At 38.6% G+C, this 51415-nt stretch overlaps 1 protein-coding gene across 1 annotated transcript; it reads right to left on the bottom strand.

The window, feature by feature from the left end:
* Positions 1 to 1206: 1206 nt before the first annotated feature.
* Positions 1207 to 38720, bottom strand: DHX36 (DEAH-box helicase 36). Its single transcript, XM_081953983.1, has 25 exons — positions 38388 to 38720; positions 36576 to 36694; positions 35098 to 35314; positions 33543 to 33581; positions 32150 to 32320; positions 31977 to 32056; positions 30069 to 30143; positions 29745 to 29911; positions 28685 to 28766; positions 27671 to 27811; positions 27117 to 27219; positions 24335 to 24422; positions 22515 to 22570; positions 21127 to 21191; positions 19773 to 19916; positions 18035 to 18152; positions 15317 to 15415; positions 13964 to 14137; positions 13656 to 13742; positions 12759 to 12842; positions 12534 to 12633; positions 12357 to 12447; positions 10253 to 10373; positions 9293 to 9445; positions 1207 to 1673 (listed from the first exon to the last, which is right to left on the bottom strand). The coding sequence occupies exons 1-25, from the start codon at positions 38586 to 38588 to the stop codon at positions 1488 to 1490; spliced, it is 2961 nt and encodes a 986-aa protein (XP_081810109.1). The 5' UTR covers positions 38589 to 38720; the 3' UTR covers positions 1207 to 1487.
* Positions 38721 to 51415: the final 12695 nt, after the last annotated feature.

Below are 51415 nucleotides of genomic sequence, written 5' to 3'. Positions count from 1 at the left end.
AAGATCAATTCTTCACCTATAGTGAATGGCTTTTTAGCCTTAGCAATACGTTAGCCACCAAATATGATGCTCTCAGTGCATTCTCCTTTATTGATGGGGTGGCCCTCATAAATTTCTTCTGTCCTTCATGTTCCCGTTTTTTTCTTTCAAAATACTCCAGGGGCTTGTCTTTTAATCCAGGGTGCTTCGCGTTCAAGTGGCGAAGCAGTTTTGAAGGTTTCATTGCCTCATTAGAGAGCTGGTAGCCGCAAACTATGCAGAGCAGGGTTGGTGTGTGGGAATCACCTGTCCTGATAAATCCATATTTCAAGTAGAACTAATGGTATTGTCTGTTAAAAGTTTTATGTTTCTTCGATATTGAAGACTCTTCTGTCTCTTCACTGGGCCTTTTCTTTTTCCCAAGGAAACTTTCTAACGTCTGTTTCGTACTCATTTTTACTAATTTGTGGGTTAAATTAGAGCAAACACAATATACACATACACCAAGCACTGTTAAACATGAGAAAGTACCGGTGAACAGAGAGAAAAGCGCCCAGATATCACGATATTTTGCGCATGCGCGGTATTGGTGCGGCTTTAGGTGACGTCTCTCAGCTCCCGGTTAACCTCTCGTCCATGGAAAGTCGAACAAACCCGAGAGAAATACACCACAGTAAATAAAATGGAAATAATTTAATGTTCCTTGGGCGGCCGGGTACCATTTGATCCACGGACCAGTATCGGTCCGTGGCCCGGAGGTTGGGGACCACTGCTTTAGTGTACAGTTAAGGCATATTTGATTCCATTAGAATTTGAAGGACCTTATTTCTGTTCCACAGCTCCATATTCAAATTCCCTTTGCAAAGAGAAAACATGAAACCCTGTTCTTATCCAAACAGCTGGCAGTTTTTTGCAAGCTATCAGACAAAGCTTGGTTGCTGAAAGTCAACATATTATTTCTTACATTGTATGCAAAACAGCTGGAATGAAGCTCACATTTATTCCTAAAATGATTCCATTTCATGAATGCCTTTCCCATCATACTCTTTATCTAGTAACTTCATTCAACTCTACAGCTTCCAGTGGGATATATACAGTATTGGTTCTAACTGAATTCCTTCCTAAACAAACAATAAATATAAGACTAATATTCAAAAAGTGAAATTTTAGTTAATCGGATCACTTTTCAAACCAACAATTTCACAGAATTGTGTAAGCCAAAAAATGTAAAAATCAGTTCATTCTTTTATTTTATCCAACTTTTTCCAGAGGGAAATCAAAGTTATACAAGAAGCAGCAAATAATTTGACGCACATATACAATATTACAGATGATAATGCACTTAGAGCTATGTAAACAGGTACTTTATACACGGCATGCAATTTACACAAAGCCTTATGAAATACTAACGCTAAAGATGAAATATCAAGATGCCCAGATATAAAAAAATTAAAAGGGATGGGAAAAACAATTGGTAGCATTACCATGTTTTCAACAAGGGAACACTATTAATTGTATTGTTCATTTTGAAAATGAGGAGCAAAGTTTCTGGCAGTTTCATTCTCTTGTGTAGTGATTAAATCTATAATAGCTGTCAACACTGCAGTGTCCCTTGATTTAGTATTGTTCCAGTCCACAGGTTGCGGATTTTCTATTTTCTCTTGCAGAAGGTCATCCAATTCTTCTTTCAAATCCTAGGGACAAAAAAGAATTGTTGGTGAAAGTTTATAGGTCATTATAGGTCATTCTCAGCTTATAACCACAATAAGGACAGGAATTTCAGTCACTAAGTGATATGGTCATTAAGTGAGTCCTCACTGGACCTGATTTAAAGACCATTTTTATTATGGTGGTTAAGCAAATCATGGAGTCATTTAGCAAATTACACTATCATTAAAGTAATTCCCCAATTGACTTTGCTTGTCAGAAGCTGATATATTTTGCGTTGTACACAGGGAAAAATAACAGCATTCTTTCAATCTTCAGGCATAGAAGCAACCTTCAAAGATGTATTAAACAAGTTGCACAGCCAACAAGCCATACTCATGTTTTTCCAGTTGTACTGTGCATACCTGCATATTTAAGATTTTCACAGAATTTATGACCTTTTAAATTTATTTTTCTCTTGACAGTAATGTTTAAAGTATTTGCTTCAATTTCTCTTTTTGATATATCACTATCATTTCCCTACATATCTCTAAAAAATTCTTTCCAGAATTCCCTTATTTCAGTTACTCTGCATTTGCTTTGCCCTTTTAAGTCTTATTTGTTGTTTTATTTGACTACATTTTCTGCAACTATTATTTTTTTCTAGGTAACACCAGGCACAATATTGTACTGTTAGCTATACAGAGTTCATAGGTCAGCATATATTCTCCCCTTACTAGAGAGATTGTCAGGGAGAACAGACAATTTTTATGTATGCTTTCTCCTCCAGGTCTCAAACCCATCTACCACACATGCAGTGGCAACATTCTGTGTTTCTGCAATGTCCATAAGAAAAAAAATTGGTTACAGAATTGTTGTGGCCCAGCCGGTGCCGCTGTCACCAGACTCCGAGAGTGATACTCCATACGAGTCAGCTCCAGAGGAGATGGGCGATCCTGGACAGGATTTGGAGGCTGAGCAGGAATCCGAGAGTCTGCTCGGCCACCAGGTGGCGCCAGAGGCATGGAGCAGCGGTGAGAGCCCGAGGAGGAGGGCTCCCAATGCCCTGCCTTGGAGCAGCGGAGAGGACAGTGACTCAGGACTTAGCAGGGCGTTTCTAGATGCCCGTTTCCGGCGCGCCCACAGACCCAAGGAGCGTGGGCGTAATTATAGGCAGTAAAGAGCTCTCAGGTGCTGTTTGGGAGATGCCCTTTTTAGGTTATAAAAGGGTTGACTCTGGAGAGGCTCTGCGTAGCAATCAACAAAGGACTTAAGCCAGCAACTCTAGTCTGGGATCCTGGCCAGCTGGATAGCGGCTTTTGTGTGCTCTATCTCTGTGAGTTCTGTCTTGGTGGCTTGCTGCCACAAAACCTCTTGTCTGTTGGTGTAATAAACCTTGTTCCCTTGTACTGTTCCGGAGTGTGTGTGCTGTGTGGGCAACGGAGGAAGGGGGGTCAGAACAGATTGATTGCTACCCCAAACGTATCTCCATTCAGCTATGATGGAGCAACTTCAGGCGGAGAATGCTCTCTTCGCACAGCAACTTGCCTTGCTAACAGCGCAAGTTGCACAGCTGTCTGCTCCTGCCAACCCCCCACCCCCCCAGCAGCAACGAAGGAAATGCCCAGTGGCCATGCCGGATAAGTTTGATGGCAGTCCGAAACTTTTCTCGGCGTTCCTGGGCCAATGCCGGTTGTTCATTGCCTTGAGAGCGGAGGACTTTCCCACCGACCAGACGAAGGTGGGCTTTGTGATAAGCTTGCTCTCAGGCACAGCAGCACGGTGGGCTACGCCTTTGCTGTCTCAGCCGAGCCCCCTGCTGGATGACTTCCAGGGTTTTTGCACTCATCTTCGGCTGACGTTCGAGGACCCCATCAAAGGAGAAACAGCCACCAGACTCCTGAAAGAGTTGCACCAAGGGCGTGGTTCTTTACTGGACTACGTTACCGAGTTCCGGCTGCTCAGTCAGGACTCTGAGTGGAATGAGCCAGCCCTTATGGATGCTTTTCAGGATGGCCTGTCAGAGGACCTGCAGGATGAGCTGGTGAGAGTGGACAGGCCTCCAACGTTTGACGCGTTGGTTCATCTATGCCTCCGGATTGACGGCCGGCTGCAGAGGCGGAGGCCTCGCCGAGCGTCCCGGGAGGTTCTGAGAGTGCCAGTTCCACGAGAGACTCCTGTCCCACGGGAGGAGCCCATGGAGTTGGGTGCAGCCAGACCCCGCTTGTCACGCATGGAGATGGAGAGACGGCATGCAGGGGGGTTGTGTTTTTACTGTGGGGATCCGGGACATCTGGCTACGGATTGCCCCAAGAAGGGAGGTAGAGGGGCTGCACGGTCTACGGCCTCCCCTCAACGACGGACCTCCGTCTCGGGAAACGGGGAAAGCCCGATCTGAGGGAGACTTCGGGTCGGGCACAGGCCGGAACAGAGGCGGAGGGGCCTCCACGACATCTGATTCTTGCAGCGCACATTCTCGTCGGGTAGTCCGCAGGGAATTCCAGCCCATGCCTTGGTCGATTCCGGGGCTACCACGAATTTTATGGATGCAGCGTTTGTCACGAAATATCACGTCCCTCTGTGCCCGGTAGACCCTCCGATGCGAGTGGAGACCATTGACGTCCGGGTGCTTCTGTCTGGGCCCATCAAGAACGCCACGCAGCCTTTGTGCCTGATCCTTGGGGAGCATGAGGAGGCCATTCAATTTTACGTGGCTTCGGGTCTGCATTTCCCCGTGGTGTTGGGCTTGGCTTGGCTGCGGGTGCACGATCCCCAGATCCACTGGTCGCAGAACCGCATCTCGTTCCCGTCCTTGCAATGCGTGGACCATACCCGTCATGTTTGCGCGGCTCAGGTGCCCAGTTCGGCCGAGGTGACAGTGCCGCCGGATTTAGCGGAGTTCGCGGATGTGTTTAGCGAGCAGGAGGCGGATCAACTGCCACCGCACCGGCCTTACGACTGTCCCATTGACCTGGTACCTGATGCGAAACTCCCGACGGGCCGCCTATACTCCATGTCTGAACCGGAGTTGGCCGCATTGCGGGACTTCCTTGACAAGAACCTGGCCCGGGGTTTTATCCGGCCTTCGTCTTCGCCCTTGTCTGCCCCGGTTTTGTTCGTCAAAAAGAAGACCGGGGATCTAAGACTTTGTTGCGATTACCGGCGCTTTAACGCCATCACGATCCGTAATCGCTACCCGTTGCCTCTGATTCCCGAGTTGTTGGAGCGGCTCCGGGAGGCCATGGTGTTTACAAAACTGGACTTACGTGGAGCTTACAATCTGGTTCGAGTCAGGGTGGGGGACGAATGGAAGACAGCCTTTGGCACCCGATACGGACATTTGGAGTATACGGTCATGCCGTTCGGGTTGACCAATGCCCCAGCTGTCTTCCAACATTTTATGAACGATATCTTTCGGGACCTTTTGGATCAGTTTGTCGTCATCTACCTGGACGACATCTTGATCTACTCTACGTCTTGGAAGGATCATCAACAGCACTTGCGTCAGGTCTTGCAGCGCCTTAGAAAGCATCGCTTGTTTGCCAAGCTGGAGAAGTGTCAGTTCTGGCAGACCACCATCGAGTTCCTGGGGCACTGTATATCCCCTGAAGGAATTGCGATGGAGCCAGGCAAGGTGGAGGCATTACGAAGTTGGCAATCTCCTCGACGGATGAAAGACGTTCAGAGACTCCTCGGGTTTGCCAACTACTACCGGTCCTTCATCCCCGGCTTTGCTTTCTTGACCGCGCCCCTCACTCGGCTCCTGCAAAAGAAAGTGCCGTTTCACTGGGGGTCCACGGAACAACAAACGTTCGTGGCCTTGAAGCGCGCTTTTACAAAGGAGCCGATCTTGAAACACCCTGATCCCCATCGCCCCTTTGTAGTCGAGGCGGATGCGTCCGACATCGCGGTGGGGGCGGTGTTATTGCAGGCTCACGCCCCTGATGGCACCCTTTTCCCTTGCGCCTATTACTCTCGGAAACTCAATCCTTCCGAGCGCAATTATACCATCTGGGAGAAGGAGTTGCTGGCTATCAAGGCGGCGTTCGAAGCCTGGCGACATCACCTGGAGGGGGCCAGGCATCAGGTCGAAGTCCGGACAGACCATCAGAATCTGGAGTTTTTGACAACAGCGCGGAAGCTCAATCAGTGCCAGATCCGGTGGTCTCTGTTTTTTGCCCGGTTCCACTTCAAGGTCACGTATATCCCCAGTGCCTTGAACCAGAGGGCAGATGCCCTATCTAGAAAGCCGGAGTACTCAGACCCTGCTGACTCACTGCCCCCCCGGACGGTCCTACCCGTCGAGTCCTTCGCTGCAATCCAGGAACCCGTGGATTTACGGTCGTTGATATGGAATGCGCAGCGAAACGACGAGTGGGTGGAACAACGGCGGGCAGAGGTAGGGCCGACATCCCTGTGGACCTTTGACAAGGACCTTTTGAGGTATCGGGATCGGCTCTACGTGCCTGCAGGACCGCTCCGTGGATTGGTTCTCTCCCAATGTCATGACACTCTGGCAGCGGGACACTTTGGCCTGTTCAAAACTTTGCACCTGGTTTCCCGTACATTTTGGTGGCCTCGCCTGCGACACGACGTGCAGACGTACATCACGTCATGTGTGCAGTGTCGACAGGCCAAATCAGCAACGGGAGCTCCTCCAGGCTTGCTACAGCCATTGCCGACCCCGGACAGACCCTGGGGAGCCGTGTCCATGGACTTCTTGACGGAACTGCCTCCGTCATCCGGTTTCACTACGGTCCTAGTGGTGGTGGACATGCTCACCAAGATGGCGCATTTCATCTCCTGCCGGAGATTACCGACAGCCCGCGCCATCCAGCACGTGTTCCGGCTGCACGGCCTACCTGACCGGGTCGTCTCCGATCGTGGTACACAATTCACAGCCCAGTTCTGGAAAGGGCTGATGGCCGCTCTTGATGTTCAAGTTTGTCTGTCCTCGGCGCACCATCCCGAAACCGATGGAGGGACGGAGAAGGTGATTGGGATTCTGGAACAATATCTGCGCTGCTTCGTGAACCAGCAGCAGAACAATTGGGCGGAGTACCTCGCCGTGGCGGAGTTTGCGTTCAACAACTCGCAGCACTCCTCCACACGGACGACACCTTTCATGGCGAACGTCGGGTACCACCCTCGTTTTTTCCCTCTCACCCCCCTGGACTCTCCGGTCCCCGCAGCGCAGGATTTCCTCTCTGAGCTTCAGGCGGTTTACCAGATGGTGCGCCGCTACTTGAATCAGGCGAAGGAGGATTACAAGCGGATGGCGGACAGGTCTCGCCGTGCGGTGCCGGAATTGGCCGTGGGTGATCGCGTGTGGTTGTCCACGCGGCATCTTCCGTCCCACCGGCCTACGAGGAAGTTGGACCACCGGTATCTGGGGCCGTTCCCTGTGGAGGCCGTTATCAATCCGGTGGCCTATCGCCTGACCCTCCCACGCTCGATGCGAGTACACCCGGTGTTCCATCGCTCGCTCCTGATCCCTGAGCAGTCGGATTGTCCTCTCCGACGTCCCTCTTCGCCCCTGCCGTCGTCGCCTGAGGTGCACGCACGGCCATCGCACAGAGTGACCCGGATCCGTGACTCAAGATGGCTCAAGGGTCGGTTCCAGTATTTGGTCGACTGGGCGGACGAGGACTCGGACGGGGGGACCTGGACCGATGCGACGGCTGTGCATGCTCCAGCTTTGGTGCGGGCCTATCATGGACGATTTCCCTCCCGACCGCATACCGAGCGTCAGGCCCGGGGGAAGGACCCTGCGGTGAGGGATAGTGTTGTGGCCCAGCCGGTGCCGCTGTCACCAGACTCCGAGAGTGATACTCCATACGTGTCAGCTCCAGAGGAGATGGGCGATCCTGGACAGGATTTGGAGGCTGAGCAGGAATCCGAGAGTCTGGTCGGCCACCAGGTGGCGCCAGAGGCATGGAGCAGCGGTGAGAGCCCGAGGAGGAGGGCTCCCGATGCCCTGCCTTGGAGCAGCAGAGAGGACAGTGACTCAGGACTTAGCAGGGCGTTTCTAGATGCCCGTTTCCGGCGCGCCCACAGACGCAAGGAGCGTGGGCGTAATTATAGGCAGTAAAGAGCTCTCAGGTGCTGTTTGGGAGACGCCCTTTTTAGGTTATAAAAGGGTTGACTCTGGAGAGGCTCTGCGTAGCAATCAACAAAGGACTTAAGCCAGCAACTCTAGTCTGGGATCCTGGCCAGCTGGATAGCGGCTTTTGTGTGTTCTATCTCTGTGAGTTCTGTCTTGGTGGCTTGCTGCCACAAAACCTCTTGTCTGTTGGTGTAATAAACCTTGCTCCCTTGTACTGTTCCGGAGTGTGTGTGCTGTGTGGGCAACGGAGGAAGGGGGGTCAGAACACAGAATTATAGCTGTCATCTTTTGACAATTATTTGGAGATATCTCTAACAATTTTTGGAACAGTATATTTACTCACATACCTATCGGCTTTTCACCCACGTAAATTAGGGAGTGACCCAAACAGTTTGAGAACATGTATTTTCTTAACAGGGATGTTATTATCCACTTTTAATGTATAAAAAATATATTGTAAAAAGTAATGTCTATTGCTGGTCTTTGACTGTAATAGATATATTCTTCTAATCTATTCCAGGCACAATATTTTTATTATTTTTTCATCATTTCTTAGAAGCATTTTCTCATTCTCGGTCTCTTTAACTTCATCATTTTACCAAGCATACTTTCCTATTCTTCTCGTTACTATACAAATACTTATGCAGCACTCTATAACATCATTATTTTCATTCTATACCAAGCAACTTCCACATCTTCTTTTCGCTTATTATTTTGGGAATACTTTTTTTTTCATCCAGGGCTTAATACTTTCTTTTCATGCAGTCATTTTTTTTTAATTTACCCCCACCTTTTTCCCTCAATTTTTATCAAATGCAATTAAATTTATCACTGTTAAATTTCTATCCAATATGCCTGATAAAATTAAAAAGTTGATATATGTTAAATTTAAAATTTACGTTTAACTTAAATTTGCATCTTCAGATTTTCTGCAGCTGGAAAAGGAAGTCAACTTTTTGTTTTGAGAACAAGTTTATCTGTTCAAGCTATATAAAGATGTATGTATAATGCAGTTTTGGACTCTGATTTTTAATTGCAAGTATAAAAAGGAAATGGTATTCAAGGGTTCAATACAGTCAAGATTCAGTCAAGATATTTCTAATTGCTAATCCATGTGGAACATAATACATGAAGGTCAGACTAAATGAGTGATTTAGCTGAATAGTAAATACAGAAGTTTAGTATAAATATTATTTTATAATTAATGTTATCATTCCAAATAGAAATATTTGCAAGTTTTTAAACAATTTTCAATCTTAGGCTGTGTGCGCTTTGAAAATCATTTGGAAGAAGCATTTTGGATTCTGAGTAGGTCATCACTCTATTAATTAAAACCACCTATATTTTTCACAGGCTGTGAGAAAAAATGATGCAGCTTTTTTAAGCATCAGCATTTAATGAAACACTTGAATAGAATTATGCTTAATATTTTTAATATTTACTACATTTTAAAGAAATAATCTATATGACACATTTTTAAAAGTCTTTATAATATAATTATTAAATTGTGTAAACTATTTTAAGTGGCAAATTCCAAGAGGGTAGCGGAAACTCACTCACCTTTACTAGCTGTGCTATTCTTGCTGGAGACTGAAAAACAATCCATTCATCTACAGCTATTGTATCCTGATCTTTGTCCTTTTGAATTGAAATATCTCCTCCAAAAAACAAAAGACAATACGGCGAAACTTCCGTACAATCATACAGGTATATCTACAGTAACGAAAACATTTAGCACACAATAAATATAGCAATGTAATCAACATTGGGCCTTGGAACATTATATGATGTTAAATGCCATTACGATGTCGAAATAGCACAGTAAATCATGATTTACAATGAAAGAAATAAATCCTATTCCTGCAGCTTTGCAAGTTACATTTGTTTTCTACTGTAACCACAAAGAAAAAATGAGCAGTTTTTGTTTTTATTTCAAACCCATCAGGCATTTCATATTATCTAATTCACTAAGTTTAATTAAATTAATTAATTAATTTAAAGGCTTGTTTTATTATTCAGACTAAAAGCAGCTCTTAATGGCACTTGACTGAATGCAAATCAATTTTTGTAATACTTACATAAAAGTTTTCTCTTTTGTACTGATAGTATTGCATAGGGCCAAATGCTAAGCAAAGGCGATGATACCTTTCTACCTTTTTGCTTTATATTAAGCAAAAGCATGATTCAAAAGTGAATATACAATAAGATTTATTCATACAGATTTATTCATACTGGCTACATCTTCTTAATACTTAAGTATTAAGTACTTAATACTACGTAATACTTAATACTAAGTATTTAATACTTAATGTTCATGTTAATACTGATATCTTCCAGACTCGGATTATCTACCTATTGCTATTACTTTCTTCAGGAAAGCTTAATTATGTCTACTTGATATCTGTAGCTAATAAGGGTTATTTGGGATGAAACAAGCATAGAAAGATCACAATTGTTTCAGCCAACATCCATCTATATACACACTTATATTTAAAATTAGTAAAAAAATGTTCAACTTACGCTACTTGTCCTCATTTTCAAGTGATAAACTAGCCAGTTGTAATGGAATTCTGTTTCTTCAACATTCACAGATTTGGGATGAATATTCACTGTTCCATCTGTTTTGGTGGAAACTTTAACCCTGAAAGACACAAAGCAGTTACAACTTACATGACAGAGACGTACAGGAATTAAAAAATTATTTTTTTTAAAGGCCTGAAATAACCATTTGCTGATTTACTCTCCATTCTACAGTGAGACACTGACTTCTGACTGGTCCTAAGAGTTGAGGGAGCCTCTGAAAAAAGTAGCATGGAGGGAGGTGACTAGGAATGGGGAAAATTGAAGAAAACCTGGAATGCAGTTCCCTCGATGAAATAAAACAATTGTTCTGTGTAAGGATCAGAAAGTGTAGATGGGGAACAGTATATATGTCTTATCTCAAAAAATACATTAGAAAGTAGCTTATACACTGAACCAATGTTTCTCAACCTTAGCAATTTTAAGATGTATGGACTACAACTCCATGGTTGGCTGGAGAATTTTGGAAGTTGATGTCTGCCATGGTTAAGAAACATTACATTAAAACTTTGACAAGAACCAAAAAGTACACTCAAAGGAGATTAACAATAATCTTTTAAAATTCCTCATTAAAAGAATCCAGTTATTTTCCTATATTTAGTACTCTTGTATGCATAAATTCTTTTGCTTTTCTTCTCCATGTATAAAAGATTACTTCTTCAAAGATTTATTTATTTATTTATTTATTTATTTTATTGAACTAAAGATAGTTCCAAATCCTTGTTATTTACTTTTTACATAGTAGATGTTCTGTTATTAATAAAAAGCCATCTTCTACCATTTCCTAATTCAGGATATCCCAGAAATAATTAACATATTTTTACTGAACAAACATCCTTTTAGAATATGTATATGAGAGCAATTAAGAGTGAAGATGTTAAAATGTTCATTAGCAACACCATCTAGTGACAAAGCAATATTATTGCAACTTGTTTCAGCTTTCAGATGTTAATACAATCGAAATGATACCCTTCAATAATATCTAATTAGTTGACTTAAAGAATTTTTTTTTAGATAAGACTTTAGAGAGCCTAAAATAACCAAAATAAACATGAAATCTATATAATCCTCAAATTCAGTTTCTGGGATCTTTCTTATATTATGGTGATTAGGATGTAGATGTTTAGGATATAGCTAGAAGCCATGGGAATAATGCAACGGCTTACTCTCTTGAAATCTCTTCCTCTCCAAACTCTCCACTGTGAAAGGTAGGAGAATAAGGCAAAAGGATTGCCTACAGGAATAGCTTGGGTTGTTTTTCCTTTCCCCCCTCCTTAGACTGTGGAGATATTATAGACACAAAGGGATTTCAAGAGAGTAAGTCTGCATAAGCCCCAGCCCGGGGTTGCAGTCTGTTCATATTGATTTATACAACAAGACATTAAGCAGGCACTCAAACATTCCAAAGTGGAGGGGAATTATTAGGAGACAAGCAATAGTCAATGGTGTGAAAATGAATTATTTTATCTTTCCAGCCAGACAGCACAGTCATGCCATTTCTCAGCGACAGCTTTGCTTAGCAGCAGAGTTTCTGAACCCAATTAAGGTCATTAAGCAAGAATAACAGGTAGCTGTATGACAGTTTCTGTTTTCTTTTAAAAAAAAAACACCGGAACACTTTTAAGCTGAACACTTTTAAACATAAGTAAAGCAACAAAAAACATGGATAAATATAGTCTTCCAATTCTCATTCTTCCTTCCTTGCATATTACTGTAAGAAAATCTTGGGGCAGACCCAAAAAGCTTGTACTGTACAGAGACCTTAGAAAAGATCCTAGATCATGTTGGTTACATTGTTGGAAGCTAGGATTGAAGGACTTTTGAAAAGTCATATCCTGCTGCTTAAAAAAGGTAAGATGCCTAAGAGTGCTCATTGAAAAGTATTCTCCTCAATGATTACACACCAAAACTCAGCAGCAGAAGTGCTAAAAAGACAACCAATATACCAAGTAAATTTGCTGCAATATTACGGAGCTCTGCTTAATAAATTGATCTATATGCATTCCTCATAAATAGTCTCAGAGTAAATTTTCAGAAGCCTTACATTTTTCTCTTTTTGCTGAAGTTTGCTCGGATTTTGGCCACCTTTGGATATAATCCAGCACAGATAACAGCTTTGAGTAACTTCTCATTTTCTGCAAGACAAGATAGTCAGGGGAAGTGAAACTCTCAATGGAAGAACCGAAAACCTCCGTTATATTGCTTCTCCATCAACATTTACCTGAGTTAATGTTGGATTTGGGGTCGCAAGGGTTCCTACTATTCACAAACCCAGCTGCAAGGAGATGTTCTGCAAATTGCCCTTTCATGTTTCGCAGCATCTAGAGAGTAACATATAAGCACCAATTAACCTTTTGCGGATTTGTAAAATGCAGTTTCCTGCCAGAGACAATGTGGTAGAATGTAGTTTGGATTCCCTACATTCCAAGAGGCAAACAGTTATTACCTTCAGGGTATTTGAAGAAAGAAAGTACTCCCAGCAATAATCCTTCTCATACCTGAAGCCACGGCGCTGAGCTTCTTCCCAACCCTGAAAACAAGATGTATGTGTTAATACAGGTCCTACTAGAATAACTCAAAGAAAAACTGAATACATGTGATTGTTAAAATACAGTGAGATGCCAGATACCAAGTAGATTTAGGAATTGTCATAGGAAACAGGAAGATTTATAATTAAAATACATTATTTTTGAAAAAGTACATATACTGATAATCTCTGTCATACAGCTATGTATTTATGCAAAACAAGAAATAGCCCCGAACAAAATTAATAGTGTTACTTTACAGTATTCTTAGATATAATAAGAATAGGGAAGGAATAATCCCGTTGCCCATAGTTTCCTTGTAGGGGAGATTACATTACATAAAAATGTAATGAATAAAAGATAAATAAAATTAATTCCAAAGCACTATTTTTAATAAAAAGGCAACTAATGGACTACGATCCAAAAGCTTACCTTTACCTAAACTATCACAGGGTTTTTTTTGTTCACAAACACATTTAAATTAATCTTAGGCTTTAAAACAAAGATAAAGGGACTTAGACATATACAAACCGGATGAAACATTGAAGTGAAATTAAACTGAAATTTTAAGATTATTTAGAATGAATCACAGCAACTACTGATGTAAGAGTTTGGTGTTCAAATTAAAATATTTGTAACATAGATTATGCTTCACTTTGCCAGTAAATTAAATATACACCCAGTAAGAAAACTCTTATGGTTTTCATTCATTACCCAGCAACAAAGGTTTCTTATATTTATGAGTTCTGCAAGCTTTTCTTTCAAAGAGGCAGCTACCCTCTGAAATTACTACAGATTGCCAATTGTAACAGAATTACCTTGACAGCATTCACAACAGTCAGGTGATCACTTTTAGAATTTCTTGAGAGTTCCTTTCTTCTTGCATCTGCTAATTTTTCCTTACCCTTTAGAGGAGAAAAATACTTATTGAGATAAACAAAGAAACCTTTTTCATCTGTTTACAGTTTTAAAAAAAATCATTCTGAGCATGCAATAAACTGTGGTTGAATTTGCTACAATTAGAATAGAATCAACTAAAACATTGGATTTCTGCCAGCTACTTCTTACTAACATTTTTTTAAAAAGGCATTTTACATGTTTTCTATTTTATTTTCAGATACGTTACCAAGGGAATGACAAAGGGGTCCTTGAAGCTGAGGCCAGCTGCAATAGTGAGAACAGGATCTAAGCAACAGAATAAGGCTCCAAACAGAATCATTTTTCCAATGTGTGGCTCCACAGGTAATCGTGCCAAGTGGACACCAAGGGGAGTCAACTGTTCTTCTCTGTCCAATGCATTCTATCAGTGGGAAGAGGAAAGAGACAGAACCAATGAAAAAAACAACATGAGAGAGGAGAGCATGGATAATGGCTTTAATAAAGAAGAATGAGCTACTAAATTAGGTTTATAAAGTCAATGAGCTACTAAATTAGGTTTATTAGGACAATTAATAGGTTTCTTGCAGCCACATTGCAGTTTTAATATCTAGCATGACATATTTACTGTAAGAATATCTGTGTTTATTCCAAACTTATCCTTTCATCACATCAAAATAGAAAATGAGGGCCAAATTTAGTCACAATGCTGACATATCAAAGCCATTCCTTCCATTTTTCATCCATTGGCAAAAATAAAGACAAGAAAATTCAAAAACGGATTCAGACTACAGATTAACTAATGCACAAGAACAACAGAACATAAACAATATACCAACAATTCTAAGCATGATTTTTTTTAAAAAAAAGTTGAACAGTTAATGTTTTGTAAGCAAAACAAAGCTTTCATTTTAAATAATTTCTAAAATGTGCAACTGAAGTTATTAAAATAAATATCCATTGCTTATGTTAGTTTACTGATTCACATTTTATTTTATTTATAAACACAATATTTATAACATTTTATTGTATTTATTTTATAAAAATATTTTTTTTTTGCAATTCAAAGAAAGAAAGATTTATAATTTCAAAAAGGAACATATTTTGAATCTGGAAAGTTGCAATGCTAAATTCGTATTTGTAGATATACCAATATTTTTTATTATAAAAAAGATCGTAATTTTTATGGGAATTGATGAATTATTTTATGCTAAATATGGCAATTCTTTAACTTTTCAATGATCACTCTAAAATTAAGAATGAATAAATTTGTTAGTACAGTAGTCCTCGATTTATGACCACAATTGAGCCCAACATAATTAGTAACCTGTTAAATGAATTTGGTTTCCCCATTGAATTTGCTTATCAGAAGGTTGCAAAAGGTGATCGCATGACCTTGGGACATAGCAAACGGTCATAAGTATGAGCCAGTTGCCAAGTATCTAAAGTTTGATCACATGACCATAGAAATGCTGCAAAGGTTGTAACTGTGAAAAAACAGTCATAAATCATATTTTTCAGTGCCGTTATAACATTGAATGGACATTAAACTGTTGTAAGTCAAGGACTACCTGTATATAAGCAAGAAAAAAAAACAACTCACCAACTCCTTTAGATGCTTTATGGACAGCATTACAGCATCATGTGATGGTGGATCCATGAGCTTCATCAAAAAGTTTGCAATACCTCCAAGTTTCAAAATCTGAAAGAAAACCATGATTCTACAGGATTATATCTGTTCATGATAAAGTAAAACAATTAAAATAAAACATCACCTGTAAGAAAACTAAACAAACATAGCTAATTTACAACCCTAATGACCCCCAAACCCCAAATGAGCTCATGGAACTCAAAACCAACAATACCACATAGAGCATGAAAAGATGATATGGGAAAAATCACATTCCTAAAATTTTCAACAATTCATCCATTGTTAGTCTACTGAAAAGTATTACCAGGGAGTCCAATCTGACTTCTGGAGATAAATTAGAAATCAGGAAATTGACTTTTGTAATTTTTCTCTTAGGCATGGAAGCCAGTTGTGTAACTAGATATTCTCTTTCAGACCACCCACCTCACAAGGAGGTTGTTCTAAGAAAAATAGACAGTAGGAACATTAGGTATACAGGTAGTCCTTGACTTGGTAGACCATTTGTTTAGTGTTCAAAGTTACAATGGCACTGAGAAAAGTGAGTTATGACAGTTTTTCACACTTATGACTGCTGCAGCATTCCTATGATCATACGATCAAAATTTGGTATTTATGACAGTCTCACTGTCGCGGGGTTATATGATCACCATTTGTAACCTTCCCAGGCAGATTCCAACAAGCAAGGTCAATGGGGGAAGCCAGATTCATTTAATAACTGCATAATTTAGTTAACAACTGCAAAGTTGTTCACGTAATAACCGTTGTAAAAAAAATCATAAAATGGGACAAAACTCACTTAGCAATTGTCTTGATTAGCAACAGAAATTTTGGATTCAATTGTGGTCGTAAGTCAAGGACTACTTGTATATGCCACCTTGGACTAAATTAAATTAAAACATGAGATAAAAATATAACAATAAATAAATATATGTTATGAAATGAACTAGAAATCATGCTAACAACAAACTGTACATACTTATACTTACTACTCAAGATTTATTTTAAAAACTTTTGACAGCCAATATGCATATAAATCAATAGTCTGAATACCAACGCAATTATATTAACAGTTAAAATTAATATTAAAGTAAAAGGTAAAAATTAACCAATGTACAATCACTTTATTCTACATTATCCTCACAAGATTTACCGTATTTATCGGCGTATAACACGCACAGGCGTATAACACGCACCTTCATTTTAAGAGGGAAATTTCAGGAAAAAAATTTAAATTTCAAATAAAGAACTTTGAAGCAAAATAAGGGTAGCTCAGAACTTTTTTTTATTAATATTATTACCACTTATAAGGTAAATAATGTAAAAGGACAGTAAAAGCAACTGTTTTAACAAAGAAACTTGGATATTCTGTTTTTACAAAAGTTTACTCAGAAATCGCTATCTGGGAAACCAAAAAACTCTTCATCTTCACTGCTATCTTCAAAATCGCAATGAACACTGCTGCTTTCACTGCTACTATCTTCATAAATCAGCTCATCTTCTTCACCATCCGAAGCTCATACCTCTTCATGAATCTTTGGCACCATGATGCTGTTCCTTTGAAATCATGTATTTGCAACTCTTTGCTGATTTTCACTGCTTGAATAATGATCATTTTTGTTGATAAAGCAATACCAGCTTTTCTATGATTAAGTACAAATTCCTTCACCTGTTCTTCTAATTTTGGCCAGTTAGCAATACCGCTGCGAAAATTGCATTTTGTTTTTGATAATGTCTTGAGTTTTTCTTCCATTTTTCGCCACTCTCGTCTTGTGCATTCTGTTGGTGGCTCTCCAAAATGCCTTGCTGCAGCCCTATTTCCATGTTGCTTGGCATATTCCAGAACCTTCAACTTGAAAGCAGCTGTATATGCTCCACGCTTTTGTTTTAAATCCATTAGGGATACCAGTAGTAGGGAAATACCGTAAGTACGGTTATGAATGCAGTTTTTTTCAGCGTCAGAGTGTCAGGATGAGTCACACTGCAGTGGTATACCTGACGGGTACAAGTTCTCCTGCCTCAGACAGCAAACTCTCGCGAGTCTGCAAACTCTCGCAGTGCAGAGCGTTACCGTGGTTACGCTCCGACGGCCGCGAGAATTAGACGTGAGGAAGGCGCGGGTTGCCTGGGCTTGCCGTTGCCTACTGATTGCCGTTACTCACACTCCACATGCTGCTACTGATCCACTCGCTGCTGTGCGGTATGTACATTATATCGGCGGTGTATATGGTGTATACGGTACTTGTTAATACTGTAAAAACATGGCTTAACATTATATCGGCGTATAACACGCATACATCATTTGCCCCCTATTTTTCGGGGGGAAAAGTGCGTGTTATACGCCGATAAATACGGTAATCTTTTTACCTCAAAGCAAAAAAATAAGTCCATTTAAATCTTTCAGCTAATCTATTTTTAGTCATTAATGATTATTTTTAAAATGTACTATCTATTTGTTATTTTTATTCCTTATTTTTGTTTCTGATTTCTGTACTCCAAAATCTTTTAGGATCCTAGCTTTGAATTAGGTCACCCAGAGATTCAGAATTATTATAAATTATAGTAAAAGTTACTGAATTACCAATTCAACATTTTTATCAAAATCGGTTTCCTAAAGAGCAAGACCAAGCCATCACCAGAATACATGATCACTGTCCCAATTGTGTAAATTACCTTGATTTGCAAACACAGTTCCTCCAAAGGTGTCCTCAGGATTTCAGGCAACTGATAATCATCTAGCAGACTGGCACGAAGACCATTATACAAGTGGTAGCAGTGCCCAGGCTGAACTCTGTAAAAGTACACATATATTCTATTAAGTACTTTTCTCCAAGCAGTCGTAATAATGCTTTTTATAGCACTTTTTTACAGAATGGTGTTATATTCAAATTCAACCTGAATAATCTAAACTAATTGCAACAAGAAAACATCAAATTTAATATCCATGCCTATCTATCATTCAGAAGCAGTTATAAAGCTGGTCAATGACTTATACTTTATCATTTTTATTTTATTTATAAAATTTCTTTGCAGCCTATCTCTCTTATAGGTGCTGAGTAAACATCTTATGGCCAAATACCACTCTTTTCCAGTTTTAGGAACACTGATAATACATAGTGTGGGATAAAATCTTGTCACCAATGTAAGTGGGGCTTAGTTATTCTCGTTGGAGAATATGGAGGGTTGATTTGTTTTTAAAACCCAAGAACTTCTTCCATACCTTATAGCAGGGGTGTCAAACTCATGGCTTGCAGGCCAGAAGTATCACGTGCTGGCCACGCCCATCCCCGGTTTAGCAAAGGGGGAAAAAGTCATGATATGTCACATGACACCACTGCCAAATGGCTATAGAAACAGCCATTTTGATATAATGGTTAAGCACTAGCCTAGAAACTGGACATTCCAATCCTGCCTTAGGCCCAAAGGCATCTGGGTGACTTAGGGCCAATCACTTTCTCTCAGCCCTAAGGAAGCAATGACAAACCACTTCTGAAAATCTTGCCAGGAAACTACAGGGACAATTGTAAATAAGGGTACACACAGAAAGAGACACACAGACACCCTTCATAGAGGGTATTAATAGATTTTGTTCAGATGCTTGGAATTTGGGATTTACAAATATTTATATGCAACTGATGTTGAACTGTATGTTTTAAATGAATGTTAGTAAATTGATAAACCTAGAATAAAAAATTACTACTGATAAATCCACACTAAGTGATTAGTTTACAAACACATGCAACATCTAGTCAAGAAAGAATCTGGCCCTCTGAATTCAACCTCTCATATTATCTGTACACATTTGTAGGGAAAAGAAGAAGAATTCTTTTGAGGCTTCCAACAACTTTTGATAATGCAATGGTTAAAATACATTCAGATTTAGAATTTGTATTTTATTGTAACTTATATTACATACTACATTTTTAATACCAGTATCAAAAGATCACAGAAGAAGTAAAATCAAACAACTGAATTTACACAATATTTAAGCTAAGTTTAAATACCAGAGAAAATAATCATGTTAGTAATTGGTAAAGCATTTTTTAAAAACCACTAACATATACAATTCAGGTATCAATTTTCATGGTTTAAGCACCTAAGTGAACTATGAAGATAGTAGGGGTTGCATTTGATAAAGCAACTTCTACCCAATGTCATGATATATTTACCATAAAATATAGTAGCACTCTGCTATACTACCTTGATTTTTCTACTCATTAAAAAAGTATTAAAATTAGAAGAGCCAGACAGCAGATAAAATTTCAGTAGGGAAGCAATAAGACTTCAATATTAAGAAAGCATCTGCAATGAAGGGAAAAATGAAATGTCTTTAAAGTTAATTAGAAAATGTTCCAAATGAGCCAACATTTTGCTACTGAACAAATTTTATAACAATAGATATTACACTTACCTGCCTGCTCTCCCTTTTCTTTGCTTGGCATTTGCTTTGCTAACCCATTCTGCAGCCATGGTGCTGATATTATTCTGTGTGTCAAAATGAGTTTCTTTTATCTTCCCTCCATCTATAACATAAACTACATCATCTATGGTGATACTGCAGAAATGAGAAACAGAGAAATGAGAAGCAATTTGCTTATCTACATCACACAGATTCTTAGCTAATACCTTTATGAAGTAATTTTATCCTTGCAAGAAATAAACATTGTCCTTTTCCCCTCTCATGGCTGATGAATCAAGCCATAAGGAACAGCAACAATTACTGGCTTGTTTTCTCCTTTGCCAAAATGTCATATTTAAAAAAAAAGCAATCCTGGTAATACTATATAGTGTGAAATGATGAAATTTACACTGCAACATTAGAATTAAACCACATTACCAGACATAACTGGGAGAAACTTAATGGAATTGCTTAATGTATAATACTTAACTCTGACATAGTGTTAATTCTACATATAATTAGCTATATTTCATCAATAAGAATTGCCAGTCTGAGCATCAAATAATTGTAGGACACCTTAAGCCAAATAAATCTGCCTTAACTAAGATTGGCAGTGGAAACTTAGCAGTGTAAGCAAAATAGCAATGTACTATTCATTTAACTTCAGATGTGTCTTCTGAGGCATAACCAAAAAAAGAAAAAAGAAATAAAGCATCTTTGCATTTATTCTGTTAGCCTGCCTTACTCAATTTGATGCCTTCCATAATTTCGCAGCACAGACAGTCCATATTTTGTTGCATTTAAGTACAATGACAATAAATATTATATTTACTTATACTTAGATCCTGGTTTAGGATTCTGCAATTCTTGACTCAATAAAATTAGAATAGTATAGAATAACAGAGTTGGAAGGGACCTTGGAGGTCTTCTAGTCCAACCCGCTCTTAGACAGGAAACCCTATACAATTTCAGACAAATGGCTATCCAATATCTTCTTAAAAACATCCAGTGTTGGGGCATTCACAACTTCTGGAGGCAAGTTGTTCCACTGATTAATTGTCAGGAAATTTCTCCTTAGTTCTAGATTGTTTCTCTCGTTAGATTATGGTAGGTTCAGCAAAGTTGCCACGGGCACTGTCCCTAACTTCAAACTCAGTAATACAATTCAATTTATAAATGCTGAAAATGTCTAGATCCTCTTGTATATCCTTTAAAATATCTAAACAAAATGGTCTAATAATAAAAAAACAGAAATAGAAATATTTAGAAATATTTCCCTCCATTTTATTCCTACTGCGATACAAAGAAATCACTTATGCTAATAAATTAATTTCATATATTTCTAGAAGTATAAACTAATGTTTACCTAGTCTCAGCAATGTTTGTAGCAATTACAATTTTACGAACACCAGGAGGAGTCTTTTTGAATACCTAAAGAAAAGCATGGAAAAGACACAAGGATAAGAAATTATAAAAACTATTTTTATTACAAGGGTTTTTAATGTATTATTTATTAAATTTATTAAACATTAAATCACTTTAGTTAAAAAAAATGAATGTATCACTTGATATACATCATTTAAATACCAAGTACTAGCAATCAAAAAGAAAAATAATTGCAATATGGAAGCTGAAGACAAACTTTTTATATATAGAATAAATTTGCTCAAATCAGTGTGATTTGAACTACTTCTAAGATACTCAAGTGCGATGGACAAATGGATCTATTCTTGCTATGTTAAAACGTGATTATAACCAATAATTTTTAATCTCTTGAAAAACAAGTGTTTGAAAGTAGAAAAAATTCCCCTAATTAAAGCATTATGTTCTTTATCTTAAGAGATATATTTATTACTTATTTTGCACTACTTATAATTCACCCCAATCCCACAAGACTTTGTGTAGTATATGTAACACTGCTAAAGGTGGGTAGTATAATATCATTCTATAATATGTGAGATTTATGAAGGCTACATTTTGAGTTATGTACTTAATCTTTTCAGAGTAGGAGAAATGCTCATTTTTTTCACATTACTTAAAATGCTCAAGAAAATTTAATGAGCTTTTTGATAATCCAAACTAAATTAATTGAAATCAACAAATATTGTATTCAAATTTAAGATATTTGTAAGAGATGCATACATTATCTACAACAGTTATACCTTAGTGACCAAAATTAGAACCAGCAACTTAATCGCTTAGCACCATGGTCGCTAAACAAAACATCACACAACCAACCATGACTTATGATTTGACTTCCGTCTTCCCTATTAACTCTGTTTGTTGCAAGCCAATTGCAAAGCACACAAATGGGGACTGACACAAAGTCAGAACTGACTTTGCCAATTCGCAGGGAGGTATAAAAGGGATATGCAATCTTGCGAGTGGTTGGTGATATCAAGTTGCTTCTTAACTTTAATAGCTCAATTTTAAGGGTGTTTTTGCATTAGTTTTAACTCTGCTTTTATTTCTCCTTTTTATACTATGGTATGTTTCTTACTACAAATCATCCAGTCACTCAAAGAGTAGTGTAGAAATGAGATAAATAAATAAATGCCAGGTTGCAAAGCACCCTAAAGATGATTACATGACTGTTAGATGCTGCAACAGTCATAAATGCAAGGTCTGGTTGTAAAGCTATTATTTTTTACATTGTTGTAACTTAAAAGAGTTGCCAGATGATACAGTAAATATGGGAAGACTACTACTACACATAAAGTTAATAAAATTATGGTTAGCACCAGTTATACATACCTGAGTCTGGTTAACAGTAGGCATTAATGAATGCAAAGGTATGATGACAAACCTATCTGAAAATTAAAATACACAAGATGTTGTATGTGAAATTCAATTAGGAAACAGAAAAAGTAGAGGTCTTAAGTATAAAAAGACAATGAAGCCGTACAAACAGTTCTCAAAGATACTTTCCAATATTAGGATAGGTATTAAATAAATTGGAAAGGATGGATTTGACAGAAAGAATAATGATAAATATTTAATCAAAATTTCCCAGTAATCAGCATGTGTAAAACATTGGAAGGGATGGATCTATGGCAGTGGTGAGTTCAAATCCTGTTCCAACCGGTATGGTTGGAACGGGGCCGGCGGCGTCCTCATGGACATGTGCAGTGCGCACATGCAGCTTAACGCCTCCATGACGCTCCAGCTGCTCTGCGGAGCGTCACAGACACTGTACATGCCATGCGCCTGCGCAGAAGCCTTTAAACACAGGTAAGGAGCTCGGGCGAGCGGGTGCGCCCTTCGGAGCACCGTACCGGAACGTTGCTCCGGGCTGGCTCCGGTACGCCTGTACCGGGGCATACTGCCTGCAACCCACCACTGATCTATGGAGACTGGAGTATTCCATCTCTGCTAATTTTTAAGGAAAAGCTGAAGTGTCACTTCTCAAGAATGATTGAGTTTTGCTGTGTTACAAAGGGCTTCCTAGTTTATATTTGTTCTCTGTTCCAAATGTACAATTTTAACAGATAGGGGTAGGGTCGGGAGAAGAATTGCTCCAAAGTGCATGTTCGTGTGGGCATGAAAATCTCTTGAAGTTCCTATTTAAAATAGTTCACACTGCCCCAGTAAACATTGTATGTATGAACTTAATACATACAACTATGCTAAAATCGGATAATCGTTAAGATGACCTTTTTCAACTTATTTTTCAATTATACTGTGCTTAGCCATTTAGGCGCTAGTCTCATAGCTGGACTATTGTAGTGAACTGTACATGGGGCTACCTTTGAAGAGCATTCAGAAGCTGCAGCTGGTGCAGATTGTGGTGATGGGGGAAGTTCTTGGGATCCGAAGAATGGCCCACACAACATCACTGCTCCGTGAGCTGCACTGGCTGCCAATCTGCTTCCAGATGCAATTCAAGGTGTTTACATCTTGTTAAATAGATGTTTACAAAATAAATGAAAAAGCACTAAATATTAATGTTATCTGTTTAGTTAGATTTCTTTAATACATTAGCAAAACCTACCCATATCAAGGCACACAAACATTCAGAAATGAAAATATGAAAGGGGTAAATATTTTTTTCACAGAACTGTGTAGACATCGGATAGTAGTTTAAATCTATTACACTAGCATTGATCAGCCAAAGCCCAGAGTCATTATACTGGGGTAGCATATATATATTTAATATGTTTCTGTTATTGTTGCTGCTATTATTAGCATTATCATCATCTCCTTGACCTATCTTAAATTTTATTATCACTTACTGTGCTGCCTTTCCAACAACAAGCAGTTCAATAATCCCAGTTTAGCTATTGTGTAAGATGAAAATCAGGACTTGGATATTCACAAGCATGCAAAGCAATTTTAAACAGAATAGAAGGAGAGGTTCAGAGTACCATTATTCTATTATTCAACATAATGTAAATATACATAGCTTTATGAATTAGAGTAGTTGTTCAACAATTTAGTTCTTCATTCCAGTTCCAAATTGCAAGGTAATGTAAGCCAATATACTGTATGTCTGAAAATGATTTACTGAATTATTCTACAAAAGGTCTAGCCTACCATATGGTATTAAAGAAACTATTTCAGTTTTAAAATTTTACCTGATTTAAACATAACTTGAGATACCAGAAGATCATGCAGTGTGCTAATGTTATCCCATCCAGGAAGAAATACTAGAATTGCGCCTTCCTGGATATAAAACAGGTATATTAAACAACACATCTGCATTTTTAAATTCATAAGTATAGCATAAAATATGGTCACACACATAATTCTAGGGCAGTGGTGGGCAACCTTTTTTTTCAACTGAGCCAAATCTCGCCAAAACCACGATTGAAATTTATTTTGAGAGCCACATTTTTAAAACCGAAAATACATAGGATGGTACACTGTTTTTAGTTTCAACAAGTTTTTATTGAGAATATTCTGCATGCAAGTATCCACATAGGTCGGGAGGATACAAATAACACAACTAATAAAACAAAAACTTTAGAACGATATTATTTATCGATAACGTTTAATTCCGTAAAATTTGCCTTACAATGTAGAGAAAATTACATCCTGACATTGACTGACAAAGTCACAACCACTAATGTGAACATTGGCCTTGCATTTCCTTAGATAGTTTGAGTAAGTCAGGTTTGTATGTTGTTGTTTTTAATTTCATCTCTCTCTCCCACTTTCTTTCTTTTTTTCTTTTTCTTTCTCTCTCTCTCTCTCTGGCTCTTTGTCTCTCTCTCCCTCCCTCCCCCATCTCTGTCACTCTGTGTGTGTGTGTGTCTGTCTGTCTGTCTCTCACTCACGCTGTGTGTGTGTGTGTGTGTGTCTCTGTCTCTCCCTCTGTCTCTCTCCCCTCCCTTCCTCTCTCTGTCACTCTGTGTATGTGGATGTGTCTGTCTCTCACTCATTCACTTAATCACTCACTCCAAAATTGGTTCTATGACTGCAGAATGCTGCAAAATACCATAAATGCAGGCCAGTTGTTGAGTGTTTCTAATGTGATTGGAACACTCAACAAGGTGACCACAGTGTGTGTGTGTGTGTGTGAGTGAGACAGACAGACAGACAGACAGAGAGGAACAGAGAGAGGGAGTGAGAGAGGGAATCAGAGAGAGACTGACAGAGTCTGACAGAATCAGAGAGGTACTTTTAACTACCTGGCAGCGGCGTTTTGCCTTGGGGGGCTCCTCAGAACATCCCAAGACTTCGGAGGGAAGCTTACAACCCGGAGCAGGAGTAAAGCCCCTTTCCCAACTAGCCCTTCCTCCCTCGGAACGCTTCGGAGGGAAGCTTCTGCAAAAGCCCGGGCGAGTGACAACAAGTTCCTGCCGTTACGAAGTCTCCGAGGCTGTAATTTTCTGAGCTGGGCGCGCGCCTGTTTTCCACGGTGTAGACCAGCGGCAAGATTCTGCGCGGCAAGCGATGATTCCGGGGGCCATCCGGGAAGATGAGGAACGCGAGGGGGGACCCTGCCCCCCCACTGATGGCCTCCAGAATCATCGCTCGCCGCTGCTCCACGCCGTGGAAAACAGGCGTGTGCGCACAGCTCAGAAAATTACAGCCTCAGAGACTTCGTAACAGCGGGAACTTGTTGTCACTCGCCCGGGCTTTTGCAGAAGCTTCCCTCCGAAGCCCGAGAGGAGGGAGGGGAGCGGGTAGCCGGCACACAGAAGAGCCGCATTAAAGGGTGTAAAGAGCCGCATGTGGCTCGCGAGCCGCGGGTTGCCCACCACTGTTCTAGGGCGATATTTTTAAATAGAGCTTGTTTAAACAGAGGTAGGCCAACTCTTATCTGAAGCCAAGGTCTAGATTTTTTCTCCTTTTTTTTTCCACCCTCCAACAACCAAAGGAAATACTATGGCAATGAAACTGAAAGAAGACAACATGGAATTTTTCATCACCAAGGTCTCTCCTTTCATGCTTCTGGAGTTTCTGTAGGAAATTTACAACAACAGGAGTGAAGATTGCCTACCAGAAATATTTAAATCTATTTCTCTGGTTAGTACTATTTGCTTTTGTAAATAAAATTGTAAATTCCCTCTGACTAGCTGCTGCATTTTAAGTGGAGATGACAATTTCTAGGTTTACCTATTCTTTTTTTATAGAGAGAGACAAAATTCTATTCACACACCATACATTAAAAACTGTCTCCACATTTTCATTTTCATCTCATTTCCGCTGGACCAGATTGGAAGTTCAGAAATGTAAGTTATATTAACCTCTTCTTAACAAAGAAATAAAAAACATTTCATCTGTTTTTCTCTCAAGCTATGTAACTAAAGATAAGAACATGTATTTTCTGTTTATAACATAAACTATTTCTTAAAATAATCCGTTCAAGCCTATACATTTTCTTTGCAGCCATATATCTTTGAGAATATCTGGAATGGCAGTGAAGTGATCTTGCATCATGCTCATCATTTATTGAGAAAAGGTTAAAGTCTTCAGACAGTGGTCAAAATCTTGATAGCCTATTATCTATCTAGTATTATTCAATACTAGATAAATTAACACTTGTATAGGCAATGTATAACACTAAGAAATATTTAATTATTTATTTTATTTAGATGTTTTGTTGCACCTTTATTGTTTTTAAAGTAATTCAATGTGATGAAGATACTTTGTACTTGATCGTCTTCCTATTTTCCCCACAACAAGTCTATGAGGTGGGCTGGGTTGAAGAGAGTGACTGGTCCAAAGTTACACAGCTGGCTTTCATGCCTATGGCAGGACTAGAACTTAGTCTCCTGGTTTCTAGGCCAGCATCTTAACCACTACACCAATACGGCTCTTTTCACTGTTTCTCAATATATTTTAGCACTTCTCTGCACAAACAAGTAAATAAAACAAGCAAACTAATCTACTAGCCAATAAGAAACTCACCTCTTCTTCAAGAGCAATATATCTTATTAATGCTGCTATCAAATCAAGATCAATTTTATCATCATCTATCATTCCCAGTGCATCAATTGTAGTTTCTGAGTATCTAGAAATCATGCAAAGAATAAAGAATCAGTACAGCCAATACAAAATTGCTATGCTTAAGGTTATGCTGCTTCTCACTGTATAAAAAAAAAAGAACAGAACTAGTTATAATGTGTCTTAAGGCCAGGGTAACAGTTCTAAAAAGGAATTGCATTAAATAAACTTTGTTTTCAAGCTATGAGAACTTTTTTTTGCTTTTCTCTACACAACTATTTACATCTTCTGTACATTTGTCAGTAAATTAATTTGTAAATAAATAAATACTGCTTCAATACACTTATCAAAAATTCAAAAAATACTGCTACTTGTATACTTCTGTTTCACAGTCTCACTTATTTACCATGAAGTCAACTAACAGTTAATCAATAGTTTGCTTCCTTAGAAAAAGTTAAGAGTTATTAGATAAAAGAAGTTTGAAAATTGCTTTAAAAAGTGAGAAGAGATATACATACCGTGTTTTTAGTTGCTTTACATAATCTGGCCATTGTTCATGATAAATTTCTTCTTTTTCTTCCTTTTCTGGTCTGCTTATATGTCCCTGCATAAATCTTTTTTTCCAATGTGGCCTGCGATCTGTATTTTCTGGCATGTACCTTCGAACAGCACAATGTTAGGATTACAAACTTGTAGCAAGATTATATTTGCTTGCAAAATGGATTTTCTTTTTTTTACTATACTACAAGTAATCCACGCTTAATGCAATTGGGAATGGAATTTCCATCGGTAAGCAATGTGGTTGTAAAGCACTATATCATGTGACCATATCACCATATCACTCAACAGCAATCCCAGCAATCACTGTTGCTATGTTATGTGAAAATTATGGGTTCTTGGGCAAGGACCTCACGTGACTGTGACTTGAAACTTCCTGCCAGCTTCCCACAAGCAAAGCCAATGCAGAAGCTGGCTGGAAGGTGAAAATCCTGGGCAGGTAAATACTACAAGGTGAGATAGGGAAGTGCTGGGGCACCATGCAATTGTGCCCAAACTGGAGATGCTAATGGGGTATTGCAAGTATGCTATGGTTATGAGAGTCCCGGAATTTTCTCTCTGTAAGAGAAAAAAGTGGGAGCAACTTGCAACCTTCCATGCCCAATTCCCCTTGGGGATAGGAAGCTGGCAAAAAGGTTACAAATTGCAATTGTGTGGTCATGGGATACTGCAAACCTTTCCGTGAGCCAGTTGCTGAGCACCCAGATTGTGATCACATGATTGTGAGGGTGATGCAATGGGTGGGTCTTCAATGCCAGTCATTCAGCATTATCACAAATTTGAATGTTTGTTGAACTAGTGAAGATTAACCACTAAACTTCAAATTTATTCTGAAAGGTTTCAGTACAGGATCATGTGTGGGAATATGAAGAAGAGATTAGAGGGAAACCTTTTTTATAAATTGAAATCTATTCACTGCTCAATTTAGATTAGAATTAATTCTGAACAGGGAAAAAAAGAGTCTTTTGACTAACCGTAATTTCTCAATTACATCCTCCAAAAGGTATTCCTTGACAGGATAAGCCAAGCCAGGAATATGGATCATAGGACAACCGTCTTACGAAAAGAAGAGAAAAAATATTACAACAGTAGCATTTTTAACAAGGCTGCTATGTGAATGAAACAGAGGCATAAAATACTGTTCAAAAGAACATGAAGCATATAAAGAATAAAAGAACCTCTCAAAAAAAACCTTTGCACTGAACTAGTTTCTTAAAAGAAAGTAAGCATTCTTTTACATATGCACAAGAGTACTATAAGGGACATAAAACTATACAAACAAAAACCCAACTGCAAACCTATCTGTGCATTAGAAGGTAGAAGAGTAACCCTGTAACATCTTGGGACTGTGCAGAATGTCAGCATTCATACAAAGATGCTGTTTGGATGAGTTAGCAGCCCATCTAGGGGATATACTTGCATAAGTTCAAGAAAGGTTGCAACAAGCAGCAAACCTTCCCAGAAACCCAGCTAAAACCTCAGCATGCTTCTAAATTATCTACACATGAAATACCAGAAATAGATATTGTGCTGTGGTCTTCAAAGTGTCAAAGGAATGGATTAAGAAGGGGACCTGCACATCCCAAATCCCACTTTCTAACAAATTCATTTAATTTCTGCCTTCCAAAATATGTAAACATACATGTAAATATGATGTTACGTTTGGAACACCTATTTTGCACTGTGAAACTATGAAATCACCCCAGGCTAGAAGAACCCCCTTTTTACCCCAAGAAAAAATGCTATAAAACATTAATTGAAATTAAACTCAAATATGTTTAATTTTTGTCCTGACCTGTTTATATTTTGCAGTATTTGACAAATTTATATGCACCTTGGTTTGATTAAAAATGTGTGCCATGCCACACAACATTTATTACCTATTTTGATTTAGCTATTCTGATTCAGAAGTATTCAATACTAGTTTCATGCTCCCTTGATTTCTTAGTGTAGGCTTGTTTTATTTTTAGGTACTAACTAGCAAGTTAAAACTAAGTACATTTTACATATTAAAATGTTGAGTATGCCGTATACCAAAATAATCTGAAAACTTCTCAGCATTCAGTGTAGCACTCATCAGAATTATTTTCAAATCTAGTCGTACATTCAGGAGGTCTTTAATTATTGCCATTAAAACATCTGATTGAAGATTTCTCTCATGGACTTCATCAAGGATTACATGACTTACACTGGACAATTGTCTGCAACAAAAAATACAAAGGAAATAGACTTAGTGGTTTTCAAAACCAGGAAAAGCAATTAAAAAGTAAGTAAATGGAAATGACTAGTACAATAGTTATCAGCAACAAATGTGAAAAGTTCATTTACTGGTTCTTTTGATTAAAAAAAAATACATACTTGTCTGACTGGAGCCACTGCAGGACAATTCCTGTTGTGCAGTATAAAATTGAACCTTGTCTCCTTGGCAACCGGCTGAAAGAAATCCATTAAGAATACTTCAGTTTTTCTTTTTGCATTTGAAAAAATCAATAGAGGATAGGAGACGCAGAGTTTTAAAAACAATAAGGAATCAATATGACTTTAGCAACAGCTCTGTACACTTATTAAGATTCAAATGGAGTGGCTGTTTAAAATAAAGATGAAAACTATAATTCTATCAACACATTTTCTCAGACAAAATCCTGAAGCCTCTGGAGGGCCTCGGGTTTGTGTGTGTGTGTGCGTGTGTGGAGGCTGTTTTCGCCCTCCCCAGGCTCCTATAAAGCCTCTGGAGGGCGAAAAAAGCATGCAGAAAATGGGGGAAGGGGGAATCGCTGGTCATGCGCGCTGGGGGTCACGCATTGCATTATGGGTGTGGCACTCCCGCGTGCGACCCCTCTGAGCCCCTTTTGGCACGCGAGCCAAAAAAGGTTCTCCATCACTGATATAGTGTAAGAATAAGAGATAAAGAGAAGCCACTTCCAATGTAATCACATAGACACTGTACTGAGTACTATAATACAAATAAGTCTCATTTATCAACTGCCTCATTTTGCAACCATTTGCAGTTACAATGCTGATGAAAAAGTAATTTTATGTCTAATCATTGCAAATAATTTCTCAAGTCTGTAAAAGAAACAAAAACTTAACTAAGATCATAAGCACAGTTTTAGTTTCACTTAAGAACCGCTTCACTAAACAATTGAGTTTTTAGTCCAAACTGTAGTCGCTAAACAAAGACCACCTGCATTGCGTTTTTACTATGAACTACTTTAATTTCAACACACAAAGAAAGCACAGTATAAATGAAGCAACATTCAAGGGATCAGCAACAAACACACATTTTGGTCAGAGTAGTACAAGTCATTCAATTAATGTTTGATCCAAAAGTCATCATTTATTTAATTTACTCTAATTTATGTTGTGTTTTACTTAGTTAGGGGTATCAAAAGTCAGTCTTATGATGATCTTGAAGACCTGGCATTTTGTAAACGTCCTGGCAATCCTCCTAATTCTTTTAAACACTGGTAAATATAGCATCCCAACATCTTACCTACTTCAACATGGCAGACAATAATTAGATAACAGCAATTAATTGGTAGATAATCCACATTATCTTCACTCCTAATGCTTTCCTGTTTTACCATCACTAACCAAAATTAAGAGTTTTGCAATCAGTTTGCTTCAGAAACCTGTAATAACTAAATCATCCCCTCTGTTATTTCCTTGAACTTTTTGGGGTGTTTCTAGAACAAACAGGTATTTAAAGCATTTGTAAAGGCAGCACATTAAAGCCTAACTTAGACCTCAGTATGTGTGTCAGTATGCATTTCCTTCATTCTGAAATAAGACCATCTTACTTCCCTTCTTCATAAATCCATTACATTTTCTCCACTACTATTTTCAGAACTGTTATCTTTCTTTATGTCAATCACTGTCTATGTGATATCTCTTTTCAGTGCTTCGGATAACAGTGTAATTATAAAGGTGTCTCTACATATATGCAAAAATGTGACTAACCAATTATTTATTTTTCTATCAATATCTGTCACAGTAAAAATACTGCTTGGCTATAAAGCTATTATTGTTAAGCTGCAACTCCAACACATCGGTGGAGTCTTCAAAAGTTGTGCAATCATGTACCCGATTTTAAAGGCCAGTCAAACTATAGAGCTTCATTTTTATTCATAAGCGATTCTTGGCTATAAAATCAAACAAAATTTGATCTAGCCACTCAAATGTTAAGTATACTTCCAAACTGACTGGAAAATGTTCAAGAGAATCTGAATTCTGTGAAATGTCAGGCCGTAAACAAGAATCACGTACCTTTCAAGACGAATTTGATAGCCAGTGCTTTTTCCACTACCACAGCTTTCGGCCCTTTCTGCTGCAACTCTTTCTGCTACCTTAATTTTTTAAAAAGAAATACTTTATTCAAATCTATGTTTTCCTAAAACATAGCTACTTTTAATTACAGAATGGAGTTAAATATCACTTACAGAAATAGCACTGATTCTCCTAGGCTGAGTGCACACAATCCTACAAGAAGATCCTTTTCCTCTTTCAATATAGTCATCCAAAATGAACTGGGTTACTTGGGTTGTCTTTCCACAACCAGTCTCACCACTTATTACAGTTACCCGACTATTATTTATAAGGTTGACGAGCTCCTGTTTTGAAAAGAATAAAAGTGGTCACTTTGTGTATGTAAATGCACCACCTGCATATCCATGCACCAATTCATCGATGAAGCAAATAAAATTCACACTACACACGATCAAGTTGTCTAAACTGCTCTTCTAAATAAAAGATAGGATATAAATCAAATTAATTAACAAAGAAACATTATTCTTTAAAAATATATGCAACATGGCCAGAAACAATTATACCAACTGCAGCCCCTTTGGGAAAAGGGAAAAAAACAAAAAAACAGACATGTTGGGAATTCATTAAAAAGCAGTCTGGATTTGCAGAAACCAAATGCTTATTGTTTGGTGCATTTCCAGCAAAGAAAACATCTGCACTAGATGTGAAATGTCTGCATTTATTCTTAAGTCTCTGATCAGAAAAATGGATTAATACATGGAACTAAATAGAAACAAAAACAGCTTGTTTTGTACCTTGTACTATGGCTCACACAAGTCTTACATGTTAAAAGGGAGCATTTTTTTTTGCTAAAAAAGTTCTCTTTTAAGATTGTTAAAATAGATTCGCAATAAATAAATGTTAGCATTAACACAACGTTTTTTAATTATTTTATAATCAGCTACTTAATTTGTTGAGTTATAGTCTACGTTTTTAGCCAATCACATTAACTAAAAGTAGTGTTTTAATATTAGGTTCATAACTGTTTCAGTAGGAAGACTAGATGACAATTCTTTAAAAATGGTAATTAAATTTGATGTTATAGTGCAGGGGTGTCAAACTCAAGGCCTTTGGGCTGCATCCGGCCCACAGGATGCTTTGACCTGGCTTGCAGGGCCGACCTGGAAATAGCAAAGGACCAGCAGCAAATGGCCCTCCCAAGCTCCGTTTTCGCTGGCAGAGGGCTGCAGGAGGCCATCACAGCTGAAAATGAGCTCGGGAGTCAGTTTTCGCTGGCAGAACCCTCGGGCCACAAGTGTCCCCAAGTGATGCTGAACTGGTCACGCACAACCCAGTCCCCATCCCCCCGGTCAACTACCTCCCTGCTGCGGCCCTCAATGAAATTGATAATACACCCATTATATTATCAAGCTTCAACTCCTTGAGAGAAATGACCCTTTGCACCACTTTTTAATATGTTATTGATATTTCTCTCATGCTATTTAGCATTCCTTTTGTTCATATTAGACCTCTTTATCCAAACCATGTTAAAGATGCAAAAAAATTATTTCAATAAACGTTCCATACCTTCCTCATACTGTGGGAAGGCAATTTCTCACGAAATCTCTGCAAATTAAAGAACATGAAACTTCGTTACTTCATAATAATTGATTTTTCTTAGAAGTTCAATAGTATTATAAGACATACACTATATTGCCAAAAGTATTCCCTCACCCATCTAAATAATCAATCAGGTGTTCCAATCACTTCCATGGCCACAGGTGTATAAAATCAAGTGCCTAGGCATGCAGACTGTTTTTACAAACATTTGTGAAAGAATGGGTCACTCTCAGGAGCTCAGTGAATTCCAGCGTGGAACTGTGATAGGATGCCACCTGTGCAACAAATCCAGTCGTGAAATTTCCTCGCTCCTAAATATTCCACGGTCAACTGTCAGCTGTATTATAAGAACATGGAAGTGTTTGGGAACGACAGTAACTCAGCCACGAAATGGTAGGCCACGTAAACTCATTCAACATCAGTATGTGACCTCACAAATGCGCTTCTGGAAGAATTGTCAAAAATTCCTATAAACACACTCCTAAACCTTCTGCCTTCCCAGAAGAGGTGAAGATGTTATAGCTGCAAAGGGTGGACCTACGTCGTATTGAACACTATTAGATTAGGAATGGGATGTCACTTACAGTAAGTTAATATGTGAGTAAAGGCAAGTGAGCGAATACTTTTGGCAATATAGTGTAAATTCCCTGATATTCCGTATTCAATAGATTTCAGTTTTATTTTTACATTTAATAATTTTTTATTATACATAAATTGAAATTTTTATTGAAACAAGACATGTGTACCAAATATTTAGGAGACAGCATCTTTACTACAGAGATATCTTAGCATACCTTTCTTTAAGTCATGCTGGTTACATCAGTGGAGTGCCAGCCTCAGTGAAAATACCATGGACTGCAACAAGATCCTTCAAAGTAAGCTAAAGCTCTGACAAACTGCCAACTGCAGATCAGCTACTCACTATCCCAATTTAAGGAGGAAATGAATGCTTACCCTAGCAAGTTGAGATCCACATACTTTTACATATGAAGTTGTTAACTGAACACTTGTTTGAAACAAAAATGATACCCCCAAAGGTATGCAGAGGAGACATAATTGAATTTACTTACATATCTCCTCTAATTAGTCTTCTCTTATTTGTTATATGAATATTTTCCCAGAAGGCATAATTCATAATCCTATAGATTTATCTCACTTGTTAGCCCAATACATGAGTTCCTTGAGCCTTGTAAGTTTTGTTCTTTTACTTTACCAAGACACCAAAAACATTTCCAGATCCATTACAACTCTAACACTTATTGGATTCTATATTATTATGAAAATTATTAACTCCAAGTAGAGATAAATATATAAACTACTTTTCCCCTTACTTCCATCTCATCATTCCATTGCCAACAGGATTTCAGAAACTTCAATAGTTGAGCATTCTTGACTGAAGGGAAAAATGTCTGTTATAATTTTATACATATCAAGTTATAAATTAAGTGATTCTAGATTTTTAAGATTGATATCTCATGCTCTATTGAATTACAGTATCCTACCATTCAGAAAACCTCAGTACCTGCATCTCAATATATCTTGAATCAGACTTTTTCTTTCTCAGTTCTTCTTTAAATTGTTCATCTAAGTCACTATCAGGCATATTTTTTTGTAAGAGATAATCTGAATCTTGAACCAGAAATGATTTTTCCAGGGCTGGCCTTCTCTTTTCAGGAGCCTTCTCCACAACAGGAGTTTCCACCACAGGCTTTGTTTTAGTAGGAACCTCCTTTGTATAGCTGGAAAAGAATAATTGCAAGTATTACTACTGTGAAAAAGTACATGTTATTGAAATGTACATTTAAACATAAAACTCTGATCTATAACTATTTGCTCATCTACAATTAAGTAGATGCTATTAATTTCAATGAATCCTGCAGAATCAGATTTTATCTGTACTTTGTTTTCACCTGTATTAATCTGCCATTCTCCCTCTGCTTACATCACTGTCTCAAATAAGTTGCAGTCTAAAACTTTAATTATATGTGTAAGATATAACATAATGACTCCTGATTATCTCTCTGATCTCAGTGGGCTGTTGACTAGTTAATTCAGATACAAAATATATATATATATTGTCAATGGAGACAACATTCAGAGAAAGTGTTGGGAATAGTATTTAAAATAAGACAGTAACGGACATTTATCATCATAAGCAATCAAACTTCAGCATGTTAGTTATTCACAGGTTTAGAGTTATCATATAATTTAAAGTAATTCATTTTGAATTTAACATGTTCATTAATAAATACCAAACGTTCACCTAATTTGTCTGTCTGATAATGCCAATACCAATGGACAATGACTCAAACCAAAAGGCTGTTATATACTTCACAACAACAGCAAATAAACAAATGATTGTGTGTGTGTCTGTGTGTGTGCAGTCTTCGTTTAGTGACTGCCTTGCAATGAAAAAGTAACTTTATAACCAACCCTCACATTTACAACTTTCACAGGTCCGAAGAGCAAAGAAATGTTGAAGTTCATAAGCAGTTACAGTTTTATTTAGCATACACTTTGCTTCAAAAACAGAGTTGCCAGTGCCAGTTGTCGTTGTTAAACAAGGACTACCTGTATGTATACTACACTACATACATTTCATTCCACTTCATTTAGATTTAATGCAGAAGACAGGTAAGAAACAAAGGGTATAAATGACAAGATAGGAGGTTTGATCATACATCAGGGGGGAAAACTCTAAAAGTGAGAACTATTGAATACTAGAACAGACTGTCTTATGTGATGGCCCACTCTCCTTTCACTAGAGTTAATTACCTAGACCTAGATTAAAACCAGTTGGGGATAGTAGTAAACTGATACACGGGGAAGGGGATTGAATCAGATGATCTCAAAACTTACATTTTTTATTTGCAGTCAGGACATGAAATCAGATCAGATTGTACTATTTGTTTTATCATTCTTTAAGCTGTCCTTGCTTGGCTTCTAATTCCTACTGAAAAATAAAGTAACTTTGTCTAAAGCAAAAAAGATTATTATTACCCTTCTTCATCAGACCACCAAGACATAGCTTCTTGCTCTTTTTCATTTTTGTTCTGGACAGTATTCAGCAGTTGTACAATCTGTTCTTCTCTGCGCTCATCCATATGCACCACAGCTCTCTGTGTAAATAAAATGTATCTTATTAAACATTAAACATGCAGTATTTAATATTATTTTGGATTTAACTTAACTGTCTCACTGACCAATGTTATCCAAAGTGTCAATAGGATGTGGCTAGAGGATATCAGAGTTTGTGGCATAGGCAGTGAAAAGAAAGAGGGCCATTCTTAGAAGTATCTTTGTTCCTCTATAAATCATTACATTATGTGCCCCCAAATTCAGATGGGCAATGACAGTGAACAGGAAAAGAACCACAAGCTAAAACTGCATGTTAATATCATTACACAACCACATCTGTTTTACAATGTTCAACTTGATACCCTGCACACAGAAGGAAAATCAGAAAAGAATAACAGAATAATAGAGTTGGAAGGGACCTTGGAGGTCTTCTAATCCAACCCCTTGCTTAGGCAGGAAAGCCTATAACACTTCAGACAAATGGTTATCCAATCTCTTCTTAAAAACTTCCAGTGTTGAAGCATTCACAACGTCTGGAGGCCAGTTGTTCCACTCATTAATTGTTCTGTCAGGAAATTTCTCCTTAGTTCTAAGTTGCTTCTTTCCTTGATTAAGCTAATTGAAGTTTGTTTTGCTTAGGAAAAATGACAAATAATGAATCTGTACACACACACACAACTATGTTGGTCTATGATTAAGGTGACCAGACGTCCCGCTTTTTAATAATTTGTCCCGTGTCCTGCGGCGTTTTTAAAAAGTCCAGATTTTTGGTAAGTTGCGCACATGGCAAGAAAACACTGTGCAGTAGTTTGCAACTGCCGCGCAGTGATTTCTACTGTCACAGGATCCGGAAGCTGGGGAGATCCTTTGCAGGCGGCTAGAACTTGTTTTGATAAGCGCGAGGTGACTGACGGTAGGAGGGGGCTTCTCAAAAGCACGGCGGAGGAGGAGGCGGCAGGGGTAACGCGGAGCCCAGCTCAGGTGCTCCGAGCGGAGGGGGTGGCGCCGTCGCCGCTGCCACGAGCGGAGGCACCAGCGGGAGCTTTGGCAGCTTCACCTCAGCCGCAGCGCCGGGCAGCAAATGTGGTGGTGCTGTTGGAGGTGGAGGAGGAGGCGGCGGCAGCAGTTATTCTGATGGCGGCAGGGGCTCGTCGGCATCTTCAGCGGCAGCCCTGCCCGCAGTGAAAAAAACCGAAGATGGAGCAGATCCATGCAGACGATGTTGCCGCAACATGACTGGAGGAGGAATTCTGGGAGTTGAAGTCCACAAGTCTTAAAGCTGTCAGGTTTGAAGACCCCTGGGTTTTTTTCCCCTAAAGGATTAGGGGTGCAAGGATATAGAGCAAATTTTTAATCAAGAGTCCCCCACCCCCGCTCCGGTCAATGGTTTCCTGCTTTACCAATGTTAAAATCTGGTCACCTTATCTATGATTCTAATAACCTGATTTGAAAGAGGAAAACAGGTACAGATTTTTCTCTCTTCCCTTTCCATAGAATACCAGAACCTCAAAGGCCAGAGATAAATTAAAGAGTCCCCCACGTTCAAGGCATACCTCACCGTCATTTCTATAGCAGCAACTCCCTAGCCCCCTCAGCCGAACTCCTGGCCGTACTTTCAAGGCTCCGCAGTCTACCAAGGAAAACGGCCTTAATTGAGGCGAAGGCATATGGCGCATCGCAAACTGAGGGAGAACCGAGCTCTTCCGCTCCTTCTCTTCTTTTCCCATCACCCACCTGCTGCCTCTCGGCTTCTTTGCTTCTCTCGCCTTGTCTCCGTGCGTACCACAGGCCAATCTCGCGGCCCTTCAGGTGAGGAGGAGGTCGGCCCCGGCCGCCGCCGCCGCCGCCCCCTCCGGAAGAAGAAGAGGAGGAGGACGACTGTGAAGCGCGGGGCCCGCCCTTGCGGCCCCAGGCCCGGCGGTTCTCATAGCTCATCGTAAACCCGTCACCCAGGCGCGGTTCGTTAAGACTCTCTTCTCAGTCGGCGGCCGCGATGACCTCCGGAAGCAAAACCGGTCACCGACTCAAGCCGGTCTGACACAAGATTATTAACTTCCGTTCGGAAAGCAAAGGCTGGCGCGCAGACGCAAACGCCGATCAGTGGGCGTTAGAAAAGAACAGCGTTTCTTTTCCGGAACTTTAAGGATGTGTGGACTTCAGTTCCCAGAATTCCCCGGCCAGCGCGTCTTTAGCGTTTAGCGTTTAGAACGCGGATGAATGATCCGCGATGCTAGAGGCGTTGCTGCCCTCTAGCGGCGGTCGGGATTTGGTCAGCAAAGGGATGGGGGGGGGGTTGTTCACCAAATCGTGCTCTTTGTGAGCTTGAATCTTATTTATTTTTATTTATTTATTTGGCGTGTCACTCACGTGTAAGATACTAGGAATAAGAATAAAAATGAATAAGAACACAGGGAATGGGTACAAATAAATGGGGACAGTAGGACAGGGACGTTAAGCATTTTCAACTTTCAATGCTTCACATTTTCAACTTGTTTTCAACTTTCAGCGAAAGGTGTTTTTGGTCCAGCCTCACCCAGAGTGGTACATTGTAGTTACAACCGCAGCCTTTTTATTAAGTGGCAATTCTCACTAGTTTAAGAAGCGGCAGCATTTTTCCATCTTATTCGGGACTGTGGGGTCGATGTGAGACTTCCAGGAAATCGCAGCCTAGATCGGGGAAGGGGAAAAGATTTGGTATGGCGCCTCCACAGGGAAAGGGATGAAGGCTTGCAGATATCATTTTGGATCACCGGCTTTTTTTGTAAATGATTATAATGAGCATTTTGCCAATTGAATTGCAACAGCCCGCAATATATTTTCAAGATGCAGTAAGCATCTGCAGTCTTTCAGGTCCCCTTTTAAATTATACTTCATTTATACTTCGTAGTTATATACTTCTTAATTTATAAAATCCTGGTCTGCAACTTTTCAAAATAGACAATCTTAGCCCAGGATTATGTGACAATTACAATTCTGTGACAATGACGTTAAAGAGTTGCACACACACTGCTCCTAGTAGACCGCAGTCTCAAATGGCAAGCCATGATGTAATAGCTGCAATTTAATAGGTGTAGTTCATGCTAAACCTATCATTCCAGTCAGTCAGTGGATAAAGAAGGTTCAGTGGAAGTAGGTATAAATCAAGGCAAACTCTTATTTATGAAAATTACATTGTAATGCCTTTGCTAATACAATTAGACTCATTTCCACTTCATGTACTGTGTAGTGATTTTGAATTTTGATTAGCAGAACCAAGAAAAAGATGTCTAATAATTACAGTCAAGCACATGTTCAGAATCTTAACTATCTTACATTTTTCAATACCTGATGTAAACTTGTTCACTCAGATATTGATTTTCTGACAGAAGGATATGAAAGGTATGAATAAAGCTGTCAGGTTTGTATGTGCAAATGCATGTGGATGACACTTTGAAGCAGCTGTAGTAGCCTATCTCTTATAGGAAAAGGGCAAGAATTCTCTTCACCCTTCTTCAATAAGAATTTCCTCAATGTTCTCAAATATTAAACCAGTTGTCCCAAAGGTACTTTTTCAAGAGGCAACTGGACTTTCTGTTTTTTTTCTTTGAACACACGTAGCTTCTGGGATGAGAAGCGGAACATCTTCAAAGAAAAACCAGAAAGTCCCGTTGCTTCTTGAAAAAATTCCTTTGAGACAACCATGACCTAGATGACTGACAATCTCCGTAGACATTTAGCTATGCACTTTATTAAACCAGTTGTTATAAAACTGAAATAAGATAAAAAAAAGGCATTCATTCCTTCAGGCACAGAGCTCAGAATGCTTTACTATTAGAAATGTGGATATGTATATAGTGCTGATTTTTGTTTGTATGTCCTTTCGAGTCAGTGTTGATTCCTGGCACTGTTCCTGTAGTTTTCTTGGCAAATGGTTTTCTATTGCTTCCTCCTGAGGGCTGAGAGAGAATGACTGACATCCAGCTACTTTGTGCTAAAGTGGGACTAGAACTCACAATTTCCCTGTTTCTAGCTTGGTACCTTAACCACTATGCCAAACTGGTTCACTGGGTGCCCTGTAAATATCTAGGGAACTATAGTGAGAAAAACAGTAGATTCTAAGTTCATTTTCAATTACACTGAATAAGAATAAATCAACATAATAATTGGTTAAGATAATTTATTTCCATATAATACATTTTATTTTGAGTCTGCAGCTATAATAAATTTCACTTTGAGTCTGCATCTGTAATTACTAATTTACTATTAAATGTCAAACATTCTGAAACTAGCTTATGATGTACAAGATGTTTGGAAAGGATGAGATATTTTCATTACAGTTCTGTATAATACTAAAATCAGAACCCTGAGCGTTTTCTGAAATAATTACTGAATATTTTCAGCTTTAATGGCAATTAATGTACCTTTTGCTATGGGGTATGATGAGCACCATTAATTCTACGTGTGTTAAGTGCTGTTTCTTGTCTTCTAGCTCATACTTCAAAGAATTTATTTTCCTACCATTTCGTGTAGCTACTTCCCTGTTGCTGACTGATGTAGTAGAGACCCCAATTCCCCAAAGGAAATTAAGGATGCGGTATCAGAAAAAGTCAAAGATCCCTGCAGTACTATTCAGCTGTCTAGAATATGTTACCCTTAAATTATTTATTTATTCATTCAATTTCTATAGCTGCCTAACTCAGCCAAGTGATTCTGAGCAGCTAATGTTTATTATGTATATGTCTGCTACTAAAATAGCAATAACAATAAAGATTTTTAGGAACTGCATCTAGAACAAGTTCTTGAAGGATCTTTGTGATCTAATCTTCACACAATATAAACCAGTGGGTCTCAACCTTCCTAATGCCGTGACCCTTTAATACAGTTCCTCATGTCGTGGTGAACCCAAACCATAAAATTATTTTATGTTTTCCATATTTTTTCAAATATATGTGTTTTCCAATGGTCTTAGGCGATCCCTGTGAAAGGGTCGTTCGACCCCCAAAGGGATCCCGATCCGCAGGTTGAGAACCGCTGATATAAACTTATTTAAAAGAAGCATAATAATTTAGAAATAATTTAGGATTGAGGACTTAAATTATTTTATACACTTGCTATTAATTCTTCCCCAAAGAATTTTAGAGAAATCCAGACACTTCTGTCTTCTATTTTTAATCTTACTTGTTTGTTTTTCTGCTGCTGCTTCCTGTTAACTTCCCACCAAAATCCATGTGAAATAGAGAAAGTTGGAAGAACTTAAAATTCTGATTTATGCAGATTAAAGTCATATTTTGCTTCTTGCAGCTTCTCAACATGCTGTTTACCAGTTTTTTTTCTTTTCACAGCACCCATCAGTCTCATTTAGGAATGGGAAATTACAGTTTTGCAAATAATAACCATGAACAGGAATAGTCTAGTTTCTGCTCTGCTGTTTGCTATGACTGTTATTAAGTTATTTCAGTGATCTAAGCTTTTTTCATGGGGGGAACAATGTAGGAACAACTAAAAACAATTCTTATCACCTGAACTCATTCATTTCCAACAGGATTTGGGGATTCATCTCCACATTCTGATTTTCCAGTCTTTTGTATGTATAAGATCCCCAGATTTATATATGTTCTCATAAAAGGTTCTTGCCGGACTTACATAAACCATTAGAGGGATGTTTCATTATACTTCAAACTAAGCACCCCTTGAAGTTGTTTTGAAATGGTTCTCGCAGCAGAATTCATTTAGAAGTAAGATTGGAAACCTCTACATTTTGCCCAGTAAATAACTTCATGTGAGGTTCTCAGATTGATGCTGAGTCTTAGGGAACATTTGGGATTGTTCAGTGGTGGGATCTGACTGGTTTAACAACCGGTTTGGTGGTCGTGCACGCACACTGTTTTGAGAAAAAGTACTTTCTGTATTACTGCTGTGAGGAAAACAGCTGAAGCGCAGCAATCTGCTTTGCCGCCCGACTCAGCTAACAAGATATAGGTGAATTAAGCGCAAGGGCAGGATCCCACTTCATCATCAGAGCAAATGGATTCACTCCCGGTTGATGGTCGGAGTTACTGGTTCGCCCAAACCGGTAGAATCTCACCCATGGTGTTGTTGCTAATGTTTCACCCTTGCTGCTGTACATTAAGAGCACTGACCTGCTGAATTCTATTCCTGGGGTAGTTTTGGAAAGCCTGCCTTTGGGGTTTCCATTTATTGCCAGCTGATCGGATGATCTCAGCAGTTTATGGCCTTCAGGTCAGCCATAGACCTATCCAAGGTTACTGAAGGTCAACAAGTACCAGAGGGCCACACGTCAGATCTGGATTTTGTGTCAGGACATTTGCAAGTCAGGACATTTCTTTAGAAGGAACATGCATTTATCATTTTACATAAGAGAGATTTGGAAGTGTTCATATCACAGGTAGATGGGGCATTCTACAAGAAGATCAATGTAGGCCTCTGGAAAAATTTAGAGGGTACTTCCACACCACCACCATTTCCTTCCCAGTCATTGAATGAAATGGCTTGACACTGGTCTGTGATTATTTGATCATTTATTAAATTAACGTACTGCTAAATTTTGTGTCTCATAGTGATTTACAGAGATAAAACACAACAGAGCTATAAAACAACATATATTAAAACCAGAATAAATAACAGAATAACAATTAAAACAATATCCATTTCAAATCTTATAATCAAAGGCACCCGCCTTTATCAAATGACACTGCCTCTCAAAGGTCATGCAGGCTAGCACAGTTTTAACTACTGAAAAATTTCAAGTTGGTGCCACTCTACGCTCCATTGTTAAGGGTATTTTATAGGTTGGATGCCTTCATAGAAAATACCAACTCTGGAGTCTTCCTGATCTGACTTCTGATATAGTAATTGCAAACAAATCCATCTGAGATAAATGTAATGGATGGATTCTGTGTCGAGAACATGATCCTTCAAGTACCTAGGTGCAAAGCTATGTTGGTAAAACTTGTTCCTGGCCGCCTATTGGAAGCCAGCATAATGGCTGCAATACATGTGTCACTTGGCTGAAGTGGCTTTTATTCATCAGCCTATGAGTAACTGCATTCTGCATCAAATGCAATTCTAAGCTAGTATACAAAGATTGCCCCACATGGAGCACAGTTCATTAATCATTCCTAGTGGTAACAAGGGAATAAGCTACCATTCCTAGGTCATTCCACATAGGTCCATTTGGCATGGCCTTTGCCTATTCTTACAAGAGCCACTTGTTAGACACCTGTATTGTAGACCAATGGCTCCCAATGTTTTGAGCACTAGGGACAAGTTCTGTGGACAGAAGTTTCTCCACAGACCAGAGAGGGCGTGGTTTCATGTTCTGCCTGTATCCCGCGGATGGAGCTTTGCTAGTTTGTGTAGCCCAGTTGCTTGCAGACCTTGGACCAATAAACGGTCCACGGACCGGAGGTTGGGGATTCCTCAAGGATAGTGCCACTCTGATTTATATTGAACAAAGAATCAGATAATATTTGGAAAATGGCAACTGCTTATTTTTAAGGTAAAGGCTTTGCCTCGTTCAGGTCATAATCACCACAATAAGTTCAGGAATTCTGTGGCATCTCTGGCCTATAAGGGGCGGTGATGTGTGGCTGAGTATTCATCAACACCCTGATAATAACTTACCCCAAACTGAATCTTTCACAGCAGGGCCATGTATATATTAAATGTAACAAGAAAAATATCTCACACGAATCTACAAAGGAACCTTTATCAAACTGGACTTGTGTTCCCTCCCCCTCTCCGCAATTCCACCTATTGGATTCATCCTTTGAGAAAGAAGGAGAGTAGCACTAGCAATAGAACCTAGACTTATATACCGCTTCACAGAGTTTACAGAGTCATCCTATTGCCCCCAACAATCTGGGTCCTCATTTTATCACCTTGGAAGGATGAAAAGCTGAGTCAGTCTTGAGCCTGGTGTAATTCGCACTGCAGGCAGTCAGCATAAATAGCAGTACTGCATTCTAACCACTATGCCACTACAGCGCTTGTATCCAATATTCACCCCTTACAGGTGATCCAAGTATTAGTTTCAGATAATCTTCTCAACACTCTTCCCGTAAAACAGAATGTGGGAAAGGAAGCAGAAATTCTAAAAACATGGATCCAGAGAAAATCTCTACAGAAAGAGGCAGACTAATGATTCCTTAAAGGCACCTGGCACAATTCTTCCCCTAAAGAGACGTTGGAAACTGAAATCTAAGTATTCAGAAATTTCCAGGCCACCCATATGAGCTGAGAACTATAGAGAACAGAGTACATGCCAAAGAGCATATACACAAGCTGAAATGAATCCTAGCTAACTGCAAGTCACTATCCTATGACCATTTCATTCCTGCCCACGAGGAGTCAAGATTCTGGTGAATTTGAGTGACTAAGATCACAAAAAAGTGCAAATGTATCACAGTGGCCAGAAAGTGACTTCTCTATTTTTAGTATGATTTAAGTGGCTGTAAGAGGCCCATCCGATAGCACTAGATAATAATGTCAGATTTTCATTAATAATGTCAATAATGACATTACAATAATGTCATTTCGCTGTCTTTGCCTAATAGGGTAGGCTCAAATATGACTTTTTCTTACGTTTCATCACATTTACAGTTAGTCAACTTCCTCGGATGTTCCCAGCATTGTTTCTGCCACTATATCTCCTAGAGCTCCCCAGTAAACCAAGAAATGCATCAGAATCCAATAGTAAAAGGAATCAAATCAAGCATCTGATCAGAACTACCTGCTAAGATATTGGAAAATCCATAAAAATTCCCTGGATTCCTCAATTGCGTAGGGTGGGCCATGCTAATCAATCCTTCCACCTTCCACCAGAGGTCCATGATAGTAAATGTTATACAAGCTAGGGAATGATTTCACCATGGTCAAAGCCTCAGATTTGAATTATATTTCTGTCTTTATCAAGATAATTATCACAAAGACGTGGGGATTTTTATTAAAAGCTGCTTTAACCTCAAATGTTGGATTGCATTGATATGTCATAGTAGTTACAGGAATGAAATTAAATTTCAATAGCAATGTTCATTTTCTTAATCTCTTTTAATTGATTAGGGACATTGCAGGTGCTGATTATTCAGAAAAGGCCGTTAGTAATAATATGAAACCTCGTTTTGAAAGTACAGTGACCCATTGGTTTTGCAGTCAAGTATCTAAGGCAGGAAACCATGAAATGTAGTGCCTGAATTTGAAATGCAATTGAATTTTAGGCATGTTATGGTTATGTGGTTGTTAGTTTGCATTCAATGCTTTTTGCAAAAGTTAATTACGTATTTGAAGGTAACACAGTATTGTCATTATTAGTAACGTTAATATTTAACATTTGCATTCCTCCATTAGTTTAGGACAGGGGTGTCCAAACTTGGGAACTTTAAGACTTGTGGACTTCAACTCCCAGAATTCCCCAGCCAGCCATGTTCGGCTGGGGAATTCTGGGAGTTGAAGTCCACAAGTCTTAAAGTTCCCAAGTTTGGACACCCCTGGTTAGGATTATCAACTGGGTTGAAAAAATGAATCCATCTTGGCTTAACTGCATATGTAAATTATGTAGAAATAGAAGGAGGAACAGGATGATATGATGATGATGATGATGATGATGATGATGATGATGATGATCTAACTGCAAATGTTGGCGTACACAGATACAGGTAAAGATCATCTCTCTTCTGGTGCTGCATCTGTGAGCAATTCCATTAAAAAGTGTTGTATCTTAGATTATGTCAAGTGTGAAGAAAAATCTTTTTTTTAATGGCTTATTCACACTTACTAACAGGAGTTTTGTTACACACAGTTTCTTCTTACGGTCTTCCAAAGTAGACAGGACTCACATAAGTACTAAGATGAGTGTGTTAAGAACGGATGGATAAGACATTGCTAAATGGGGTTGAAAATGAAAATTGAAAAATGTGACTTACTCATTTACTCTTTGCCCTCAGAGCATTGTCAAACATAAGAAATAGTCTGGCAAAGAAACAAAAAGCTTACAACCACTTAGCACTCTGCAGTAACACTATGTTCACTATATTCATTAGTCTACTAAATGCTATGAATCCTTGGAAACAATCCATTAGCACAACAACACAAGCTATTAGAGACATTGGAGTAATTTACACTTAGGAATTAATTACTGATTTAGAAGACTAATAGACATATTCTTGAAATATTCTTCAAAGCACGAAACAAACAATAACAGATACTGTGAATATTTTTTAACTGGTGCTAGTTTTATGTTTTAATTATAATGTTCCTATTATATATGTAGTTTGTTGTCATCTGCCTTGAGGGCCTACTTAATGTTTTTAAAATAATACTCCATATTATACTAGGTGCAAGCTACACACAACTCTCAGTTAAAATGTATTTGTGGTCTAATCCTCAACATGTATGTATGTGGAAGAAAACCCCATTAAATTAGATTGAATACACTATCATTCGCACTGTTTTGGTTTGACATACACTCCCCCCCCCCCAAAAAAAGCTGAGCAGATACAGGATCATTTCAGCACATTTTATTTGTTAAAATATTTGTGAGAATGCTGCATCTACTGCTTAATCATTAAATACAATAGGCTATCATTTCAAACAGCAGATGCAGGAATGACAGAGTTGTGTGTGCTGTCAAGCATACCCTAAATTCCCTAAGATAAATTAATGGCCATAGTTGAGCCAGACGTCAAGTCCTATTGCCAACATTGAAGTCAGTCCAATTATCTTCTATACATGGAAATAATAAAAGCAAAGAAGTTGTTGTAATAGAAGAGAGAGAAGAATCATGTTGCTCAGCGCCACAGGCAACATTTTTTTAAATCAAGCTTTATCAGTCAGTTTTACAAGTAAACACCTGGAGTAATAGATTTGCTGTCCCTTGCTGACAAGGAAGATGGATTCAAAAGCAGCCCAGGCCTATTATTATTATTATACGATTGTATCACAGTGGCCAGTTGTTTCGCCAGATTTGGCATTGATTACTAGTCGGGCCCCACCCAGGGGCCTAGGACGTCGTGACGTATTTTCGTAATATGTGTGCGGATCCAAGCAGTGCGGCCTTTTGCATTTGACTGATGGTGATTTTGTCAATTTTTAACTGTTTTAAATGTAATTCCAGTGCTTTTGGAATAGCACCCAGTGTGCTGATTACCACTGGAATTACCACTGCTGGTTTGTGCCATAATCGTTGGATTTCGATTTTTAAGTCCTGGTATTTCGTGATTTTTTCATATTCCTTCTCGGCGACCCTGCTATCACCTGGTATTGCGATGTCTATGATTGTAACCTTATTTTTCTCAACCAGTGTGATGTCTGGTGTATTATTATTATCATTATTATTGTTGTTGTTGTTGTTGTTATTATCATATGGCATTGTTACATTAGCCAAGAGACCACAATGCAATTCCAGAGTAATCGTTTGGCTGCCAACTTACCAGCTCTGTTGTAGGGCACGCTTGCATGCTTCTCAAGCTACTGTATGTCACAGGAAGGCAACCTGGCTTCGCACAAGAAAAAATGACAAGCTGCTCTTCCTGCAGCATCATACAAAGCCCCCTCCTTTCCCTGGAGCTGCCTCACAAATGGGCATTGCAACCAAGAAGGTTCAGAGCTGGGAAGAATCTGCCTGCCTGCATGGAGCATCAACACATCTGCCCACTGAAGTGGTACCTATTTATCTACTCTCATAGAACATGCTTTTGAACTGGTAGGTGGACAGATGTTGAGGTGAGTGATGGGAGCTTACCCTGCCACACAGTGCTAGGACTTGAATCGTGGGAACAGAGACTACCTCTAGTGTCATTAAGCCACTGAGCCACTGCACGTCCTAGCCAAGGACTGATGTTCTAGATTATAGTCCAATTAAATAGAAATTGAGATGTGAAAGGAGAGAAGAAGAAAATGTTTTGAACATCGAACCTCCAAAATTTCAATGTGATGTAAAATGTAATACTCAGTAGCCTAAAATTACTGCTGTTCAGTTAATTCAGTGTCCGTATTTTTTTTTCCCAATCCCACATGCAGTTTGGTTGGATCACATTTCTTTCAAATCACCTTCAAAAAGATCTCTTTGACAACCTTTCTTCTGCTCAGAAATGTCAAACACTATGTTCTGAAGTTTATTAAAGGTCAGAGGGATGGAAAAATCAGAGAAGAAAAGGATGAAATAACTCATTAGAGATTTAAAAGGATTTAAAATTTTAAATCTATCTGGTTTTCTAAAAATGATAAGCAATACTATTTCTAATGTTTTCTAATAAACAAACAATTGGAAGGGATAATAAAATTTTAATATAATACAAAGAACTCTTAATGGAAAAATGATATCCAATTATTTCAAATTTTTACTGAAATGAAATAGAATCCAGTTGGCCACCGAACAGAATGCCATCTATAGCCTGGGTAACAGTGCTTTCACCCCACAGTACATTACCTTACAAAGGTTGAGTCCTGAACTGTTTTACCAAATGCAAGATAAATGCACAACTACCAATAACAAATTCTTGGAAGTATCATGACATTTCTGTGTACAGTCATTATAGTCTCAAGAAATTAATAGAAAACAAAACATAAGGCTGGCAGTACTGAACAGTGAAGATTTGGAGACTTTAAGATAATATTTTCCTTTCAGTCTGCAAAAATTCAAAATGATCTCCACATTTGTGGTTTGCAGTTTCAATGACTTCAAAACACATCATGACAGGAGTTCTGAATCAATAATTTGAACAGTTCAAAATGCCTAATTGAAAAAATTCTCTTTGAAGTTGATAAAAATCAAGGAAAGGTGAAAAGATAAATTAATCATCTTAACTAACAGACTGTTGATTTTAATGCAGATTAAAAATAGAACTGGTAAACAAGAGTAGTAAAATATCAGCATCTCTCCTATCAACCTCACAAGAATGAGGACAGTTTAAGAATGACTTAATTTCTGTATGTGTATGATGGCTCCTTTAAAATCTATGCACTGTTGATCCCTGTGGAAATAGGTCACTTGAAGGAAGTCCATGTTTTCAGTAAGCATCAAATGTGCTCATCTAAATTCAATTTGTTGAGAATGTCTCTGGATTTCACACTAGTTTCATATAGTTCAAGAAATATGAAGAGTTAACTTCCTATAATAAATTTTGGAACAATATTACTCCCGCTTTATTGATGTTTCTTCCTGAAACCACACTTCTTTCTAACTTTCGAGACTGATGTGAGATTTAAAAACTAACTTCCATTGTTTATATGCTTATTGATTTAAAGGAGCCATAAATTGAACAGGCTTGGGTTGTGAAATATTTTGCAGAGATATGGAGTTGAATATAGGTTGTTGAATATGGTAAAAGTGTTATATGGTGGAAGTAAAGAACGAGTGATAAGAAAGTTGAGCGTTTGACAAATGTTTTAACATTGAGAAGGGAATAAAACCAGGACATGTGATGATCTTATAGTGGTGTAATATATTGATGGATAAATGTATGCTTGTGTTCATTAGAGGTAAGTTGCTTATGGATTTCAGCATGTCTGCACTTTTGTATGTACACAATGCAATGTTTGCAGAAAACATGAATGGTATACAATGGCAAGAAAGAAAATAATGAGAAAAGTGGATCTGTAAATGAATACATCAAAGACAAAGTTAGTTGTGTTTCACAGATAAAATGATTGATTGAAAGATTGCCAGTCACATATAAATCACTAAAAAGCAGAGCAAGATAAAGTCATATTCTTAGGTAGAATGTTTATTAAAGATGAAAAATGGATTGTAAAATAAATTATTTCTCAGTTACATTGTGGCAACTTTTGCAGTAATTCTACTGGCACTCAATTTGTGTCTCAGCAAATACTGGGATAAAACTGTCAGTGCTAAAGCAAGCTACAAGACTTTATGCAGCACAGAGCAATGATTTCAAAATATGAGAGACATCTCAGTTTTATGAAATTAAAAACTGAATACAAGAATTAAAAAGTGCAGGTAATTTTGTGTATCTTTGTACAAACACACACAGCATGTGTGTGTGTGTCTAATAACACTCCATTGAAAACCATTTGACCACTTCCACTTTTATATCCACATGGAGTTAGGCCAGTATTAAAAATTAAAACAAATGGTAAAAGTATTAAATTAGGGGGGGGGGGAATCCCACTCTCTCTCTCTTTCTTTCTGTCCTATTCCAGTTAGAAGTGTTTTCAATATTTGAAACTATGCATAAGTTGTGTAAATCCAATGGAAAGGGAGGGAATTATTTTTGTTATTCTAGGTATGAGTCCCAACTGGCTTTTTGAAGTCAGAATGAGAGATGGAGCTGGTTTCTTTATATTACTTCTCTCTCATTGGCTTGAAAAGGAGAAAAAGTATTATGAGCTCTCAAGCTTTAACCTAGCCCTAACCACATTCTGATGAAAGCAGTAGATAGCATTCTGTATATTCATAGCTTTCATAGCAGACCTAGTTCCTGATGGAGATAGTGGTTTTCCTTGACATCCATAATATTTGTGTATACTCTATGGGGAAAAAAGCTCTTTAATATATATACATCAGTGCAAAAGCCTTTTCTATCTATCTATCTATCTATCTATCTATCTATCTATCTATCTATCTATCTATCTATCTATCATCAGTCTTGTGTGTGTGTGTGTGTGTGTGTGTTCCAGCATAACTCTGGAATGCCTAAGCAATTTCAACCAAACTTGGTACACAGATGACTTACTCTCTGGAAAAAAATACTGTGGGAGTAAGACACCCCTTGGGGTATGTGTTCTGTAAGATACAGCCTGTTGTG

Source organism: Natrix helvetica (genome assembly GCF_964273705.1).
Source record: "Natrix helvetica genome assembly, chromosome: 5".
Taxonomy (NCBI): Eukaryota; Metazoa; Chordata; class Lepidosauria; order Squamata; family Natricidae; genus Natrix; species Natrix helvetica.
This window is presented reverse-complemented; position numbering and strand designations above follow the sequence as displayed.

Excerpts from the sequence above, each read along its gene's own strand:
- DHX36 (XM_081953983.1), bottom strand. The coding sequence starts at position 38,588 with ATGAGCTATGAGAACCGCCGGGCCTGGGGCCGCAAGGGCGGGCCCCGC. Across the intron at positions 22,571-24,334 it reads TCAAGTTATGTTTAAATCAG|ATAGGTTTGTCATCATACCT; the intron begins GTAAAATTTTAA and ends TTTAATTTTCAG. Across the intron at positions 15,416-18,034 it reads AACTGTGTTTGCAAATCAAG|ATTTTGAAACTTGGAGGTAT; the intron begins GTAATTTACACA and ends GTTTTCTTTCAG.